This window comes from Porites lutea, chromosome 2, assembly GCF_958299795.1.
Source record: "Porites lutea chromosome 2, jaPorLute2.1, whole genome shotgun sequence".
Taxonomy (NCBI): Eukaryota; Metazoa; Cnidaria; class Anthozoa; order Scleractinia; family Poritidae; genus Porites; species Porites lutea.
The window spans coordinates 4483279-4553204 of NC_133202.1; the positions used below are offsets into that span (position 1 = coordinate 4483279).

The 69926-nt window shown below is 40.5% G+C and overlaps 7 protein-coding genes across 8 annotated transcripts in view; 2 read left to right on the plus strand and 5 right to left on the minus strand.

The window, feature by feature from the left end:
* Positions 1–348: 348 nt before the first annotated feature.
* LOC140927482 (chromosome transmission fidelity protein 8 homolog) lies at positions 349–2392 on the minus strand. The gene is made up of 3 exons (XM_073377143.1): positions 2254–2392; positions 1990–2101; positions 349–709 (listed from the first exon to the last, which is right to left on the minus strand). Exons 1-3 carry the CDS (start codon positions 2274–2276, stop codon positions 488–490), a joined length of 357 nt encoding a protein of 118 aa, XP_073233244.1. The 5' UTR covers positions 2277–2392; the 3' UTR covers positions 349–487.
* A 1184-nt stretch (positions 2393–3576) lies between these two features.
* On the plus strand, positions 3577–5152 carry LOC140927479 (uncharacterized). The gene has a single exon (XM_073377139.1). The coding sequence runs from the start codon at positions 3866–3868 to the stop codon at positions 4547–4549; it is 684 nt and encodes a 227-aa protein (XP_073233240.1). The 5' UTR covers positions 3577–3865; the 3' UTR covers positions 4550–5152.
* Positions 5153–26192, minus strand: LOC140927476 (E3 ubiquitin-protein ligase MARCHF6-like). Its single transcript, XM_073377136.1, has 30 exons — positions 26120–26192; positions 25805–25904; positions 25448–25480; positions 23593–23633; positions 23178–23321; positions 22625–22697; positions 21657–21816; positions 20755–20908; positions 20210–20274; positions 19663–19695; positions 19437–19488; positions 19218–19276; positions 18414–18494; positions 17789–17817; positions 17273–17312; positions 16599–16673; positions 16059–16113; positions 15691–15839; positions 15239–15289; positions 14251–14351; positions 13726–13863; positions 13410–13461; positions 12737–12937; positions 11330–11399; positions 10857–11038; positions 10237–10371; positions 10071–10160; positions 9474–9606; positions 8547–8682; positions 5153–7634 (listed from the first exon to the last, which is right to left on the minus strand). The coding sequence occupies exons 1-30, from the start codon at positions 26136–26138 to the stop codon at positions 7547–7549; spliced, it is 2739 nt and encodes a 912-aa protein (XP_073233237.1). The 5' UTR covers positions 26139–26192; the 3' UTR covers positions 5153–7546.
* Positions 26193–34521, plus strand: LOC140927478 (ataxin-3-like). Of its 2 annotated transcripts, XM_073377137.1 has the most exons (11): positions 26193–26284; positions 26372–26420; positions 27197–27312; positions 27686–27730; positions 28309–28394; positions 29186–29252; positions 29833–29920; positions 30279–30446; positions 30921–30975; positions 31839–31918; positions 34082–34521. In XM_073377137.1, exons 1-11 carry the CDS (start codon positions 26261–26263, stop codon positions 34138–34140), a joined length of 837 nt encoding a protein of 278 aa, XP_073233238.1. In that variant the 5' UTR covers positions 26193–26260; the 3' UTR covers positions 34141–34521. The 2 variants fall into 2 exon arrangements, with proteins under 2 accessions (XP_073233238.1, XP_073233239.1); XM_073377138.1 differs by lacking the exon at positions 30279–30446.
* A 1428-nt stretch (positions 34522–35949) lies between these two features.
* LOC140925185 (kelch-like protein 25) lies at positions 35950–38003 on the minus strand. Its single transcript, XM_073375153.1, has one exon. The coding sequence runs from the start codon at positions 37955–37957 to the stop codon at positions 36236–36238; it is 1722 nt and encodes a 573-aa protein (XP_073231254.1). The 5' UTR covers positions 37958–38003; the 3' UTR covers positions 35950–36235.
* A 10833-nt stretch (positions 38004–48836) lies between these two features.
* Positions 48837–58761, minus strand: LOC140927480 (GPI transamidase component PIG-T-like). The gene is made up of 13 exons (XM_073377140.1): positions 58581–58761; positions 57977–58157; positions 57007–57241; positions 56653–56739; positions 56413–56500; positions 55921–56015; positions 54414–54519; positions 54226–54291; positions 53703–53741; positions 52657–52812; positions 51897–52062; positions 50569–50649; positions 48837–49849 (listed from the first exon to the last, which is right to left on the minus strand). Exons 1-13 carry the CDS (start codon positions 58753–58755, stop codon positions 49555–49557), a joined length of 1770 nt encoding a protein of 589 aa, XP_073233241.1. The 5' UTR covers positions 58756–58761; the 3' UTR covers positions 48837–49554.
* A 4092-nt stretch (positions 58762–62853) lies between these two features.
* The window catches only part of LOC140927484 (protocadherin-like protein), a 38629-nt gene continuing 31556 nt past the window's right edge, over positions 62854–69926 (minus strand). Inside the window, exons 19-23 of the mRNA XM_073377145.1 lie at positions 68244–68422; positions 67312–67522; positions 65933–66133; positions 64697–64981; positions 62854–64007 (exon numbers count right to left, since the gene is read on the minus strand). Of these exons, the coding sequence (XP_073233246.1) occupies positions 62854–64007; positions 64697–64981; positions 65933–66133; positions 67312–67522; positions 68244–68422 (2030 nt within the window). The remainder of the gene's footprint in view (positions 64008–64696; positions 64982–65932; positions 66134–67311; positions 67523–68243; positions 68423–69926) is intronic.

Genomic DNA, 69926 nt, shown 5'->3' on the forward strand with positions numbered 1-69926 from the left:
CAAGCACACATGCTAGACTCAATACCTTTGATACTCTGCCACATGAAAGATAAATTATTGATATTTTAATGACACTTATCAACTAGAAACATGAGATAGATTGGAGTACAATGGTTCGCTTGATATTTTTTAGCAGATGCCAGTCCATTAAATAAACAGGTCCTCCTAGCTGAGGTAAATATTTGCCAATCATCCCGTTCACACCAAAGCTTCAACATGTTTAAAAGCTGTTTAGTTGAACAGTTTGAATTTTCTTTCCTTCATATAAGCTGCTAACTAACTTAAATTGATTGCAAATTTAGTGCAAATTACAAATCTTGAATTTCATTTGAATCCTGTGTGAAACCCTGTGTTCCAGTTGTCCATGTCAGTTTTTTCATTTTTAAAAACCTGGTTTAATTAAACATGTTTAGTTGGTGTGAATGGAGCATTGCATAATATTCTGACAAAGTACTATAACAATAGTACATAAAATTGATTCCTTATGTCACCTGGAAATAGGAACAGACTTGAATACAATTGGCTTGGGTCTGGTCTTAAAGATAATTTTCTTTTTCACCAAAGCGCATATGTCATAGTGTGTATCTCCTTTTCTTCCATTGTCGTTTTCAGCTATATTTGCTTTCTTGTGTAACACAGCATAGGGTTTGTCCAGATCCACTACTTTACCAGCAAGTAAATGGTGTCCAATAATAAGCATAGGTGTTCCCTACAAAAACAATGGCAAGAAACAAAAGAAATTAAAATTTTAAGTCAACAAACATGATATCAATGGAAAGCAGGTTAGTGCAAGATGTTGCTTCAGCTACTAGCTCAAAATTTAGATTACATTTAAAAATTTGTCATTGAAAAGTTAACATACTGAAAGTTTCTCTCCTTTTAAACCAATCAACAAAAGATGGGCGTGGGGAAGGAACCTGGTGAAACCGAAGTGAGCCGCAAGCGAGCCTAGAAGGTAACCATGAAAACCCTGTGAGCAGCACCCACCATGCACCGTCACACTGAGAATCTCAGTGGAGAAATGCACAGATACTTATCAAGACAAACATCCAAAGGGGAGGGAAGGCTGGGGGTAAAAACAGCTAAGGCTACTGCACACGAGGGTAACGTGAGCAAAATGAATTACTTCTGCAAGAGCACTGTAAAATAATGTTACTAAAGTCCTGCTAAAGACTAAGACCGCCCTCACATACAATTAGCGGTGGAGATTGCTGGTCAGCATTTTCTCATGTTTAAATTACATTTAGCTACATCTAACACCCCAAAGGGCAGGCTAAGTGACCCGGCAAAATGAGGTTAGCGTGTTTTCATAGCATGTGAGCTATAAAAAGGGACTACTTGTTCATTTTGGGGGTGGAGAGATGAAGAAGTTCTTTGGGGGAGGGTGGGGGATGATTTTTATCAAAGAGTGAGAGGAATTTTTCCATGTCAAAATGTGAGGGGGGTGGGGTTTAAAGAGAGTACATTTTTGATACACTTAGTTTTATAGATAAACACAACTCACTTCCCCCCCCTCCCAGGCCACCCAGGATGTAACAAATGATCAGTCTCTCTATATGTCCAAGCATTTTAAGAGCTTTAAGAGAAATTCCTGATATTATTGACATAATTTCATATACATGCACAGCACTCATTTCGTTTCTTAGCGGGATGACATAAGATGTTAGCGAATGGGACGTTATGTATTCGTCAATTGAATTCCAGCTCCACCCAGCCAACCCCACCCCCCAACCAGATGAGCCAATCTGCTCGTTTTTCCAGTAAACTCCTCTGTGTAGTAATCTTTAGATAGGAAACCAGGTGTCAAAAGCTCGGGGCTGGCCCCGGGGTTGGCAAATGCCCGACCCCCGGGCATCGCAAAATTTGCTAATGCCCCACCCACGGGAATGAAAAGGCGGGCTAATGCCCCGCAATAGCCCGGGGGGGAGATGGGGGCGTAGTTATAATAGACTGATGCATTAGCGAAACGACCAGTCACCATGCACCGACCTTTGCGTCGAAATGTAAGTCGCCAATGGCCTTTCCTTCCAAACTGACGTCCTCTTTAGTCTCTAGTGTTCCTTGAAGCTCGATAATCATCCAGTTATCGACCTCTGGAGCCCTGATCAACAAAGAACACAACAACAACCTGATACTTTTAGCTTACATCTCGTGCTAAGATCGTTGGAAGGAATATTGAAAGAAGAAACATGACGGCGTTGAGTTTTAAGGCTTCATAGACGATAACATACCAGGATTTTCTTCGATACTTACATTGAGATCATTATTTGAACCATTATGAACTGCACATTAAAATGTTTCGAAGCTTGACTTCCCTGATATATGGTTGCTTTTAGTCCTGCTTTTAGTTTTCACGGCCAAGTAAATTTCGCGGGAAATTGGGGAGCTAACGTTGTTGGTAGGTACTCCCCATACATCAAGTACCTACCGCGTTATTTTGATCGACCGCTGATCAAAGAACCGTGTATTCGTCCTAGCCTTAAAAGGCTGTCTCAAGTGTTAATTCGTAGTCCATATTATAAGTCCCTAAAATCAGTTGGACTGGAAAACGCGTTACTACGGTATCGTACAAAAAAAAAACTTCAACAGTAGGTTGCCCTTTGGAACTGTTTCAAGATAATCAAAAACGCTTGTAACATTTTGTGAAACAGCACGGGTCCATAATGAAGCTATTTAGGATGGACCCTGATTAGAAAAGTTATGGGGGGGGGGGGGGGGAATTTTCGAGCCGCAGGAATTTTTTTTCGTTATCAAATTCCTTGTATGAATTTTTTTTAGGCCATAGCATGAATATTTTTTAGGATTAATTGGCGTGCATGAATTTTTTTTCATTTAAGTTTCCCTTGCGCGAATATTTTTTTTTGTACTTTGCCCGCCTCTCTCAAACGTTTTCTAATGGTTCGTCCCTTAACAATTAGTAAAATCCAACTAGTGGTCTATTATCAGTGCTGCGTTCTGATTGGTTGAGCTACTGCTAGGCTATACGTTACAGCCCGCTACTGGCGAAAGCGCCGGCTTTGAAAACCAAAACAATAGCAGCTGAATTGCGTTTTGCTAGCTAAAGTTGTTTTGTCTTGATATTTTTTACCAACTAGTTGGATTTTACTAACACAATTATTCCTCTCGCCCTGACGGCCTCTGTGACTCAGAGCCCATTCGGGCTCGAGGAGTAATTGAGCTCGAATGGGCTCTGAGTCAATAGCCCATGAGGCCGGCTTTACAGACGTCCCCCCTCCCTCAGGAGGCCTGAGGGGGGGCGGACGTCTGTACACAGGCTAAAAACCCATAAAACGGCTGTATATCAGTCCGTGGACCACACAGGAGAGACGTAATACACATTGTAAGCTGTTCTTTATTGAAATCCTTTCATTTTCGTAGGTTACAGAAACGATAGGCTTTTTTCCCATACAAATCCTTATATTTTGAATGTTACACAACAATGCTGATGTTCGCCGATGCTCATATTTCGAGCTTGGGCTACCTGTGATGCCACAACCTCGTCTGACAGGCCTCATTTCGCATTCAATCAGTTTTTTTTAATTAATTCAAAGACGTCCAAAAAGCGATTTACACCTGCTCCGGCCAGGTGAAGAGAGCAGATAAAACATTTAAAAACTTTCCTCTATTCAACAATTACTTTTATTTGTTCGGTGATCGCGACTTCGTAATATATGCTGACTTAAAAAGATTTGGCCGAGAATTAACTCTCGGTGATAACCGGCAATCACAAGAAAGCAATACAACCTCACTCATATCTGTCATGAAACGTGAATAATCCAATAGCTTTCGACCGGGTTATATTTTTATTCACAATGGTCTCAAGGTTTACCACTGTTAGCACCGGCGCGGCAAAACATTTTTGCCAATGAAGTTTGTTTTTAGCGTTATGGAAGCCGGACTGAACGATCGCAAAGAGCAGCTTTCACGCTGGCCGTCTTCGTCCAACGTAATCTTTAATCAGGCAGTAGTCGAAGGCGACGTGGCGAAGGTGAAATTCTTATTAAAATACGGCGGAAACCAAATTTCAGTCAACGAAAAAAACAAATTTGGCTTGACACCGCTGCAGCAAAGCTGTCTCGAGGGAAACATAAGACTTGTTATGATACTTCTGGATCACGGCGCAGACATAGAAGGAAAAGATGACAAAGGATGGACAGCTCTTCATTTTGGGATCATTGCTGGCCATTGTAATATTGTTAGTCTTCTTATAGAATCCTGCGCGGATCTGACTTGCGTCGATTGCAAGGGCCGCCTGCCAATTGACCTCGCACAGAACGAAGACATGTTAGTTTTGCTGGCAACAGCTATGGAAAGCGCTGGATATATAGAAACTGCCCGTTTGTATTTTGAAAACTGGGGGTTGAGATCGCCCCGTTCTGATGCTCCGATGTCGCCTTTGTCGCTTCATGAAGATATGGAGATTCCCGAAATAGACACCGATATCGAAGTTTCTTTAAAAGATCAGGTGAAAACAGACTTCAAAGATAAAAATATCCAGGAACTTGTTGATAAAACTTCTCTCGATACACAGTTAGTGAAATCACAGTAACAGAAGGAAATGGATTTTAGATTACTAATTCCTCTCTACCTAGAGTAAATTCTTCGCTCCGCACCAAGATTTTTGACGCAAATGTACGATGAGCCGTTTAAAGCGGTTACTTCGCCAGGATAATAATCGGTTGACGCATATCAAGCTTGGCAAGGACAAAAACAAATTTTTACAACCGATATTTGGAGTCAAGGACATATTTATGACGAAAATTAAATTTCGCTCATTGACGATTTGATGACATGGGAAACTTAAAATAATATTGATGTAAATGAAAAATTCGGTTTTTGTACGGGGAGTTCTACTTTTAGCCTAGTAGACTTTTATAAATAGCGCAACCTTAAAATACTAAATGTGTAAATAATTTAAAGCGTTCAATATTTCTATAAAGTATTGAAGCCTTTAAGATTATGGGTACTTATATGAGGATCTGCGGTCACTTTCGAAATCTTATAAATTCGGTAAATGTAAGAAAATAAGCCAATTGTTGATATAAAACACCGGACAAACAATATTTGCGATGCATCACACATTTTACACATTAACATAATCTTTCTAAGAATTTCAAAAACATACGGTTAATTAAACTGAATCACAACTTCATTTTGTGGCGAGATAAGAATGATTTAATAATATTTTATCCTACAAGATTTGTTACAGCAGTAGAAATTCGAATTCAAGTAAATAACTTGTATTTACAATTTCACTGTACATTCTTCACATAAAACCAAACAATCTAAATTGTTTTGTTAGATTTTGAAAACTAGATAAAGAACACCACAGGTCACCCAATAATAAAACTACATGGTGTCACTGTTACCTCACGTCCACCACGGGTGTCCCAAACTAACATAACGGAGGCCATGTTGGTGTCCCAAACTAATCCTGTGAGAGTTGAATCTTTTTTCTTATGTATACACTTTATTTTATTCTAATAATATTGCATAGCTACAGTAATCTCGTACCCAGATCTCACTCTATTTTACACTGGCCGTGGGAGATCTGGGTACGAGATTAAGCTACAGGAAACGACGTCGAGAGGTCAGTCACGGGCGCGCCGACCTCGTTTCCAGGTCTCTCTCTTTCAGACCATAAGAACACGCACGATAAACGTCCAGTACCAAGCACGGGAAAACAATAATAAATGAGCACTACATTCAAACAACGTAAGCAACAAAGACATTACATCAATGATAAGCCTTAGGACAAATTTCACATTCATTGATAGCCTTTTCCACTGTAACGTTTAACATGATGTGTGCGCATGTGTGCGTACAGTGCCGACGCAACTTTTGTAGCTCTGTGAAAATTTGTACTTTTTCACTTCAACTATTCGTAATAAATCTTAAGCCGTCTACACACCACCTCCCTTGATTAGCCTTGCTATTTGCAGGTGGTGTGATATTTGTATATTTAATGTAAGAAATAAAGATGTTGTTGTTGTTGTTGTTGGTTACAGGAAACGTCCACATAACTGTTTTGCTGTGTTATGAATTTAATTTCTATGAGATTTTTCAAGTCATTAATTACACCCCTTAAAGAAAACGAACATTCAAATAAATAAGACAATTGCTACAAAATTTGCGTTTCACGCATTAAAGAGTAAAAACCCACAAAAAGAGACTTGTCCGTGGTATAAGGTGCTGCACTATGATCGCTCGTATCCCCCTAAAGTTTACTCTAATCTCGAGGTGAATCTAGTTTATTCGATATTTTCTGTAATTTTTTCTACAATTTCATTAGCCTGCGTGGCAAGCGTTTCCGTGCGGTTTCGGAGCAAAGAACGAGGAACAAAAATCCCGTTCCTCGATCCTTCTTCGCTCTGAAACCAAACATAAACGCTTGCTACGCAGGCTACAATTTCATGTAAAGTAGTTCCAGATGTTTTTGCAGTCGTTTAGCTACCACATCAAACAGAAGAATTTATTACATCAGGATATGCACACACTGAAAAATCGCGAGTTCTCTGTCGGCCAAATTTTTGCCGCTTTCTTACGTCACCTTAAGTGGCCGAGCGAAAAGAAAATAGAGCCTGTTGTTTGCAGGCCACTACCGGGTACCAGACGAAATTCCTTCGTAAGTGTTGCATACACATTCAACTCTCTCTTAACGGCCACCTCTAGGAGATGAACTCGTCCCTAGAACCTGCCTCTAATGATTCAAAATAGGCAGATTTAGCACAGACAATGCAACGTCAACCGTGGACGCTAACGCGAAAGCGAGGGTAAAGGGCTGAACGTGACTTCCGGTTCTCAATTTGCCGCTCTATCATTGGTCAAGTCGTTCTCTGCGTCCTGTCGTCATTGTTACGCTGTCTTTGCGAAATCTGCGTACACCTCTATTCGGCTCACTTCAAAATCTCTAGAGAGAATGAGTTGAAAGTTTGGCTGCGGTGATTTCTGGGATGGTTGGGGTGGACAAGCGTCTGTTATGATTGGTCGATCATATTCAAGGCAACCTTCACCCAATCATAAGTAACGTTTGTCCACTCAAGCGATCCCAGAGATCGCTGCACCGAAAGCTCATACGCAATTCGTCTTTATAGTTTCTGAAGTGGGGAATAAGAAGCACAGGTGCAGGTGCAGGTCCGCTAAGATACCCGTTAAAGAGAGGGCTGACTGCATCTTCTTAAGCTACTGATAATTCTTGGAGAAATTTAAATCTATTGCAGTTACTAGGAAAGCATATCTATGACTTGTCCAGAAATTCCGTGGTTTTCTCTTCCAAGATTTATCAATAAATTTGAGAGCGCATGTAACGCAACGTTCCTTAACGCTAACCTTTTCCACATGACGTCTCGACTACAAGACGTTGGCTCCTTACTAGCGACGTCTACTTCATTTGAACCCGTTAATGTTGGTTCAGGGTGGCTTGTGTGACAAGCAATATTTCTAACCAGTAAATACCCGCTAATTACTGGATAGAAAAACTATGCGACGACCACTGTAGTCTGAGGCGAGTCACGATCCATGTAACATTTCAGAGGTCCTCAAATATTCATTCGGCTTCGACTGGACTTCTAGGAGCAGGCTTGGCTATTCGTTTACCATGCTCATAATTCATTAGTTTCTGGCCGACTAGATATCTGAAATTTAACCCAAACAGATATTTCTTTAACTAAAAGTGCTTTAAGGCATTCATAACCTGAGATCAGACTCTATTTTCGTTGCGCTTTGAAAATTACATTCCGGCGAGCCGTTAGAGAGAATGTATGAGAACGCTAAAATTGGGCCTGATCTCAGGTTAAGGCATTCAAGACAGGTATTCAAAATGGCGGATCACGGGTAAAGAAGACGTCATAAACCGAATGACATAAAGGACTCTGCTGATAATCATACCTTTTGCAGAGTATTTTTTAACGATTTGATTAAAGTATACTCCAAACTGGATTATTATTCATCATTAAAGCCATTTCTGACTTGCTCGAAGTGTCATTAGCTACGGTACGAACTTCCTCTTTATTGTTTAACTGTTAATTCTCTTTTTAACATGAAGGGTTTTGCCATTGACTTCACTTTGAAAGCGAGTTTTATTTGGAACTCGGAAATAATCTATATTAAAAGAACTTATTGCAACAAAATATTCCCAAGTCATTCCCTAAAGGATATAATCCAAGGAAGGAATACGTCTAAACATAACAACAAATGGAATATTGAAGAACTTTAGTTTTTGTTTGTTCCCAGAACTCCATTGCATAGCATGGTTTTTGCTTTACGTGTATTTTCACCAAAGTTTCTCACATGGCGTAGGAGCGAGTATAAATAAAGTAAGCAGGAAAGAAGCGCCTTTTGGGGGACTTAAATCTATTTTTCACAAAAAACAAAATGAAACAACCTGCAGAGAAACACTCCGGTAAAACTGAAATTTCACAAACGTGATAAAGACTTACCTCTTGCTGAAACCTCGAAAGACTTGGAAATAATCCTCATAACTATTGTACTGAGTTTTACGAATAGTCTTTCACGCACTAGCCTTTATTTTAGCCTTTAAGACTTACCTTTCGTTTTTGATGCGTTCGTACAGAAGTCGAAATTGCCGTCCTTGGAAGATAAACCCTGCAATAAGGATAACCATGGCCAACAGGAAGGGGTAAATGCGACGAAGACAGAACAGCGAAGTCTCTGGTGATCGCACTGAAATACAATAGCAACAGTTCAATAGAGAGGTAGAGATACTTTGGCCAATCACACAGACCGGGATAATCAAATGAACCAATCAGAAATCAAAGAAATGTTTTGTAGCCACCACTAAGCGTCACTATCAAGTTGAGTTTTCAAAAATACTGGGCCCAGTTTTTCGAAGGCCGATCAGCGCTTACCAAGGTAAAATTTTAAATCTGGGTTTATTTTTCTATTGTTGAAAAGCATTTTCTCAGATAATTTCCTCTGTTGTTTTTAGACCGTCCATCATCAAATTGTAGACAAAAAGAATTAAACTGAATTGACTTTTAAAGGCCATTTGCACGATGATGTCATTTTACTACTACGACCAGAATCCTTCAAAGTTTTTCTTTCTTGTGCAAAATAGGGCTTTTGTTATTTAACCTCGCTTGGATTACCAAATTTAAATATGACAGGAAAAACGAAAAGGATTTTGGTCTTAGTAGTAAAGTGACACCATCGTGCAAATGGCCCATTTTAATCCGTAGGGCTCGAAATTAACGCTGGCAAACTCGCAAAATGCGAGTGATTTCGGTAATCTGCGAGTGAAAAAAATGTCCACTAGCAAACGTTTGCGAGGTAGAATCATCCATGTCTCCCAAACTAAGGGAAAGAATTTGCCAGTAGTCCCACCAGTTTGCTAGTGGAAAAAAATCGTACCAGCAAAACTTTGCAAGTGCACTAAGAAGTTAACTTCGAGCCCTGAATCCTGTTTTTGAGCAACCTGGCCCCGGACATGAAAACGAAGTTTCATTCGTACTTACCAATGAGAGGAACCACTCCTGCGGCGATGACGTAAGGGACCGTAACAGCCAATAACAGACAAGTTACAACAGGTAAGGTCACGTGACGAAAGATGAACATGACGTTGATATTTCTAACGCCGTCTTGATAAGCCTAAGACAAATCAAACAATACAAAGTGACACAACAAAAAAGAAAAACCTTTTGCGAAATCACCCTACTTATGTGTCCACTGCTTTCTTATCTGCTATGCAGAGTACAACTATTGCGAAGTTATAAGTTAATGAGAAGATCATAAAATATGTCAGCTTTTGACGGAAAAGAGCTTATTGGGATTCCCAGGAATCACTTTGAGTAGACTATAAAACGTCCACATTTGTGTTCTGGCTGTGGCGAGAAAAAAGCGAGGATATGACTCATATTTTAGGCCTGTCCTGCGCGTTCACAACGGTCTTGAGTTAGATAGACGGGCATTCATCTGGGCGAGAAATCATCCAGTATAAGCTCACAAAGGCCTGATCAACAATGGCGCACAGACTAGACACGCAACAGACAAAACAATGACATTAAAACCGTTAAAACAAAGGTACACTGTAAAGCGGCCCAGACATGTGGTACCTGTTCCAGATTTCTCTTGAGCCACCAGTTCGGTCCCATCATGGTCACCGCACATATGATCTTCATATGGAGCACGCCCAGAGCCCAGTCCTGTGAAAACAAAAAGAGATAATTGATTCGACAAAGCGGAAACTGGGGGCCTAAAAACACATGACCGGATCCTCACCTGCCACGGGAAGAACAAAGGGGTTTGATCAAGAGGGACTCGGAGAGGTGCTACCACAACGAGCTCAAACAGTAATCCGAGAAGTAAAGGTACTAGTCCGATAAGTGCAAGGGCTACGATTACGCACTTCAGTCCCTGCGAAAATGCAAAAACAAACCATTTTTAAACTTGATAATTATCGCAATTTTAAATTACTTCAGTGACTCACGGATACATACCAATCGTACAACAGTTACCCAGTACGGGGAAAAGTCAATCAGCGCGAGAAAAAGTGTAACTGTAACCCAGCGCGGAAAAAGTAAAATTGTCAATTAGCGCGGGAAAAAGCGTAACTGTCAAGCGCGAGAAAAAGTGTTATTGTCACCATGAGCGGGAAAACAGAAAAATGGTGCAACTGAAGTGGTACCCATCGCGAGAAATGTGTAACTGATGCAGAGTGCAGAAAAAGTGTTAAGGGTGCCAGACGCCAAGAAAAGTGTGCCCGGTGACAAACGCTGGAAAACGTAATGGGAGAAAATCGGGGAAAAATTTTAAACACCCATCTTTTGTTTCTGATCTAGAATTCGAAAGTAATAACCTTTATTGAAAGTTTGGTACTGAACTTTTCTCAGAGTACTTACCAAAAGAACCCACTCAAAGACTTTGCCTGCCACACCCTTCCAGCCTAGAGGTACCCAGGAAAGAAGCACACTTCCAATTCGACAAACAAGCCATATAAAGTAGAGACCACAGGCAGCAGTGTACAGCTCATGAACAGACGCGTCGCCCATCCATAGCAGCATTACACTGCGACCAATAAAAACTGAAATAAAAAAAATAACAAGAAGCAGCACATGTTAACATTGAATGCTGTGATTAAGTTTGATCTTAAGAGGCTATTTACAGGTTCACTGGTCTATGTTTCACATTGGTTGATACTGTTCAAGGTGGCTCAGACTTTAACATTACACGCCTACGTAAGACTGCCAAAAATCTAAGTTTCAAACTGTAGTTCAAACTGTGTTTGAACCTGTGTTTTACATGAGGATTTACGAGGCGACGCCCCTTTGTTCTTTTGAAACCTAAAAAAATAATGAACGAGTTGTAAACTTACCAGGTCCAGTCAAAGTCACAAAACTTGCAAAAGAGAGTGATAGACACATGAACACAACAAGCAGCAGAATCTAAAAGAAAATAAGTCCTAATTCAATACCCGCTCATCATTGTTTCGGGTTAGGTAGCCCGTCAAACCACTATGAACAAAACAAAACTAGAGTCACTTTTACGGCAAACGTGAATTTGTACCACGTGACCACATTTTCCCTTTACCTGTCGTTTACTGTTCATTACATCTATTAATAGTTTCACGCGAGTTTTATCCATAAGAATTACTTTGGACTGTTTTTATCTACTCATTTTCTATTTTAAGAATTTCTCAGCTTGAATCTGACGTTTGCCGTGTCCGTGAAAAACTGTGGATCCTGTAAACTGGGCACGGGAGGCCCTCGTCTCCGTCGCAGCCGCTCGGACAGGAGTCACGCCCCGCCCCAACGCCTTGGGGGCGGGGAGCATTACGTGACTCCGGCCCGCGCGGTTGTGAGGGAGACTGGCCCCAGTGCGAAGATGGGCTTTAGGGTTGGGGGTAATATGGCGAGGAATTTTTACAAACTTTTAGGTTAGAGAGGTTGATTGTTAGTATGAAAGACTTATAGGAGTTCAGTTGCGTCCACATCCCGTTCACGTTTAATCACGGTAAGCTTTTGACGAAGCCCCCCAGTTTCTTTATAAACTAACTCCTTCAGTCACAAGAGAGACAGACAATCCAATAACTTATTCACGTTTCGAGCCAACGTTAAGCGCGAGTGAATAAGTCGCAGTTTAACTCCTTTACACTTCAGACTGGAACAGACGATGTTTCATGAGATTTTTTGGCTAAACAATGCTAAGCACAGCAATCGATAACATAGTTAATAACAAAATCACTTAATTTTTTACCATCGAGACTTTCCTCGCTCAAAAAAGTCAACTTGTGAGCAACTAAACTATAACCCTATTATCCCCCGTATGCCATAACAAAATATTCCTTTTAGAAGCACACGGCCACACAATCACATTTTAAAGATGCTAGGGAGCTTAAGCAACAACGACGGCCAGGGCTACGAAAACGTCACTTAAAAAGTGAATTCGCGCTGCCTCAAACTTTATTGCGCTTATTCCATCTTGTTTAATTCGTCAAATGCTGGAAATATTTTTTTGGAGTTGAGTTCTAAGGACTGTATCAAAGTTCAGGAAAAGAAAGAGAAAGTTCTTGTCTTTTACAAAACGTGAAATGAGGCACTTTCACGTTGTAGTCGTGCAACGACGGCAAAGCAATGTACAAAAAAGCGTGATGCACGTGCAAAGTTGTTGTTTTGCTAATATAAACCTGTAACTTTTTTGTCGTTCTTGTCGCCGTCGCCGTCGTCGTTGCTTAAGCTCCCTGCTGTCATCAACAGGGTGACGAAGTTTTATAATAAAATACCTTAACAGTGAACATCGGTGGTCTGATGTATGGTTGAAAACCAAGAGTAGCTGCTCCTCCCGCTTCACCGGCCGCAGGATTACCATGCAGTATAGGTTGAGCCTGTACTGCATTCTGTCCAGCAGCATCACCTTGCTGGACATTGTTGACATTCTGTTGGTTCCGTTGGTTGGTACGATTGCTCAAATGCAGACCATACACCTAAAAGCAACAAGTTCGTGAGACATTTTAAAATCAAAACAGACTATTTGGTTTTCTCAGAGAGTACAGCGAGCTAAACACGCGAGTGTACGGGAAATTGGCTCCCACGAGGAGACGCAACACCACACGCGTTCAACTTCCTCCCGAGAAGCGCATTTTCCTTGAGCTCCCTACTCTCTTACGCAGCTGTTCTGTCACGCTGTCGTAACGCAACGCTCCTCCCCACAAAAGGCCCGTGGGTAGGAGCGTTGCGTGACAACACTAAGAAAGGCTACCTTGGAAACAATGCGCTCCCCGAGTTTGCTCTCTTTTCTTGAGAGAGAGAGAGTTCTAGAAACTATTTTCACTTCAGTCTTTACAAGAGAACAAGACAATACATGATTGGTTCTGAAAATTGTGTAGAGGAGGCTCAATAGCTGGTATTATTTCAGTGGCTTTGGAGGCAACTAAAGGAATCAAATGATCAACTTACATTTTCTGCACCATCCAAAGGCACATCTCCCAGAAGATATGATCGCAGGTTTCTGCAAACAACAAACAAACAATAAATAAAGAAATACGTATGTGTATGTGAAAAGGTACATGAAGCCTCTCTTTTTTTGGATATTAATCGGGCAGCAGTCTTGTCAACCATCAGTTTTCCAAGTCTTAATGCTCACGCGGACAAAACGGAAACGCTTGTAATAATATTGCCTGTTCCGGGCATTCATTATGTGAATGCCCAGAACAAACTAGTTTTAATAAAGGAGACAATACTGCTCAAATAAAGCAGATAGTTTGAAACTTACAGCAGATACGCAGCTGTTACTGCCCAGCCATGCATAACATTTTTCAGCCACTGTCGAGTGTGGCCCTGCTCCAACAACGCCGGCAAAACCACTTGAAGAAGGAGCAACTCAAGTGAGAGCTCGCTGACTGGGACCTCACTACAAGAAAACAGAAGGCTGGTTACTGCCAGTGTACTGCCAAAAAGAAAAACAAACAAACCAACCAAACAAACCTTTGTACCACTGAATGTACATGTAAGAGCACAAGCTTCCGCTGAGTCAAAGGAGGGGAGGGGAGGGGAGGGGCGCCAAAGAAGATGCTGTCAACTTAAAGGTAAACGAAACAGGGACTGTGCAAGAGTGATTGACATCAATGTTTTCCTAACAGTACCAATGCATACTTGAAATACAAAAGGTTATGATCACCAAAGGCACAATGCTTTGATCTTTTATCAAATTCTCCCAACTAATTATTTAAGGAAATGTATGGAGATCAGACAGGAGAATTTGTATGTGGATCTTGGGGCATAAAGTGTACTAACTGACCTAGACAACTGAATGTTGTAAGGAAGAAAGGTTGGTAACAGCCACTTGATGAGTCTGACAGGAAGGTGCATCATCAGTAGAACAGTAGTGCCAAATACAACCTGACAAATAAACAGAAATACAACTAAGGAACCAGATTAAGCAGAAGACAACAAACTTACCCTATAGTGTAGGGAGGGGGGAGAGTGAAAAAAAAGAATTCACTACCAAAAATAAGACGTGATTCACATGTAAGTCCTGGAGCCACAAAGCTCTCAGAGGCCTCTCTTTTCATTAGCCTGCTATTATTTCTAGGAATAAAGACATTATTTTCTCAGGTCATTCACCTACTTACTGTTTTATCATTTAATTAAACAACCTGTTCAGAGAGCTTTGTGATGCTCCTTAGCCTGAGAACAGTCTCTTATTTTTCTTTTGCGTCACAGTAGATCAAGATCACACATTTGTAAGGCACGAGTGGCGAAGCTGCGAGGAACAAGGTTTTTTGCATAATTTTACTTTTCTTGTTTGTGGTGAGTAGCTCTTAGAAAGGAGGATGATGACTCGCAGTCTATGGAGGTTCTGCTGTGATTCACAGAAGGTGGGGCAGAAAACACAGACAACAACATATTTCCCCCTCCTTCCCCTTCCCTATTATTTGTCTTTTTGCATAAGGCCCAATCTGTTAATAGATTATACTTTCTACTCGACCCAATCTTCATCTCCTTTCAATGTGAAAGATGGCAAGTGCAGGAGATAATTGTGATTGTTGCTGGCCCAGAAATACCCTGGGTACCAGAGGTTTTTCTCGCGCGCGGCGGGAATTTTCAGTGTTGGCCGAAGGCCGACACATCTTTGGCCGTAGGGTCACTATAATGACTTGACAGAAACCGGAAACTGTGCTAGAAAAGTCTCTGGCACCCAGGGTAGCCCAGAAAAAAACTGAGGAAAATCATCTTTAAAAAAATCCCTTGGAAAGCCTCAAGTAAAATTGAACCAAATCACTTACCAAAGAAAGCAAGAATCTCCTTAAATGTCTGTAAACTGGAAGACGTATCATCTACAAATACAACAAAAATTCTTATAATGATAATCATGAAGAGCAGGAATGCGGATTTTAATCCTGCCATGCTTAATTCATTGCATACAAGCTCACAAGGACACTTTTATTGGCTAATGTGAATCTTTTGTAGCTTTCACACAAAATTTGAGGATCATTAACTAATGATAATTATCTATGATATATCATTCATCTTTGTCTTGTCTTATTGTTAAACCCTATTGCTGAGATGCTCAGTCAATTACCTTGAAAGGAAATCTTAAGCATTACATGGCAAACTAGAACTTTATCAGGTTTCTTTCATATTTGACAGTAGGAATACAACAATTTCTTTTTATTTGCAGAATAAGGACACGATAAAGTTGTGTTGTATTTGATTACAGATCAGAGAAATGGCTCACCTCCTGGACTGGGTGAAAGTCAGGGTCATTGAGATTTTTCAAGAACCACAGGACACCAGGTCTGAATACCTCTCTTAGAAGCAGTACAAATGATGCAAAGTAGAACACGTAGACCATACCAACAAGCCAGTGAAGAAACATGGCTGTACCTGAAATTAGGAAATAAAACAAAACAGTACAATCAATTTCAGCTAGTTTGAGGCACTATTCGAATAATATCCTAAGAAATTTCTGCCTTCATTATGGGCAGAGTTGTGGCAGAAACAGTTTGTACATTAAAAGAGTCAGAGTCATACCGAAACTTAAACTCCAAAGAGAAATGCATTTATTACAAGCCTAAACAGATGAAAATGGTTTTCTTATTTTACCTGGTGCTGAGTCAACACTTGCAAGTCTGTCCTTTAATGTAGCTCCAAATAGGGACTGGAAAACAACAACAACAAAGACATTTGCTTAACCCTTGCAGTCAACACAGTGCAAAAAGCATGTACAACTAGAAAATGTGACTGATATCTTCAGCTTTCAAGAAATTACAAGTCAAAGCCTTAGCATTCATTCAACCTTTTTTTTCATTTGCTTGGTACTTTGATATATCGGGGTTTCAGTGTATCCAATTTTATGATTATACAGTTTGTTGGTTATCACTACCAACAAAGTAGCGTCACAAAAACTAAACTCTAGGGTGCATCCACAGCACTTTCCATGGATGATATACCAAAACACATTATCATTTCATTAACAAGGACCAATATCGTTGCATGTCTGCAGGAATGGAGAGGTACATGTACTGTAATAAAAATTTTTGATGGTACGTACTTCAGGTGGTTCAAGGAATAAAATAAAACGCATATGAGTGATCATGACGATGATTATTTGATTTATTCAAATGAGGGCAACTTGTAACTTACCAAGGAACATACATCTAGCCACCACCCACACACCAATGGGAACAAACCAATTTCCACCAACATCAACAATGAAACCTACAAAGAAAGTTCAATACTTCATTATATTTGTGCTGGAAATTCTTAAGGATTCCATCCAGACGTGTGATAGAATGCACATGGCATTTCCAACATTCACAAAGAAATTCCTCTTTTCAAAAGTTTACTTTGGACATGCTAGTTGTAACTCAGGTTAAACTGGACAGTGGACACATAAACTGTCATCTCTGTTGAACGATAATAGAGTTCTAAAGTGTGACGTCATAAAAATATATTAAATTTCTGAAATTATGGGATTTGTCAGGATATTCTGAAAGAACAACATCCAAGAGGCCTACTTGCCAATAATTAGCATTTTGGGGACCCCCAAAAAATTTAGAAGGGTTTTAGAGTTATCAGAGCATAACTGGGCTAAGATCTCAGAAAAAATTTGCTCCAAAATGCTAATTTTTGGCAAGTGGGCCTCTTGGACATTGTTCTTTCATAAAATCCTGACAAATGCCATAATTTCAGAAATTTGATTTTATGATGTCATCACTTTAGAACTCTATGAAAGTTTAAAGATATAATAGGTTTACAGAACATAATAAACAAACCACAAAAATGTAGTGTCTCAATAATTACAGTAAATTACTTACTTTTACCACTACATAACATAATCCCAGTATTCTTTTAGGTCTGATGAGAAAGAAAAAATCAACCTTGAAAAGGTGCACAGTAAATGAATTGTATAAATTACACTGTCATTATGAGAACTAGATGGAAACACACTCATGTAAGGGTCAAGGTTCCTCCATACCAAAACTCTTTCAGTCTCATCATTAAGAAAGCCAAATCCAATACCATACCATTCAAAAATAATGTAATAAACAAAAAGCTCACTGTCTAGACTCTGTAAGAAGTCAAAACCAAGTTACCTTATTGGTAATAAATTTCTGTTTTGTTTGTTCCAAGTAATCTAGAAATTTACGCGTAAATCGTGAAATTTAACGCCCTTTTTTCATATTTTTCTTATTTAAATTGCAAAAATCAATCCCCGCGAAATTCTGCCGGGCCAAAATTTCGAAATTAAGTACCAACAACAAGGTGAAAGGAGCAAGATTTATAGTTTGAAACACAATGAATGAAAAGAAAGTAAACAAAATGATTCATACTTCCTTAATCCACAAAGAGATGCTACACTCTGTAAAGAAGCAGTCAAGGGAAATAAAAATGTCTGACAAGTATACCAATATAACTGACAATATGTAAAGAGTACAGAATGCATTTGACCGATCTCAATCCCACAATCTCTCCCTTTTTGCAAGATGGTGGTGATGTCATTTGGCACAGCCAAAAAAATCTGTGGGATGCCAGATACCTGTCCTAAGATCTGTTGGATCAACGACGGTTGTCCCATACAATCTCACTCCAATCTGTGTAAGGAGTGCATTCCTCTATGTTCCACACAGTTACAAGTAAATATTTAAAAGACATGATTAGTGTAATAATAACCATTTTCAAAGAGCAATTTTTAAAATGATTAAAAATATTCATAACACTACCGCACCTTGCTTAGTAATACATATAATAATATTTATCAAGACAAAATGCCAAGTCCAATCTTCCATTGATCAGATCACGTCAATAATTTGTACACTTGTATAACACTCTAGTTCTTCTATTGAGCACTCTGCTGATCAATGCATATGACCTGGTATATAATGAAATTTACAGGGCAGATATTATTTTCTGCATTATTATTCATTTGTTATTCAAGTATTCAGATCTGAAGGATACATGACACAGTACAAGGACAAAAGCAAGAATGACGTATCCCAAGACAGCAGTGAGAAGCCCTTCAAATTTAGAGGACTGAAACTGTCGGAAATAACAAATCAATTAACAACATAATAAAGCAAGTTCTTAGCTGACCATAAACAAAATGAAACTATGAGCATTTTTATACAGCATTTTGCATTTACAGGGAAATCATACACTCGGTTTACATTAATTTCTTGATCCACTCTAGACTGTATACCCGGTGTTGGGGGGGGGGGGGGGGGGGGGGCTCCCCATATGAAAGGGGTGGGGATGCTCGTTGTCTCCCTGAGGGGTATAAATTTCAGATTTTGGTCTCACTTAGGGTGTTCTGGGCAAAACGCCATTATATTTAGCCATGAAGGACTCGTTTAGGGTTGCACGTGAAAAAATATAAAAATATCTATATTGTCTGTGTGTTAACATGGTCTCTTTTAGGGGTCAAAAAAATCTTGGCCCCGCCCAGATCGGTCTCCTTTAGGGGTTTAATTCAAAATTTCGACGAGCATCCCCACCCCTTTCATATGCGGAGTCCCCCCTGGGACTGTATACAGTGTGTATAAGATAAATAATAAATTCATACAGTATTATTTTTATCAATTATTTAGCTACCAATCCTTGCATGGCAAACAAAATATTTTAGCTGACTCTAAGATGCCATACAACACAGCCATTCAAATGCACCCCCAAGATGTACAGTAAGATGTGTTTGAATGATTCAAATATAATATAAGAGGCATAAAGTGACACAAGGAACAAGAAAAAAATTAATCAAGCGCTTACCGCCTCTTCAAGAGAGAGAAGAATAACTGTGAACTGACCAATGTGGAAGGGACAGAAGGCTGCAGAGTAAATTAATGATGTGCTATTAAGATCCACATAGTAAAGAACATGTACAAATTTAAATAGCAAATTATCAGGAAACTGAAAAAAATTTCCAGGGATCTGAATATGTCAACCCTTAACCCCAAAGTCACAACAAGAACTGGAAGAAACACTTACCAAACACCAGAATGAATGAAGTGTTCAGAGATACCACCCAGAACACATGCTCCTGCAAAAGACAATTACTTCATACTCATACATCCTTTATAAGGTTCAATAAAAATCATTTTACAGTGTATAACTGATTCAAACTAACTTAACATGTCAGTAAATACAAGACTTAATCCTTGGTATAATTCAATGTTACTTGGTTAATGAGGTGTAAGCATGCATACTAACTTACCAAAAATACTAGAGACCCATCCAAGCCAAGCATCTGAGGAAAAAAGTATGCATTACTTTATTTAGACTGTTTTGCTTCCTCTTGTCCCAGTGTCTTAAGCTTTTCTTCACCCCCATGTATTTTCAACTCTTTGCTGGGCATTCACTAGGCTTCATTTCAGTAGGAATGGTTTCAGTGAAAACCGCAATGGTTAGTGAAACTATCCTAAGAAGTATAATGGTTGAGCAAGGTTTTCAATGAATTTTCTAGTCAACTTTGTATGGTTTAAAAGCATTTTTCTCTGACTGTTGGACTGAATCTTACTCATTCTGGTATGACTTGAAAGCTCTCTTCCCTGTGTAAATCGGTTTACTAATAATTTCTAGTTGACAGGCTTAGTAGTTAACCTGCACCCTGTTGTTCAAAAGGTAGATAGCACTGTCCAATGGATAAATCTCTATCCAGTGGATTAGACACTTGGTTTCCCATTATATACAGTCAAGTTATGTTTGAGCAACTGCATATGGGAGCTTGATCGGGTTACTGGTTTAACATAAAAAATCCTCACCCTTTCCCATGTGAGCTCTTCTGCTGCTCTTTCCCATTCAACAGGATGAATCCAATTTCCATCATCTGCAATAGAAATGAAACTTTTAAACTTCAAAATTCTCAAGTTAGAGAAAAAGAGCATGGGGCGAGGGAGGCAAGGTGGTGAGAGCTGGTGAGATTACTTGCCTGTCACCAATATGGCCCTCGTTCAAAACCCATTATTGACGCCATATGTGGGTCGAGTTTGTTGTTGAGAGGTTTTTCTCTGGGTACTCTGGTTTTCTCCCTCCTCAAAAACCAACATTTCCAAATTCCAATTTGACCGTGTAGACGAAGAATCACCATGTGGATGTACATTCTCTAAAATCATTAGCAAATAAATATAAATGGCATAAATACCACTCGTGATATTTCAAAATTGCCTCAAATTTCACTCCCCTAACAGCTCATGAAATTACGTATAATGATTTTTGAAATATCACTTGTGGTATTTATGCCAAATATAACTACTAATCATGCTATTACCTATACTAATAATTATAATTATTAATTATTAATACTAACCATCTCCATTCTGAGCTCCATTCTCAGCATCTTGATTAGCAGCATTGTTTCCTTCCTCACCAACATTCTCTCCTGCATTGTTAGCATCTTCTTCCCCCACATCCCCTTCAGCTGCAACTTCACCACCACCACCCGGGCCACCATCATTGTTGACCTGGAATACACACGGTACAATGTTTTTATCCATTAACCAGTCACATAGAAGTGGGTTAAAATGACTGAGAATGGTTTGAGTTTGTGACAAGATGTTTGAATGTAATTGAATGAAATGTTGCATCAAGCATTTGCTTTCTAGCCTCTCAAATGTACACTGTTAGCATGTGCCAAAAATGAAACTAAACCTCTCATTAAGTCTGTCTACAAGTCAGTGCCAAAATCCTTTTTCTGGGCTGCCAGCTATTTACCAGGATTTGAGTACACACCCTGGCTGACCTGTTAAAAAGCTATTGTTTGATTGGCCAATCAGGTCCAAGAGAATTATTATAAACGAGCTTCTCTCAATTCATTGAGCCCATTGAGGGTCAAGACCAAGGATCTTGGCACTGCTTTGCAGATGTTACTAACCGACTGCGGGTGTGATGCAGGCTAACTTATTGTTGAATAAATGAATTCAACATAAAGTTTGCAAAAATTTGATGGTAACTGGCATCCTTCACAGTACTTATTGCCTGTTTTCTCTTCAAGAATCATCAAGGATTTGAGAATACTGTTACCTGACTATACAATTTACACACCTGCAAGGTTAAAAATAATTTGAACATTTTTCCCCAAAATTAAAACATAATTTTGTCCTTATCATGTAGCTAGCTGTTTTGATTATGACTTGTTCCAAGAAATATTCTCACACTTTTTTTTTCCACCATGCTATATGCAAATACAAAAAGATGAAAATATCAACTCACTCCCTGAACTTGAGGAACAGGATCCACAACATTGGGTTCAAGCCAATCAGGACCTCCATTCATTACAATCTGTTCTCGCAACCACACCAAGCTGATGAATGCACATAATGTACAGGCCACCACAAAACAGCCTCGTATACAGTCGGCAAATAAATTTTCACTGCCAAAGAAATGTAAAGGATACATAAGTTTCAGGTAAACACTAACGTTCTGAACTCAAATCAACACGTGGAGGCCAAGATGCATTTTGAAACAATTTGCACTATCTCAAGTACATGAAAATCTAATATACTGCATGCGACTGGAGTTTAGAAAGCAACTTCCTGACTATATTTTCAAGTTAAACTTCATACTATTAAAGGACAGTATGTTTGTTGGAGACTAGGTCCGAGTGTATATGTTGTAGTTAAGTTTTCATGTCAGGTAATTTTTGTTTTCCTTTTGTGTTGGGTATGGTAATGTACATGTATGCTAATGAAGTTGAAACAAAGGAAAAATAAAGATTACCTGAGATTAATAATTACCAATACAACATTTACATAGTTGAGATTTTGATTGCAAGTAACTCGTACATGTGAGCGCAATCAACTGTGATTCAGGTTTTTGAATCTTTTATGTGATTGTTATGCAGGAGTGAATTAAACCTGTTGCGTTAAACTCAGTGACTTTCGACCTTGTTGGGGAAACTAAACTATTATTGCTACTGGAGGTATTCCCAACATGTTTTTGAATCATCCTTGTTTGTTAGATGGCCATGATTACATCTCTAATAGGCCAATGCTTTGCAGTTTTTTAAAAATGCAATTTATAAAAGTAAAGAGCACTGTAACCTATTCCCTTTTAAGTTAAAATGTCCAGTCTCTTGAGGGAGCCATGTGTGAAGGAATGCAGCACAAAAAATAGCTGGTAATTTGGCGTAATTTCTTTCAAGAGAGAGTTCAGTAACATAAACTCATCAAACTACTTACGTTGATAGCATGTCTAGAGGTAGAGTAAGAAGTGAATTGACAGATCCGGCAAAAAGACATCTGTATATACGATCTAAAATACAGCGAAAAGAGTGATATCAGATTAAACATTATTAAATATTAAATTTTCATTAGGGTTTTTAAAAACTGTTCAGCTAAATAGTTTTTCAAAGTTGATTTGGTTGTTTTTCAATCTTAATAACAATACTTGGGAAAACATTATTTTGTTTGTCAGGAAGCTATGATACTTGGCTAACATTAAGTCCCATAATGAGTAAAGGTGATTAATTGGCAATAGTAAACAATAGAGACCAGACCACAGTAGAGACTCGATATAATGAAGGGCCAAAAGACTGACAAAATTTGTTCGCTGCAATGAGGTTTCATTATATTGAGTTTCACTTTTATACATTTTACTATTACTGGGATAAAGAAAATTGTTTGTTGTATTGATGACTTTGTTACATGGAGATTTGTTACGTTGAGGTTCCACTACACCATGCCCCTCTAGACAATAACAATGAAATGATATTTAAAAGAACTCTACACTCACATGCTGTAATGGGTACCACTCCAAGCCACGCCAGGGCAACCAGTGTGTAATGAAACCAATACTTCAGAGCTCTGAGAATATTTTTTACTAACCCACCAACAAAGTCGCTGACAGGAAGTCTGTTTGGCATATCTGGTGCATAGACTTTAAAATAGCATTCATGGAAAAAATACATAAGAAATTATTAATATTATTATTGGATAAATGGCAACATACATGGGACAGTTATGAGCTCTATTTAACAATGGAGAGTTAGAGAACACAGAAATGGCTGGAAGATTTCAAACACTTATCAAAAAAGAAATGGCCAAACTACTCCCTAAAAAGATAGAAAGAAAATACAAAAAAGCTACTTGTATAATCTTTCATATTATAAAGTCAAAGACTCCTCCAATAATAAAAATTGTTTGCTTACTTGGTTTGAATGCAAAGTGATGGTTGCATAGTTCACAATATCTGGAAAAGAAAACAATGTTTTAATGCTCTATTTGGAAAATCTTTTAAACCAGTCACTAACTGACCAAAATCTAATTATCTCCATATATAAAATCACTGCTTCATCAAACACACAGAGTTCAAAAAAAGAGATGACCTGATTACCAAAGATAAAACTGATGAATTCTCCCCATCAATACCATACAATGGGTATTGGACATCAAAGTTTGGACCCTTTTTCCTCAATGACATTTCTCATGATTATTTTCCCTGACCCTGTCTACTTCAAAACAAAAACCAGTATCTAGAGTGAAATACAGGATTGCAGAAAATAAATTCAGAGCTTAAATATTAATAAAGAATATAATAAATTAATGTAGTGTTTTGTTACTAGTATTCTTTTGTTATTCAATGAAATGCAAATGAGTGTTCAACAGTTTTCTTCAATTCTTTTAAACTTTAGTGAAACTCGTGCTCTTCTTCCCCCTCTAGTTCCTCATAAGTAATGTGTAACTGCCACTTGTTTGTTGAAGAAAATAACAAGTAAAATAATTATATAAGCTACTTTTGATTGAGGGCAGGGGTGGGGTCAGGCTTTTTCTGTTTCCTTGAACATATCCCACTATCTACATGCAAGTCTCTTAAGAATTCTGTATGCAATTAAGCGTAAAATGTTTGGAGTAAAGCCTCAAGAAGTACATACAGTCACACTCGAGATTAAAAGGTTTACTTTATCATCTACTGCTAATACAAAAATGGACTATCTTCCCTTAAAATTAATGTAAGTGCACTTTAAAAAATAATCAAGTAGATGTTGTAAGCAGGACTAGAAAACAAATACAATTCTGAATCATACTAGGATGAATACTGGTTTAACCTAAAAGATTTTACCTAAAATCTTACAATAACAGATAAATTCAAGGAAGCTCAATACAGTTCATTAATGTCACTCCAACTAGAGGCTGTAAACAACATTAATGTTGACTTGATTTAAATACTAGCAATAATGCCTGCTTATGTTACTCTGAATGCTAAGGTAGAACAGGTGCAGAGACTTGCAAGCAGGTGGATTTTACGCATGCACAAAGACCAGTCGTCGTACAAAGAGCGCCTGACTTTGCTAGACTTACTTCCACTTTCTCTAGATCATGAACTTAAAGATTTGATCTTTTTTTTATAAATGCCTTTACTGTGTACCGATAGAGATGATCAGAATTATGTATCTTTTGTTTCCCATGATCGTACAAGACTAAGTAACTCCTTTAATCTTCGCAACCCTTTTTGCAAAACATCAACTTTTCAGGCCTCGTACTTTAACCATATCGTTAAACTATGGAACTATGTTTGTAAGCTAGCACCCCCAACCAGTTTTTCCTCGCCTACTGCCTTTCAACTTTTTTGCAAGTATATGAAATCAATTACCCCTGCACGTGCATGGACACTAGTCCCTGCATGTGGACACTAGTCCCTGCATGCACATGCCACTCGCAAATTTATTTTATTTTTTGTAAGAATGTTTGAGTATTCATTTTATTTTATTTTAACCTAGGTCTTAATCTAGGGGCGGTGCCTCGCATGGGACGTTAGTCCCGTTGCACCTACCCCTTTTGGGTTTTTGCTTCTTTTTTCTTTTCTTTTTTTTTTCTTTTTTTGGGTTGTATTATAAATTTATATTGTATATTACAAGAGGAGTACCCAATAAAGCTGTGGAAAAATAATAATAATAATAATAATAATATTAGATGATGATTATTATTATTATTATAATAATATTATTAATTTATGTGGATTTGCATAAGGATAAATATCATAAAAGTGAAATTTTTATCACTTACTCTTTTTTACTGTGCTTTAGCCAACGAACCAAGCTGCATAGAAAATGGTAGACATATTAAAAGTCTTGTGACACTGAAGTGAAGCCTAACACTAATAACACCCATTCAAGGCAAATAATAAAAACTTGAGGTGACTTGTTATAACACAACTACACTAACACAGTGGCAGTCAATTTTTTAAGGTATTCTTGAAGGACATTTCATTATTGGACGAACTTTTCAGTATTGCATTTATCACGTACTTAATATTGCCCAAGAATGATTTTAATCATCAGTTATCGTTGGGAAATCATATCGTCTCGATTCTGCTAAGGAAGCAAAAATTTAAGCTTAGATTAAGCGTAAATAACTACATACCAGTCTTGATGTATAAATTTAATACTTCCCGTACATATACAGGGATGGTACAGTGGATTTTCCTGAGTTCCTTCCGCTCGACAAACCCGGCAAATATCAACTGAGAAAGGAAAACATGGCGATTAAAACCATGGCGATTCAAACAAGCAGACGAAAATGCAAGTAGAGAGGGAAAAGAAATCGCCTTCATTTTCCAAGAAAAATGAAACGTTTGGATTTTTTTTCGTAAAGATCAGACCAGAAACAAGCTAGCTTATGACAGAGAATTGTGTAACTTTAAAGAACGTCGATAAAAGCATCGAGAAAGAGCTTTACCTTCGTGCGAATCCTCCATTTTGTTGCCATTAGTAAAGACTATTCTGGGTTGTGAAGCAATACATCTTGCTTCACTAAGTCCCAGTCTTCCGGCCGCGCTGTTTTTCAGTTTCTCTGCCGGTGATCACTGATCGAGTCTGTATGGAGGCGATTTTTCATGAGAAGGTACATTTTTCAGTCGATTTCTTTCTTCCTGTAAACTGGCAAATGTTTAATCTTATTCATAACGAATAGTTTCTGTTTGTTATACAGCAAGAAGGTTCTCTTTGTGCCCAACACTGCCTGAATGCTTTACTACAAGGTAAACTTTTTCTAATGTAAACCCGGTGAAAACCTCTCCTCAAAAAAGTTTATTTCCTGTGGATCAGCTTTAGATCGTTACTTTCCTCAGTGACTATAATTCATATAATGCCTATCTCTGTACAGTGGAAACTATTATAACAGAACTCTTGGATCGATGCTAGCTCTGAAAGACCGGCATATCTGGCTGCATATGACATAGAACCAAGTGCTACATCTTTTGTAGTTTTGGAGTTTCAATTTTAATCTAATTATTGAAGCTTGATCTCATTTTAATTCGATAGTAATTGTCTCTTTAGATGACAATCTCCTTTATCAAGGCATTTCTAATTAGATAACTTAAACAGTGAGCAAACATTATAAATGACTTCCTAGAATATAGTCCTTTTTTCTTGTCAACCCAAAGTACTTGAAGAAGATGTCAAATTTATTGTCAGTAGCTTTTTCCTGAGATAATGACTGGCAGAAGTTCTTAAAAATGTTATCAAAGAAGTCCAATAATTAATCCAAAAGATCACATCTTTTCACTCCAAAAATAATTTGACCTTATGATTTTTATGCCATTTGAAGAGCATTTTCACTTTCCAAGCTGGAATAACTATATATTGTGTTTTGTTTGCCATGTAAGTTCTTTCTACGTGATTGGGTGAATTCCTGAAACTTAAGTTGATCATCTGTGATCATTTCAGAGACAATATACCCTTTTTGACATAAAACAAAATGATGTTATGTAGTTTAAAGGTGATTCTATCCTTTTTTTTTCAATTTGAAATGTAGGCCCTTACTTCACTGCAGTAGACTTGGCTGATATAGCAAGACAACTTGACGAAGATGAAAGAGACAGAATGGCAGAGGGTGATGTCACATCTAATGATTATCAGGAATTTCTAAAGGTGCAACAAGGATTTTATGTATAAAGTGCTTGTAGAACTAGTTAATATATTTATCTACCATAATACATGCGCCCTAACCTCATTCTCAGGGTCGTCCCTACACGGCCCCCTCTTTCACTCGGGGTCTGAGTAGGAAAGCACCCTAGGAACGTGTTTGCGTGCACCCTAATGTGCCTGTATGTGTTATCTCCGATTTAAATTTATTTTTCGTTGACTCTAACTCATTGTGTCATACATTAGCTACCCACTAAAAGTTAGACTAAGGATAAAATTGAACTTTAATATATCTATCCTATAGTGTAAATAATATACCAAAATGAAATGTAATGCAATCATATTTATGGTTAGTTTTCTTTCCTCTATTTCCAATCAGCAACCTTCTTCAAATATGGATGACAGTGGATTCTTCTCCATTCAGGTATCAATGAAACATTCTTTTGTTGGGCTGAGGGTAGGGGCAGGGGGTTAAATTATTCATCTCACTCAGTGGTTTGGTAGGAATTTTCAAATAATAATATATTAATAACTGGTACCAAAGAAAACAGTCAGTTTTGTTTCCTGATACCTTTATAGCTACCAGAGGGTTTCTCTTGTGTGTGGTGGGGTGCTTCTGTTTGGAGCTGACAGATCTTCTGCTGAAGGCCGAAGCCAGGAGTGGCAAAGAGGTGAGAAAAACCTCTGGTACGGAGTTATGCTATTAACCATCCAGCCTTGTGCAAGGTCTGGAGTTGGTGTCTTCATCTCAAGCATCCTACCACATACAAGAAATCACCACTGCTGCACCCTTACATAAAATGTACCTGGTAATATGCCTTGACATTTTGCAGGTTCTGCTATAGTTTCTTTAGATTTAAAAGGTTAAAAATAATAACGTCAAATATTCTGCTCAAATTGAACATTTCTTAATATAAATGACCAGTTGACTGACTGTAAAGTAAAAGAGTATTGCCAACAATTTTATTGTTTGACTTTGTTTTGTTTTGTTTGTTTTTTTAGGTTATATGCAATGCACTTAGAGTATGGAGTATTGAACTGATTCCTTTCCTTAGTCCAGATGCCGGACAGGCAAGAGAAAATCCTCAGTAAGCTTTGGTACTCTACTGAAACTTTTTTTAAAATAAACAGCCACAACTTTTATTTAAACATAGCTAGAATTAAAGCTAATACAGCTTATGGGGCCGTGAACATATTTAATAACATTAAAAACATGCCAGTTAAGGTACATGATTGTAATTAAGAATCTATACCTAAAAAGTAGAAATTACTAAGATACTTTTTCTTCAAGAAAAAATATAAATATATCATATACTAATAAATGACTTTGAATTATTGATTACGTGGTATTAAATTGTTTATTAGTCAATGAAAGACGGAATCACTGTCATTGGACATGTTTTCATTTTTGGTGATTTAGCTGAGAATCAAAACTGAGATTTTTGAGGGTTTGAGAGTTTATGGCAAAGTTTATCAATGGAGGCACTCCCTGTCTTTCTACTGACATGTTGATGAAGCAGCCACACCTTTGATTAATCTCAGGTGGTAACAAATACCTCCTACTAATAAATAAGTTAAAGATCCGCACTCAACTGGAAGTTATTACAACCCAGTTTTGAAACTTTGGATCACAGGTTGATGGCCCAGTTGCTTTTTATCCCGCAAAAAATAAGTTCTGTAACTTTCAGAACAGACTCCCGTTGAGAAAACAAGGTCTGAATGATATTTAATAATGGTAATTGAACTGAGGGGAGTGCAATTTGGTCTGAAATTATACACGTGATTTTAAAATCAATTTGAAATTGCAAGTATGATTTCAGACCAAAATTGCATGACACTAAGTTTTGATATTTTATTACTCTTGCTTTCCTCAAACTAGAAACCAGAGGGCATTCATATGTAATTTACAACAACATTGGCTAACAATACGAAAGCTGGGTCATCAGGTAATGGACCAAAATAAAAAGAGACCCTTGGTTTAAAGATGGTCAAACCTCTCCTTACAGGCGGCTGTTCTGTAAAATGATGGACAAACCTGTAATAGCACAGAAGCTGAGTCTGTCTCTTTGGTGTTTATATTAGAGTGGTTTGACTGTACCCTGTAATATGGTAATGAATGTAAATTTTCAAAGCAGTGTATTACCATTAAAACCTGTTAAATCAAGTAGAGCTGTTTGTTATGAAGCTAGTAATGATACTGCTATAGCCAAAAGAGATGTCAAAAACGTTTGGGTTGAGAGTGATATGCTATGCCTGCTTCAAAATGTAATGATAGCCCTGGGTCCAGCTGCATAAAGTAACCTGAGATAAGAGGGGAAATTTTGCCAATGCTTTCTGCCCTTCACTATCTTTCGTTTTGGCCAATTTATCCTTATCATATTATAATCCTCTTTTGGCATCTCTGACAACAAGCACTTGGAATTTCTTGTTCTAAATCACTTAACTGGCCAATTCACTGTATTAATTAAGGTGAAAATGCTAGGTTGTGATGGTTATTCAAGTTCCGTTTACTTTTGTTCCTTTCAGTGGTTTAATCTCAACTCACTGTTGGCCAAACCAGAGTTAATTTCAGAAACATACTTGTCCTTATATCTGAAACAGCTACAAACAGAAGGTGAGAGGAGCATGAAATCATGATGGGACTAGCTAGGAAACATTTAATAAATTGTTGCCTAATACAGTGACCACTCCCAACCCCAACCCCACCCCCGTGCATGTGCATGAAGGTTAATTTTCATTTTTGGGATTTGTCTGTATTCTTCTGGAAATAATTTTTAAGATGTTATATAGGAGTTTGATATTCAGTCTTTATGATCAATAGTTTGTCATGGCCAGTTTAGTTCAGTTTTAGTATTTTAAGGGGCTGGAATCATTCATTAGCGTTAAAACACTTTGCTGATCAAGATGTTAATGGTAATTTGAGAGTCCAACATAAATAACCATTAACTTTCTGTCAATCTTCCTTTTTATAGGTTACTCCATATTTGTTATCATGGGAAGACTGCCAGAAAGTGAAGCAGATCAGTTATTAAAGCTTTGTCCAGCCAAACCTGAGAAAAAACCTCCTTCTAAAATGACTTCGTATCAATTTGTAAATAGATCTGATTTATCGGCTGCCCTTCAGCAAGCAACTACAATAGGTAAAAGAAACGTTTTTCTTTTTGTAGGTAAAGGAAGAGAAATACCAGACCCTTTTAACTAGTATGAATAGATATAGTACTGAAGTCTGCTTGATTTTCTCCTGTTTTGTTCTGATTATTTTGAAGAGCCAATCATTAACTTTTGTACATCTTTCCTTAAGTAGAGAACTTTACATGTGACAAATTTTGAAAATTTCTGCTGCAATGTATAGTGTCCTGCCTCACTATGTATTGCTCCTCAGCAACCACTCAGTGAATGCAAGGCATTTTTTCAGTGATAAGAGGGTACTTGTTGTGACCACCAACTCTTGTGGGTTTGGGTGATTGTTTCATTCAAGGTTGTACTGATGGGCAAGGGTTAACTTTACTTCCATATTTTTTCCTGAAAGTCATGGTCATTAATTTGTCAATATGAGCATTGGCAGCCTGTAATATAAACCTCATTTTTCTTTTATTTAATGTATCATAAATCAGACCAACCTGTAGATACCGAAGAAGTTAGAAGAAAGCGAGAGTTATATTTTACAAGGTAAGACAGTTTATTACATTTTCAAAGGAGTGAAGTGTTTCCATACTCAGGGGGACCTATTTTCTCTATTAGGGAGCTTAAGCAACAACAATGGCAAAAAGCAATAGGTTAATAGTAGCAAAACAACAACTTTGTATGTGCATCACTCTTTTTTGTACATTTTTAGCCGTTGTTGCATGACTACAATGTGAAAGTGCCTAATTTCGTGTTTTGTTGAGGATAGGAACAGTCATTAGACAACAACTTTCTTTTTCTTTTCTTGAACTTTGATAGAGTCTTTAAGAATTCGACTCCAAAAAAATTTGCCAACATTTGACAAATTAAATGAGATGGAATATGCGCAATAAAGTTTGAGGCAGTGCTAAATCACCTTTTAATAACTGACGTTTTTAGCCGTCGCTGTCACTGTTGCTTAAGTTCTCTATTATCAATTTTGAAGAGTGGTCCACTTCCCCATGACACTACTGAGCACTTGCTGAACCAATCTGGCTTATAATCATCTGTTTCATATTTTGGCAAAAATTTGGTGCATCCACCAGGCCTTAGGCTGGTTTGTAAGAGATGTACAGTATCTGCTGGGCAGTGACTTATCTGGTGGGTAGGGTAATCCTTTTACACTGGAGCGTGTTTCTTGCAGGTCTTGGTAATTACCAGGCTCAGTCAAGCCTGTTACATATTGATGTGTTTACATTCAAGATCAGCGTTCCTGAGTTGCAAATTTTACCATTTGCATTTGCATTTGCCACCCCTAACAAGAAATCCAAATGTAGATCAGATTTTCCTTTAGCAACCACCCTTAATAGGCCACTACCCCCCAGGCCTATTGTGTATACTGTAAAAACATGTCACTGTACTTCTTTCAGGCAAGGAGAAAGCCAGACGGGCAATAATCAAACCACAATACAAACAGATGCACCTTCAAATCATCAGGGACCAATATCAGGTGATATTTGGTAAAGAATGTAAAATATTCCATGTCTGAAGGGAACCAGAAAGAATCACTCATTCTCAAGCAGACCACATGCTGAAATTCTTCTCTCCCTTGACCTTCCACTCTTCCTTTTTTTCTCACTGGTCAACAGAGATTGTTTATAGGTACTTATCCTTTTCCTTAGGCCGCCAGCCAGTGTAAAAAAAATGATTCGTAGTGTCAGTTTTTAAAAAAAATATATTCCTATTCTAGAATACAGCCATAAAATGCAGCCCAAACAGAGTGTAATAGGGAAGGCCACAGTTTAACTCTATGATAACTTTAATTGAACAGATATTCATCATATTGTCTACCTTGCCTTGCCTTGCCTCTGACTAATTAGGCGCTGACCTATAACTAAAAAAAATGATGACAATCGCCATCTCTTAAAATTATGCGCTTTGTTTTGAATTAGGCGTAAATGGAACAGTAATTGACAAAATCCTCTGATAACCACATGCAATCTTGACCAAAACTGTTAGATCAAGCAGTGTTGGGATTTTTACTTGGGGGTAGGGGAAAGGGGTATCTGGAGTAAGTAGAGGGGTTGCAGGGTCCCATAAAGAACAGCCTCTTCCCCATCGGGGGTACTCTGGATTTCAAGTGACAGGGATGATAAAATGGTGGGAAAAAATCAAAACCCAAAAAATGCCTAGGGCTTCCAACAAAACCCAAGAAAACCTCTGGACCAAAAATTAACCCCCCAAAATTCCAAGCCTTAAAAATTTTCAAAAAAGCATTAAATGATATATTAAACACAAGAAATTAATTAGGAAAATGATTAAATGTTAGTGTTTGTGGATGGGATATGCGGGCACTAACAACAAACTTCAGATTGTTTTGAATGAGGCTCTGCCAGTGGGGGAGGGGAGTCCCATGTCACTAGTCTGAATTTTAAAACATCTCATGTCGGTGTTTTAAATGCTTCATGTCGCTTTCGGAAATTGAACAAAAATTCTTTGTCTTTGTCGGAATTTTAGAAAAGGGGGGCAGTAGCAATGCGTTGTAAAGAAATCATTACTGACAGTTCCGCAATTTCTCAGTTAAAATTGGGCGTATCAAATACCTATACATCACCATTCACAATTACGTGATCCACGTTCAACATTTTAAGGCTAACTGACTTGATAATCGTGATAATCGTGAAGGCACTGTCTCCCAGTAGTCGTGCAGGGTTGCTTAAAATTAATGAAGTGTACTGTGACGCGCGCTCAGGAGGTTCCACTGAAGCTAACTGACAAGAGACAAGAGACATTCTCTGACTTCTCTGAAGCGCTAGGAAAATTGACGAAAAATACTTCTTCTTGGCGTTCAGGCTGGTGATAAATTAGCCAAACCACTGTTCTTTGACACTTATTCATGGCTTTGCCATCACTGTCACAATTTGGCCGAGGGAGGTTGTCTTTTATCGCAATTTCATTTTAGGCTCTGTCGCTACTTTTTGGGTCATGTCGCTTGTCGGAATTTAGCCTGGCAGGGCCTCTTAAATACTAAAAAAGACCCTACTTAAATCAAGCCACCCAAAAAAAATACTTCCCAAAATTGAAAAATTTGATACCCAAAAAAATCCTTGAACCATCCCCCTGGGGCCTTTCTTCTTCTGTCCTTATTTCCTCACATCGTATGGGACATTTCAGCAGAGTGCCCTTGGGTGGCCATAAATGATTAGAAAATGGCTATTTCTGCAGCCAAAGGGTTAGACTGCAAAACAGTCCGTATTTTGTGTATTCAAGTACGCGCAAGCAGTCAAACAAAAGGTCTGGAACGAGGCTGAAAACAGAAAGCGAGACTGGGGAGAGACGCTAAAAATACAGACTGTCCGTTTTGCATACGTTGTATTCGTTCGAATTACCCGCTTCTCCTGGCCACGGGCAATTCCCATTGGCTAAATTTTGGTGCAAGCTGTCACCAAGCCGTCAATTTTAAGACTCTCATGCCATGCTTTACCGATTTCTTTACTGATTTTGGGAAAAAGCCGACTGTTTTGCAGTCTACCAAAGGGTTTAGAAAGTGGGCAGATTAGTCGTCTCTTGAAAATCTCCCCAAGAGTTAATACAAAGTTAATTCCAAGTTTTGAATATCTTACATTGTCTGATGCTTGTCTTACTCAATATCTGTTATTCCTCTTTGTTTCAGATTTGACTGAAGAAGAAGTTCTCCAAATGGCCGTTCAGCTCTCTCTTCAAGAGATGTAGATGATTATACATAGTTAAGAATAAAAATAATAATATTGAGGAAATCACTGTTTATATGTCTGTCAGAATTTTTTTTCATGGTATGTCATGTTTCTTTTATTTTTCGTCTGTTCTGACTCAGTAAAGAAGAAGCGGTAAAGAAATTCATTTTTAATTTATTGTCCAGACATGGTTCCAACACTTATAGAAAGTCAAAATGTAAAGGAAGTAAAGAAAGGTGGGGACCAACTCTAGGTATTCGTTTTACAGAGGTGTTAATTTTATAGAGGTTTCTGTGAAGAGAAAGTCGACTGTATAGACAAAAGATGTAAAATCTCAGAGTGACTCTAATATGTGCTTGTTTATAAAATTTTGTACAATAAAAACAGAACTTTGCTATGATTTTTTTTTTTGAAAAAATAGAATACCATCATTAATGTATCAATAATAGACAGATGGACCAACGGATAACTTTATTTAAGTGTCAAAAATTAATACCCGTTTCCCACAAAGTTAGGACACTATAAACTAAACTAAAAATAAAAAACTTTTATACCAGTATACCTACTACAAAATAAGATAGTTTTAAGACGTATCAAAAAACTGTTAAAAAAATTATATACAATTGATTTTTAAAATATGTTACAGAAACTACGATGAGGATAATAAACAGTTTGGTTAGTAGGGCATATTCTAAATCTTGCTTTCTTACAGCCTTTATTAACGCATTAATTGATGGTGTGTTCCTTATCTTTGAGTCTAGCTTTGGTTAAAGTTGTGGTCCCAAGTATTTCAATAAATGTCTGCCATACCCTATACCATATAATGCAGTACACAGCCTTTAGCTTCCAGCAGTATGTACCATGTAATAATCTCTCAAGGATTTCCTATAAGAGGACTTTATCAAACACGTTTGCGAAGCTGATTAGCAAGTTTGTGCATCCTATTTTCTGCAATGACCAATAAGTGCCCTAGCTACAGGGCTGTATGTAACAGATTTTGTCATGGAACTTCGTGCTTCAGGGAATGATAGTCAGAAAAATATAACACAGGTAACATTTTCAAAACCATTCAATTTTAATCAAGGCTGCTGCCTAACGGGCGCCCGGTCGCCAGAGGCGCCCAAGGTAAGAGCATGGGCGACCAAATTTCGGTACAAGGAGCCCGCGCGGGCGCCTGACTTAACACACGGCATTAGACTTAACCACCTTGTACATTATATTCCTTTAGCTGGAGTAGGACTTTAAACAGTGGAACTGTTGATATGGTTAGCGATGATGCGATTAGGCAGTATAAAATTTCCACAAATAAACCGTAAATTATGTAAACCTAACGTGTTCAACTGTGAAGCTTTGTCGAAACGAACGAAGCCATCGTTTCCGAGTCCGGATGGCAGTTGAAGACTGGGTCTGAGATTTGACTTCCAAATATGGAATAGCAAAATTATGGGCTGTTTGTTGCCTATGTTGACATTCGTGCAGTTCATCGTTTGCTTGGGTTTTCGTCGATTTGATAACTTTTTTGTGGCGAGAATGGGAAGCTATCTTGCGTGCTATCGACTGGACGTGCTTGATGTTCGATTTCATGTACCAGTTTGCAACGTATGAAAGTAAATAATTCGGTTAATTCTTGTTTACGTGTTATTTATTAGGCCCGGCGAATTCTTATTAAAGTGTGCAAGAACCTCTATAACCTATGTAATGATCTTGGAAAAACAATACATGGATTTCAAACTGGGCTCCTAACAATGTGGCTCGGGCTCCTAACTTTAAACTTTAGGAGCCCGAAGGGCTCCCTAAAATTTTTCTTAGGCAGCAGCCTTGTTAATGATTACATTCAACTTATTATATAATGTATTTAATAAGAAAACACCTACTTACTGCAAGTTGACTATCATCATTCACACTAAGTTACAGATCACTAGTGGTAAGGGTATAAAAAAATATATCAGTAAATTGTGACAAATATGCCTTCTACTAGCTGTGACATAATTGCATAAAAGAGGATTAATCATAACGAGGTTTTTATTTCAACCTGCATGTTTTGGATGTAAACCACTCCAGGATTTGGGTTCTCTTTTTAATAAACAACAAGGACATAAAACACAAACTTTTGGTTACTTTAAAACTTTTCTATATGTTGACAAAGCATTTTTTGAAACTCTGAGACAAGAAAGTCTATAAAGTTCGTAAGTATCCACTGGAAACATACGTGGCTCCCACTGGTTTTGATCAACATCATAGACTTGAAAGTTTTTAGATCCATTTGAACCAGCACTATTTGTATACACATATATTTTTCCTTTAAAACTTACAGCACTGGTAGGTTTTCTTTGGATATCCCGACTAGGAATACTACTCCACATGTTGGTTGGATGATCAAACACTTCACAGGAGTAATTATCTCTTGAATCTCCTCCAAATACAAACAACCTTTGCTTGATCACTGCACCCCCAGCATTGGCTCTTCTTGCAAGCATAGGAGGAAGATTTTCCCATGTGTTCTTTCTAGGGTCAAACCTTTCAACAATATTCAGGTATTGTCCTGTCTTATCAATGCCCCCAATAGCATATAGATAACTTCCATCAGTGACAACACACACACCTGACCTGGGGGTGCTCAGTGGGCAAACTTTAAGCCACTGATTTGTGTCAGGATTATATTTCTGTACAGTACATTGATTCCCAATCCCATCTTTCCCACCCACAACATACAAAAATCCGTGCATGGTTACAGCTGCAGATGAGTAGGCAACTTTATCTGGAATATTCACTTCATTCCACCGGCCAAGGGATGGGTCAAAATGCTCCACTACACCGTCTTGATTCCCACCCATTACATACAGTTTGCCATGACATGCACTCACAGATTGATGGAGAGAGTTGCGGCCGTGATCCATTACAGGCAACTCATACCATACCGTATCATCAGGGAGGTAACAGAACACTTTTCTTTCTCCACAGGCAACAATGACATCGTCATGAGTTTTCAAGCAATTTCTTGGTGCTTGCGAGAAAAGGCTATTATCTGTTCCATCGAAGGCTAATTTCATGGCATTTAACACTACAGATGAGCACTCTACATTATCTCTTACCAAAGGATGTGAAAGAATGACTTGAAACAAATAATCGCGTGACATATGGACAAAGCGGATGTGCCGAAACAAATCTCGAAAATTGTCGCGTTTTCTTCTCTCACCTCTTTCACTCCATCTTAAAACTACCTCAAAAACGTTGTCTTCTGCATCCACGATTATTTCGTCACTTGAAATCCACTCCTTTACTTGCTCAAAGCTTAAATCTAGAAAATCATCGGTTTCAGCAACAGACAGGAAATTTGACAAAATATAAGCCCTTGTTCCTCTCATTAACTGCTCCCACTGGTACTTTGAGGCAAAATAATAGGCTATGACGCAGTTAGACAAGGAAAGGTTTTCTAAAATGAAATTGCTCAAAAAGGACTTCAGGGCTGGAAGATCGAAATAATCTGCCTTTGCAAACAATTCGTAAACATTGTCTTCGGAGACGGATACATATCCAGTGTAGATATAATCCAAAACTCCTTCCATGATAGCTTTGCTTGTTTCTTCTAAACGGATTACTCCTTCTATTTTTTCTTTCATGTTACTGTTAAGTGCCTTGTAAAAGAACGGGCTTGCTGCAGACAATATATTTCTGTGGGCTTCCAAACGCGCTTTCTCGTCTCCTGACCCAACCTCCAGAATCAAATCGCAGAATTGCCCATTCTTTCGTTCAATATCGAGTCGCTTCATCACTTCCACACAAAAGTGTTGTGTACCTGTATCCATGATCGGTTCGGATAATAAATCTACGGACATGGTGAACAACTGTGGGCAGAGACACAAGCTTTAACGATTGCAACTCTCTCCTACTTTGAGCACAGGTGACCCAAACTCACGTTACGAGGGAAGGGTGTAAAGTAACACATACCACAGATGACGCGCCGGTGTCGCGTTACAGGCGACCGTTGAAAATATAAGAGACTTTGTATGAGAAATATATTACTGGAGATCTGCGAATGTCAAATAACGCTAAACCTTACTTTTTCTTAGATGAAATGAATAAAAAAGACTTACCGTAAAATTCCGAAAATAAGCCCCTCCATGTATAACAAGCCGGTAACGCAAAAAACCCTCCGTTAACTCGCCCCTCGAAACATAAGCCCCCCGGGGGCTTGCACTTGGAAATTGCCCTCAAATACAAAGTAAAACAAAGTAAAAACGGTAAATTTACTTCCAACTATAAGGCCAGCCCAATCGGTCTTGAAACGCAAATTTCCCTCCGTACATAAGCCCCTCCAAAAATAAGCCCCTCAAAAAGGGTCATTGAAAAATATAAGCCCCGGGGTTTATTTTCGCAATTTTACGGTAACTGCAATGTATTCCACTGTGTTCTGGTGTCTGTTTGTCGTTTTACTGTTTTTTTTTTTGGCTTTATTGCATAACCACTGTTACTCCTCTCATAGAACAAAGTGCACCATGGTATGGTGTGTAAATTGATATGTAAATTACTTTACACCCTTCCCTAATAACGTGAGTTTGGGCCGCCTGTCACGGTGGTCGGTTGCTAGGGCTTTTGCTCCCATACTTCTCAAAACTGAGAGTTTAAGGCCATAGAGAGAAGTAGAATGCATCGAATGTAACAAAACTTGGCATGGAAGTAAGTTGATAAATTACCTATTTATTGGTGTTTATTTCATCCCATGTGACTTCTATTGTGACGTCATAAATGATGTCCAAATTTGGCATCAGAAAGAAAATTCAGGAAAGAAATGCTAAAAATTTTACATTAGTTTTCTGTATAAAATTCTATGATTTCTGGTGAAAACCCCATCTCAATCGGATGAAAAGGCGCAAAGTTACATTTAATTAAAGAAATTCAAATTTCCCGCCAAATGACCATATATGGTCAAACTTTAGGGGTATTTTAACGCGAAAACAATGAAGGTAGTCGCATCGGAGAAAAGACAAATTTGCATAAAAACAAAATTGTAGTTTTTTGAGTTTAGGATGTGTGCTCTATGACGCGTAATTCGTCACGAATTACGTCATTTTGACGTCATAATGACGTAATTTGTGACGAAATACGCGTCATAGCACCACATATGCCGAATTCAAAAAACTACAATTTTGATTTTATGCAGCTTTGTCTTTTTTCCGTTGTAAATACATTCATTGTTTTCGCGTTAAAATACCCCTAAAGTTTGACCATATATGGTCATGAGGCGGGAAATTTGAATTTCTTTAATTACCTGTAACTTCACGCCATTTTATCCGATTGAGATGGGGTTTTCACTGTAAATATTGCTTTTCTGTAACAAAAATGTTTGTAGCATTTTGAACACTGCTTATCAATTTTTTAACGTTGTTACTAAAAATAGGTGTCACTTATGACGTCATACTTTCAAGAAAAGTAAAAAATACCTTTATAATTGTAAAAATTTAAAGAAAACTTTTCTCCAATTAAGATGTTCTAATGTTTTGCTTCATTTGAAATATAAACTACCCCTCTGTAAGCCAGAAATTGAATTTAAGAACCAAACGGGAGCAAAAGCCCTAGCAACCGACCATCGTGTGTGGTCTGAGAGGCAGGTGTCAACGAGGATTGTGCTAGAGCAGGACAGGGGGCTGGGACCCCCCAGAAAATAGAGGGAGTGGTATGGGAGGCGTAAGAGGAAAGGGAGGAAAGCATAAGTTCTCTAAAACAACAAATTTCGCAATCGAAAAAGGGCTAAAGGGAGGCAGGATTCCTCTCAACCTCGTTCCCAGGTCTTTTTCCCTTAGAAAATGGGAATGGCGGTGTTAAAGTCATGGTATATGGGCATCCCAGCATTTTGAGCATCCCTATTCCCAAAATCCTAGTGATATGGGCATCCCCTTCTCATATTATCTTAGCGATTTGGGTTAAGGTTAGGGTTGGGGTTATAGGGGATGCCAATACATCACTACCTGTAGGGTTGGGAATGGGAATGCCCAATCCATATCACTGTGACAGAGGGAAAAAAAAGGGGGACTGGGAAGAGAGGGAAGAGGCACAATTTAGCCATGAAGATCATGGTGGATAAACAGTTGGGCGATGAAACGAGCGCGTCTGAGCAAAAAGGTGTGATGAAGTGGACTGGGATCAAATTATGGTCCTTTCTCCATATCTCCTACAGATCAATATTAGCACACTTTCTTTGCCACATTAAGAAGAGAAAATAATGTCATATACCCAATTTGTGCATAATATTTTGAAGCATGAAATGCCTGATAAACACTGTCATTTGTATCCACATGCCATATTTAAATTAAAGAAATGCCTGAAACGGTAACTCAAACTTAATTCAATCTTGAATCAAACTCAACTCAGACTCCACACAGACACATAACTCAATCATTATCCTTAACTACCTTGTACTAGTTAAGTCTTATAAGGTAAACTACAATTGAGATAAAAGTCAGACATAACAAGAATGTTTGTTTCAAGACCAAATTTAAAATCTCTAATGTTGTCAATCTACTACTACCTAACTTTATTTAGAACAAATTATACAACCCAAACAAAAACACAAGTTGTAGGTCTAACAATAGAGACCTTTGGATTGTAAGATGAGGTTGACTAAGACAACAAGATTTTCTCAACACTTAGTCACTTAGTAGTGCATGCACATCATCCACGTAACTTTTCTGGCGAAAAAAGTACAATGAAGATTTCTAGGGTTTCTACTTTCTGAGAAAACGCAGAAACAAACTAAAGTTAAATTTTGTCTTCATAGTCATTCTCATCCTTGAATCTAAGAGTCTCTAATACTGCCATAAAATATAAATTTTTTATTGTCTCTCAGTTTTATCAAGTGATAATCTAAAATTGTCCCCAGGGCTCTCCCCCCTTGGGCGGAGCCCTTAGTCCCCAGGGCTCTCCCCCCTTGGGCGGAGCCCTTAGTCCCCAGGGCTCTCCCCCCTTGGGCGGAGCCCTTAGTCCCCAGGGCTCTCCCCCCTTGGGCGGAGCCCTTAGTCCCCAGGGCTCTCCCCCCTTGGGCGGAGCCCTTAGTCCCCAGGGCTCTCCCCCCTTGGGCGGAGCCCTTAGTCCCCAGGGCTCTCCCCCCTTGGGCGGAGCCCTTAGTCCCCAGGGCTCTCCCCCCTTGGGCGGAGCCCTTAGTCCCCAGGGCTCTCCCCCCTTGGGCGGAGCCCTTAGTCCCCAGGGCTCTCCCCCCTTGGGCGGAGCCCTTAGTCCCCAGGGCTCTCCCCCCTTGGGCGGAGCCCTTAGTCCCCAGGGCTCTCCCCCCTTGGGCGGAGCCCTTAGTCCCCAGGGCTCTCCCCCCTTGGGCGGAGCCCTTAGTCCCCAGGGCTCTCCCCCCTTGGGCGGAGCCCTTAGTCCCCAGGGCTCTCCCCCCTTGGGCGGAGCCCTTAGTCCCCAGGGCTCTCCCCCCTTGGGCGGAGCCCTTAGTCCCCAGGGCTCTCCCCCCTTGGGCGGAGCCCTTAGTCCCCAGGGCTCTCCCCCCTTGGGCGGAGCCCTTAGTCCCCAGGGCTCTCCCCCCTTGGGCGGAGCCCTTAGTCCCCAGGGCTCTCCCCCCTTGGGCGGAGCCCTTAGTCCCCAGGGCTCTCCCCCCTTGGGCGGAGCCCTTAGTCCCCAGGGCTCTCCCCCCTTGGGCGGAGCCCTTAGTCCCCAGGGCTCTCCCCCCTTGGGCGGAGCCCTTAGTCCCCAGGGCTCTCCCCCCTTGGGCGGAGCCCTTAGTCCCCAGGGCTCTCCCCCCTTGGGCGGAGCCCTTAGTCCCCAGGGCTCTCCCCCCTTGGGCGGAGCCCTTAGTCCCCAGGGCTCTCCCCCCTTGGGCGGAGCCCTTAGTCCCCAGGGCTCTCCCCCCTTGGGCGGAGCCCTTAGTCCCCAGGGCTCTCCCCCCTTGGGCGGAGCCCTTAGTCCCCAGGGCTCTCCCCCCTTGGGCGGAGCCCTTAGTCCCCAGGGCTCTCCCCCCTTGGGCGGAGCCCTTAGTCCCCAGGGCTCTCCCCCCTTGGGCGGAGCCCTTAGTCCCCAGGGCTCTCCCCCCTTGGGCGGAGCCCTTAGTCCCCAGGGCTCTCCCCCCTTGGGCGGAGCCCTTAGTCCCCAGGGCTCTCCCCCCTTGGGCGGAGCCCTTAGTCCCCAGGGCTCTCCCCCCTTGGGCGGAGCCCTTAGTCCCCAGGGCTCTCCCCCCTTGGGCGGAGCCCTTAGTCCCCAGGGCTCTCCCCCCTTGGGCGGAGCCCTTAGTCCCCAGGGCTCTCCCCCCTTGGGCGGAGCCCTTAGTCCCCAGGGCTCTCCCCCCTTGGGCGGAGCCCTTAGTCCCCAGGGCTCTCCCCCCTTGGGCGGAGCCCTTAGTCCCCAGGGCTCTCCCCCCTTGGGCGGAGCCCTTAGTCCCCAGGGCTCTCCCCCCTTGGGCGGAGCCCTTAGTCCCCAGGGCTCTCCCCCCTTGGGCGGAGCCCTTAGTCCCCAGGGCTCTCCCCCCTTGGGCGGAGCCCTTAGTCCCCAGGGCTCTCCCCCCTTGGGCGGAGCCCTTAGTCCCCAGGGCTCTCCCCCCTTGGGCGGAGCCCTTAGTCCCCAGGGCTCTCCCCCCTTGGGCGGAGCCCTTAGTCCCCAGGGCTCTCCCCCCTTGGGCGGAGCCCTTAGTCCCCAGGGCTCTCCCCCCTTGGGCGGAGCCCTTAGTCCCCAGGGCTCTCCCCCCTTGGGCGGAGCCCTTAGTCCCCAGGGCTCTCCCCCCTTGGGCGGAGCCCTTAGTCCCCAGGGCTCTCCCCCCTTGGGCGGAGCCCTTAGTCCCCAGGGCTCTCCCCCCTTGGGCGGAGCCCTTAGTCCCCAGGGCTCTCCCCCCTTGGGCGGAGCCCTTAGTCCCCAGGGCTCTCCCCCCTTGGGCGGAGCCCTTAGTCCCCAGGGCTCTCCCCCCTTGGGCGGAGCCCTTAGTCCCCAGGGCTCTCCCCCCTTGGGCGGAGCCCTTAGTCCCCAGGGCTCTCCCCCCTTGGGCGGAGCCCTTAGTCCCCAGGGCTCTCCCCCCTTGGGCGGAGCCCTTAGTCCCCAGGGCTCTCCCCCCTTGGGCGGAGCCCTTAGTCCCCAGGGCTCTCCCCCCTTGGGCGGAGCCCTTAGTCCCCAGGGCTCTCCCCCCTTGGGCGGAGCCCTTAGTCCCCAGGGCTCTCCCCCCTTGGGCGGAGCCCTTAGTCCCCAGGGCTCTCCCCCCTTGGGCGGAGCCCTTAGTCCCCAGGGCTCTCCCCCCTTGGGCGGAGCCCTTAGTCCCCAGGGCTCTCCCCCCTTGGGCGGAGCCCTTAGTCCCCAGGGCTCTCCCCCCTTGGGCGGAGCCCTTAGTCCCCAGGGCTCTCCCCCCTTGGGCGGAGCCCTTAGTCCCCAGGGCTCTCCCCCCTTGGGCGGAGCCCTTAGTCCCCAGGGCTCTCCCCCCTTGGGCGGAGCCCTTAGTCCCCAGGGCTCTCCCCCCTTGGGCGGAGCCCTTAGTCCCCAGGGCTCTCCCCCCTTGGGCGGAGCCCTTAGTCCCCAGGGCTCTCCCCCCTTGGGCGGAGCCCTTAGTCCCCAGGGCTCTCCCCCCTTGGGCGGAGCCCTTAGTCCCCAGGGCTCTCCCCCCTTGGGCGGAGCCCTTAGTCCCCAGGGCTCTCCCCCCTTGGGCGGAGCCCTTAGTCCCCAGGGCTCTCCCCCCTTGGGCGGAGCCCTTAGTCCCCAGGGCTCTCCCCCCTTGGGCGGAGCCCTTAGTCCCCAGGGCTCTCCCCCCTTGGGCGGAGCCCTTAGTCCCCAGGGCTCTCCCCCCTTGGGCGGAGCCCTTAGTCCCCAGGGCTCTCCCCCCTTGGGCGGAGCCCTTAGTCCCCAGGGCTCTCCCCCCTTGGGCGGAGCCCTTAGTCCCCAGGGCTCTCCCCCCTTGGGCGGAGCCCTTAGTCCCCAGGGCTCTCCCCCCTTGGGCGGAGCCCTTAGTCCCCAGGGCTCTCCCCCCTTGGGCGGAGCCCTTAGTCCCCAGGGCTCTCCCCCCTTGGGCGGAGCCCTTAGTCCCCAGGGCTCTCCCCCCTTGGGCGGAGCCCTTAGTCCCCAGGGCTCTCCCCCCTTGGGCGGAGCCCTTAGTCCCCAGGGCTCTCCCCCCTTGGGCGGAGCCCTTAGTCCCCAGGGCTCTCCCCCCTTGGGCGGAGCCCTTAGTCCCCAGGGCTCTCCCCCCTTGGGCGGAGCCCTTAGTCCCCAGGGCTCTCCCCCCTTGGGCGGAGCCCTTAGTCCCCAGGGCTCTCCCCCCTTGGGCGGAGCCCTTAGTCCCCAGGGCTCTCCCCCCTTGGGCGGAGCCCTTAGTCCCCAGGGCTCTCCCCCCTTGGGCGGAGCCCTTAGTCCCCAGGGCTCTCCCCCCTTGGGCGGAGCCCTTAGTCCCCAGGGCTCTCCCCCCTTGGGCGGAGCCCTTAGTCCCCAGGGCTCTCCCCCCTTGGGCGGAGCCCTTAGTCCCCAGGGCTCTCCCCCCTTGGGCGGAGCCCTTAGTCCCCAGGGCTCTCCCCCCTTGGGCGGAGCCCTTAGTCCCCAGGGCTCTCCCCCCTTGGGCGGAGCCCTTAGTCCCCAGGGCTCTCCCCCCTTGGGCGGAGCCCTTAGTCCCCAGGGCTCTCCCCCCTTGGGCGGAGCCCTTAGTCCCCAGGGCTCTCCCCCCTTGGGCGGAGCCCTTAGTCCCCAGGGCTCTCCCCCCTTGGGCGGAGCACTTAGTCCCCAGGGCTCTCCCCCCTTGGGCGGAGCACTTAGTCCCCAGGGCTCTCCCCCCTTGGGCGGAGCACTTAGTCCCCAGGGCTCTCCCCCCTTGGGCGGAGCACTTAGTCCCCAGGGCTCTCCCCCCTTGGGCGGAGCACTTAGTCCCCAGGGCTCTCCCCCCTTGGGCGGAGCACTTAGTCCCCAGGGCTCTCCCCCCTTGGGCGGAGCACTTAGTCCCCAGGGCTCTCCCCCCTTGGGCGGAGCACTTAGTCCCCAGGGCTCTCCCCCCTTGGGCGGAGCACTTAGTCCCCAGGGCTCTCCCCCCTTGGGCGGAGCACTTAGTCCCCAGGGCTCTCCCCCCTTGGGCGGAGCACTTAGTCCCCAGGGCTCTCCCCCCTTGGGCGGAGCACTTAGTCCCCAGGGCTCTCCCCCCTTGGGCGGAGCACTTAGTCCCCAGGGCTCTTTAAAAAAAAACATTAATAAACTTACTTTTTTACTTACCTTTTTTTACCTACCTTTTGTTCTTTGTTGTGTTCTTTTGGATAGTTGGTTTCCTGCGGTCTGAGTACTTTTTAGTTGTAATACCCTTGATGTATTTTTGTTATAGTTTTCCCTCTTCTTTTCACTTTTTTTGTTGTTGGTTCACGCTGAGGAATTCAGCTCTGGGTAAGTTTTCGTTTTGTTTACGAAACTTACTTTTCTTCACTGAATTCAAAAGCGTAAACCTCTTTTAGATTTTGAAATTTTTTACTGTCAGGCCTGAAGAGGTTTAATTTATAACTACATACAACATGCAGTTGTCTTGGTGTATATACCAAACCCGAATTGTCAGAGAGAGAAAAACTCACATCAAAGTTATTGGAAAGAAAGATGCAGCATGAAAAGAAATATAACTTAACCGCTCAGGCTCGAGAGCTTATTAGAAATAATGGCCGAGCGCTTACTTTTCCATTGTTTTAAAACTAGCAGGTTATTATTATGGTCACTGAATTGAAACAGTAGGTTATTATTTCTAATAATGACCTTCTGTTCCACCTCAACGACCTGTTATTATAATTTACCTGAAATAATAACCTGTTAAAAACAATGGAAAATTGCATGAAGAACCCGACTAACCGACTCTGTTGTGCAAAAACTGAACTTACCATAGGTTTGGTATATACCGAATAAATGAGAGACACACAAATGAGTTGGCTGCATATCCTTGTTAAGGAAGGTGGCAGTGCTTTTATTGTTATTTTGAAGGCTTTCCTGAAAGGCAGTTTGTTCTTCTTTTCTTTATGGTCAGGCAGTACCTATTAAAAAATGGAAAGCGTTATTTGTTGTTGTAAATACTACTGTACCAACGTATTAAGAATTGCACTCTGAATTAACCTTATTTTCTTGTTTAACTGGTTTCTCGTTACCTTTAGTTTTATTTACACCTGTCTTGCCCCTCTGTCGACTATTATCTTATGTTAGCCTGAACCCGTGCCGGGAAGCATTGTAATTCTCTCCCGGTGCAAGCTAAGCACTCTACGCCAAAATTTCTAACAGTTGGTTTGTTGACATCGCGTTTGTGCGGCATAAAAGCATATAAGGTCGCGGTTAATCAAATATAAAAGCATATAGTCTGAGTCAGAGTAATGAAAAACTGTCCAACGTTTGAAGTATATTTTATAAGTATTGTCTACAGAGGTTAACACTTCTTTAATCAAAGTGAAAATTCAGCTACATGGACATCAACAAAATAGGCCTATTTGACCCTAACAATCGCAACTCGCGTTTATCTTGTTGACTACACGTAAACGTTTATTACATTTTTGTTCCTCCGGTTCAACATAACAAAGGGACCATACATGTTCACAAGTAACTTCGAGAGATAACAACACACAGATGAAAGAATTATGACAGAAAATTCGTTATGTAAAATCTAATTTCTTTCTGCAGCAAAAATAATCAGTAAGAACCGTTAAAGCAATTTGGACGCTTAACACCGTTGCTTTAAATTGACTTATAACTTTTTTCAGAAAAAAGTAAACGATAGCGTAACCAAAAGTTATATAATTAAAGTTAAACTAAGAACAAACCTGCTGTTTTCGAGGAGGCAAAAGAGAATCTTGACTTTCATTCCAGACCAGAGATCGCTTAACTGAGTTTGGTCTTCACTACACCGTAGGTAAAGCAAGGTACGGAGGTTTCTGGCTTTAAACACAGTTAAATCAACTTGAAATTGGTTTCTCCATTTATACGGTCGCTCGATTAAAATTCAAACCAGTGTGAGAAATGTTTTTGATAAATCTTTTCTTGAAACTGTATGTGAGAAAAGCACGCACTCCATGTTCAACAATGGGCAATCAAAGCATAGATTGGTCACATTCAAAGAGAAAAGTTTGCCGACTCGCTCAATGACATAACGTAGCTCTTGGTTGAAAACAGTACTAGTGGATAAGCATGGGACTTGACAATACATTGAAAAAAGCACGCCCTCAGTTCATCACTGAACAATTAACGCTTGAATTGGACGCATTTAGAAAAACAAATGCCGGCTTGATTAAAACTTGACAAATCGATGACAAAACTTGCTAGTGAATGAGTAGACAATAGGCCTTTCGCTTCAAGAGAAATTGAAAACAATGCTATTGCAAAATTTTGGAGGGACAACAAAGAGTATTATGGTGTTTTTAAAAAAGGCCTATTGCCGTGTGAATTACCACAAGCTAGCCCCTGAATAAATTTAAAAGTACCGGGAAAGAAAAATACAAACTTTCCAAACTTCTCAGTAGACAATAAAGGCGAAGAAAGTTGAGGAAAACTAGTGTTAAACAATTGCTAGCACAAGAACCATTTTGACTCCTAACATTTGATTGGTTAGTGATGTTGATCATCACTATCAGTTTGACAAAAATAATGAATATGCAAAGCTACAATAGCCTGTTTTGCACCCGTTCGTCACGACTAAAATTAAAAGTGCCAAAAAGCAAAAATACAAACTTTAAAAACTTTTAGGTAGACAAAAAAAAAGCATTCATTAGAAAAGCGCAGCAAGTTGAGGAAAGCTTTTGATTAAAATTTCCAGTTAACAAAATCACTTCTATCACACTGACACATAAAAAGCTCGCGTTCAACGAAAATGCCGCGAAAAACACAATATTGAGGAGGTCATTGATCATAGCATGGGGTTATTAGTTACTGGGGTCACAAGAATAGTGCAGCGGATTTATGTGATCACATGCATCAGGCCCGGCTGGTACAAACTCTTCCCCCAGCCAGTCATTTCATTTTCGTTTATAGCTTTGCTTGATTTTGCTCGATCGCGAGACCACCCTTCAAAAGGAACTGGGACCAGTTAGCGAATATCCACATGACGTCACGGCGGCGATATTGGTGCTCCAAACAAATTCTTCCCTACTTTACTATTTTCTTACTTAAGATGCTTTGTACTCTGCTTACTTGAGATGCTCTGCTTACTTGATATGCTTTGCTTGCTTGAGATGCTTTGCTTGCTTGAGGTGCTTTGCTTATAGGTACTTGAAATGCTTTGTTTGCTTGATGTGTTCTTCTTACTTAGTTGAGATGATTTGCTTGCTTGATGTGCTCTGCTTACTTGAGATATGAAAGGAAGTCAAAAACAGACCTGCACGGACTCCCAAAGTGGTTTTTGTGGTTGCGTCGCATTATCAAATGCCTTCGAGTAACATTTTTGCTCTTACAAGCGTGTCTTTCAGAGATTTGCCTCTTTGGTAGCATATGATCGGAGGTCTTTAAAAATTGTTTTCAGCAGAGGCTGGTTTTCCATTAGACTCCAGTTTGCCATCAATGTCTTTTTAAGATCTGGGTGATATGTTGTAACAACTTTGCAAAGAGGGCCAGTCCTGTGTCTTAATATTTCGACCCCTCACATTTGGTGCATTTTCAAAAATTGAGCCCCCCAAAACAAGCCTCTTAGAAAATTGTACCCCCCCCCCCCTCCCTCCTCCCTTTTAACGAAAAGGGAATTAGTCTTATTGAATCAGGATGAGCAAGAAATCTGAGTAAACTGCAATTAATGAGTCATTTAGATTTACTTGAAAGTGATTTTAATTCATCTAGCTGTATTTAATAATTTTGTTTTCGTCCAAAGCGCCTTTTAGCGTCCACTCGATTTTTGTATAACTTGGTATCACTAATCGCAAATCACAAAACCACATCGAACAGACATTTTGTTTCTTGTACAAACTGCCGATTCCAATACGACTCCTCCGAAGTGCTGCTCCTGTCCGATCTTGACTGCTGGCCGTCATGTTAGGATCCTGGCACTTGACTCCTTAAACAGTACAAACAAGGAACGCAGAATCACTCCAACAAAAACACAGCACAGACATGGCGGTTTTTGGATAAACATAAGGCCTATCCGATGAGTACGAGCCAAGTGTCACTTTCGGCCCGTCTGTTTCACGAGCGGAGACTTTTTCAGTGATGACTTTAAGCTCTCGACTTTTCTGTAGGAAAACCTCCGTTAAAGACTCAAATAACTACGATTTGTCAAGTCATGCTGTAACCAAGTCAGACTTCCATCCAATCACAACAAACGAGCGGACTTTATCAGCCAATGACATTCTCCGTTTGGTAACGCTGGAGTATTTTCCCGCGCTTTACATGAGCTGCCGCGGCGTCCATGTTTGCCATCATTTGCACGGGTTAAAAGTTTACACGTGCATGACAATGGATGAATGTTCTTACTGAGCTTGGCACATAATTTAATGGCGTTCTGATTGTTTAATAAAGTTCAATGATGCACCTTTTTTCAATTCTCTTTCTTTTCTTCAGAAACGGCTTCTTCCTTTTTCTCAAATATCTTGCTTTTCAACTTAGACAATGCCGCCTTTATCTTCCCAATCGGACCAGTACTTTTGGTTGAGTCCACAGCTTCAAATCTCCGAGAGGAGAGATTGTGGAAAGAGCCAAAGGCAATTGCCACAACAGTGCAAGCGAGACAGATTACATTGTACGGCATACTAAAATCAGGGGTGGGGAGGGTGATAAGTAGAATTTCGGTGTGGAGACGAAGAAACACCTCATCTTGTGGTGCAGCCTCAATGCTGAAAAGATATTACAGAAAATTACATCGAATGTTTTTGTAGAGTTTAATAGGAGAGAATGTTAGCCGGTCACTGATAAAGAAGGCATACGGAGCAGAAAATGAACCTTAGACATCCGAAATACTTGTAAATGTAACGGACTCACTACTCATGTAGAAATCCTTAAGCCCCGTGCAAACAGACGAGATCATCGCAGTTATATACGCAACTTATGCAGTTGCGAAAAGAAAGCCTGAAAAAAATTCAGGGCGTGAAAAAAATTCAGGCTTCTACGGGATTGAAACCCTTGACCTCTGCGATACGGGTGCAGCGCTCTACCAATTAAGCTAACAAGCTAACTGGGAGCAGGTCGTTGAATCGGTTCGTTATAAACCCGTGAACGACGTAAACTCATATATTCATAATTTCACTAGGCAAGTTGACATTATATATTATTAAGTTTCACTAGGTAACACTGATATAATGCTTGGGAGACATTTTTTTTAACGAAGCTGTGATTTTTTCTTTCACAAGTAATTTTTCACGTTCAATAGCGCTGCTTACACAGAGATTTCTTTGTAGATGAGGTTTCTCAAAGGTCTCAAAACCTTTACGGGCCCAGAAAGTTATACTGACATTAACGCAGGGAATTAAAGATTTACCTTTTTAAATACATTTTAATTACCGGATATAAGAGACCTTCATTCGTAGGAGTCTTAAGTTTTTAAGTGTTCAGTTACCTTGGAAACAGAAGGGATGATTGTCGTGAGGGACCAGTGTAATTCAGCGGGCTGCGAAGTTTTGTGGAAATCACAGCTGAACTGAAAGAAAAAGGAGGCGTTTGGAATATAAGTGGATGAAAATGTCCTTGATTACTGTACTTAGCAATTACTAACAGGCAAACAACAATAAAACTTAAATAATGGAGAGATGACCATCGGATCTCAGTCGCAATGTTTTTTTTTTTTTTCATCGTTTTTTATTGTTGTTAAGTTGAACTAATAAACTGACATGACCGATAAGACAAAATTTATGTGGTCTCTTTTACATGGCTGTTCTGTTGATTATTCTACAGCATGTGGCCTGTTCACGGACCCTCTATTTTCTCTTCAAAGTCCGTCGAGCGCGCGTGATAAAAAATAAAAACCGCGGGGATTTATTGACCGTCAGCACAAGGGGGTAGGGGTGAGGGAAGAAGAAAATTTCTGGCGCTCGCCGATTGTCGAAAAGAACGAAAAGAAATATTAAACAACGTCAGTGTACAGGCTATATAGCATGTGAGGAAAGTTCAAGAAATTTTCCTGTAATCTGATTGGTTAATTTTGGTTAGCTGTCCTTACAACAGTCGTTGCATCGTAAAATGTCAAAATACTACACTGCTTATACTCTATTCATTAGACGCCTCCAGAACTTCATGATCACATTGTAAGAGTCTGTTCTTTATGAATTATCCAGGGTATTTAAAAAGATATGTTCACCTTACGGTCTTCATCCTACAATTTGCGCGGAAATCATATCCTGGCCCTTCCCAACCCAAAAACAACGACTTACGGTCTGCACTCTTTTTCATACTTAGCTAGCAAAATATGGAACTCTCTCCCAGACACTTACAAAACATTAAATTTTCTAGAATTCAAGCAGGAGATCCTCAGATATGAAGCTTTTCCACAGTATATTTACAAGTTATATTTCCCTCTGCATGCATAATGTTGTATATAGTTTATAAATAATATTGGAATTGTAATATAGCATTTTTTTATTTTATTTTAACTTATTTTCTCGAATATATTAGCTCTACAGCTACTCTGTAAATTTCGAGCATAAATAAAGTATATGTATGTATGTATGTATACTCGATATAGAAGCCATAATGGCGTTAGGGGGTGCTCTATCCAATTCAGAATCCTAATCTGATTGGTTAATTTTGTTAACCTTGTAACTGTAGTCGCACTGTTAAAGGTCAAAATTCCATACAACCTCGTCCGCAGGGCGCTTTTCCCTGGCTTTGGAGGTGGGGCGCCAGGGAAAAGCGCCCTAGGGACGAGGTTGAATTCCATATTGTTTATACCTGATATAGAAGCCATGATGGGCATCAGGGGGGTGTTCTGTCCACTTCAGAAATCCTTTATGGAACTGTATACTAAGTTCTGTCACAGAGTTGGGTGGTAGAGTCAGCAGCATTTCCAGCGTGTGGGGTCTCAAACGATCCTTAGCTGGTGTCACATGGATGATATCTGGACAAAAAGTAAATTTACAGTGATAAATTTTAAGCTAAAAATGAATGAGAGTTATCATAATGAACATGTCACAAGAGAGTGGAGAAAGAAAAACAACCCAAGAAGTCCTGAAAGGATTCAAACCTTTGACCTTATACCGTTTATATGGGGAAAAGTTGTCTCGGGAAAGAGACAGCCGAGTCATCTTTAGTGAGCTTTTATATGAAAAGAAAGTTGATCCCGTTGACTGAGCCAAAAAATGAGCTCTTCCCTCTGTGTGTCACCTAATTTGTGCCTGGTGACAATGTTTTGATGCATGCTAGTGTACTTTGCTCTGGTAATCTACCATTCTGGGGACAATGAGGGACTACAGTCAAGTCTCTCTAAGACAGACACCTTTGGGACCCGCACTAAGTGTCCGTCTTAGAGAGATGTCCGTCTTATAGAGAGTCAAATAAAGGGAGTAAAGGAAGGCAGGGACCAACTCTAAGTGTCCGTTTTACAGAGGTGTCCGTTAAGAGAGAATCAACTGTACTTGTAGCCTAGGTGACTTTACGGTAGCTTTTTCCTGGGTTATAGGAAGAAAGAGAAGCTCAAGTATTGAGGTCATACTAGGTTTGATGTCTTTGCCTTCACTCCTGATTGTAAGAGTATGAAGAAAGATCCTGAGGAACCATGGGAAGGTGGCAAAGTATACTACTGGCAGGGGATCGGTGGGGTGGTGATTGTGCAGCAGAGACGTGATGCCACCCTTCTCTTCACCATAACCTGCAAAATAAGAAGGAAAAACCATCCACTTCAGAGAGGCCGTACAAGGTGGCGTCAAGACGATGAAAGGTATGTTAAAGACAAAAAGTAGTTAAAAACACATTTGTTTGGTATCCTGATTTGGTATGGAGGTAAACTGCTGATGCATCCATTCAGAAATAAGCCAAACATGTGACATGAGTGTTAAAAAACTGCGGTACATAAAGAAACAACGCAAATGTACCACTGCATAAATTTCCCATTGTTCCAACATATATTACACAAGAAATGTAGGCTAAGTTAAATGAACTTGTGATGAAGGGATATAGAATGGTTCCCCACAAAAATGGGTCTCAAATTTTGAAGCCTGGGTCTGGCGGTCTTGCAAAGTCTCAAATTTGCCATTCTATACCCCCTGATGTGGTCATTTAAAATGAGAGCATTTTCATCTGCTGCTATTCCTCTTGTCAGAGAACATTTAGGGAGCTGACCATTGCATGGCAATCCAAAACAACTGCGTAGAAAGGCCATCTTTTGTGTGGCAATATTGTTTTTTAAAACTATGCAAAATGAAATTTGGAAATGTTATTTTGATTTTACAAATAGATAGATAAATAGAAACCTTTATTAATGTGTCAAAGCTGTATAGCTTGGGAAAAACCCCATACTAATTTGGGGACACAATATTAATTTATAATCATAAATAATTTATAAATTATTGGAATTACAATATAAGAGTAAAAAACATCAAAACTACGCATAATATATTACAATCTAATGAGAATCTAAAATGAGTAATAATTTTATAGTTTGTATTAATCGAAACGAAGAAAGTTTTTTTTTCCACAGTTGTTGGTGTTGTTCATCGCAGTAATTACATGGTCAGAGGATTGTGTTTATGTTTTTCTTACCAGTGACAAATCGCTGAGCATAAAGCTGAGGAGGAATTCCTGGTTCAAAAAGAAAATACATTGTTTATGTCCAAATAAGCTTGTTTATGTCTACATAAGCATGCAAGCACAGAGAGAAACAGGAGAAGAACTTTCATGGAATGAGTTGCTTGAAACATTGATCAAATGAGAATTTTTTGAAATTGTAGTGAAATAAAGTATGCTTAATTGTTATCAGTTTTTTTTAAATGTTCCATTTTTTTCATTCTGCTCCTAGGTCTTCCTGGGTATAATTCCATCTAAAACTTTTATAACATTGTATAAACACAGTAAGTATAACCAGGATATTTTTATAGAGACCTTTGTAATTTGTAAAAACCTGTGGTCACAAAGGAACAGTTGAAAGGCATTTCATTAATATACTTAATACTTAATAATAATAATAATAATAATAATAAACTTTATTTACATGTCAGGATATTTAGCTTACAAGCTAATTGAGGACACGACAACTTAAAAATTTATTTCAATACAAAGACACAACCTTGTTTAGTTCTCTTCTTCCACTTAAAAACCACATTCAGAGCTGGTTCACCTGGATTCCTTAAACCTAAAACAACCATGCAAAGCAAGTTCAAAATACATAATTAACATGTATGTTACAGATAAAAGACAAGAAACAGAATTACAATCAAGCATAAATGGTGACTACGGTAATTATTTCCAACATACCCAGTTGCTTCACATCATACAATGCAAAGTGCTTTTGTTGTCGCTGCGCTGCTTGAGGGCTGGCAACTGTGGAGAATGCTGGTGTAAGAGAAAATTCTGACCCACTCTGCAATGACAAGAATGTGCAATTAGCCAGATTCTGGGGAACATTTATGCTTAAAACATAAATGCTTTAATTGATCAGAAATTTGCTTGTTACTACATTGTAATACTGAAAGTTTCTTTTAAATGTGTATTTGTCTCCTATAGGAATAATTAGGGCTAGGGTGGATTACTGGGTAAACCTGAGAACTTTTTTACATGCAACAAATACAGCATTACATTAAGGTGCCCCCCACCCCACCACCAAAAAAATAAAATAAAACAAAAAAGAAAAAAAATAAATAAATAAAAGAGCAATGTTGCCGGTGGGAACATAGAGAACTAAAATAAATCAGGTCGATAAAATGGATGGTTTTCATTCAAGTAATTTTTTTTCGTAACTACCACTTTTCATGTCCGTTTGTTCCCAACAATGTCAAAGTCCAACCATTTATAATAATGATAATAATAATAATAATAGTAATAATAATAATAATAATTTTTTTTTTTTTTTTTTTAATAAAAATGATATTTTATTAAACTCTTCTCAAATTGAAAATTAAGTACAAATTTAGTATAACTATAGTTAAAAAAAGACTTCTTGGTGGTCTGGTGGTTTTCAATAGAGCAAATGTAAACAACTGTCTATAAACTAAAAAAAAAGAAAATTTCTATGTTCATCCCAATGATAAATATAATAATTATTAAATTTTACTATTTACAGATTCAAGAATATGAAATATTAAAATATATACCCTATGTACATTCTTCTTAATAATAATAATAATAATAATAATAATAATAATAATAATTTTATATAGCACTATTCATATATATATTTCATAGCATCATACTCTTCCACTACATTTAAGACATTCAATTTACAATCCCCTAATTCACACTGACAAAAGCCAGCACTCAAAACATCAACTTTTGAATCTGTTTACAGCGGTAAATTGATCTGTTCAGACCCTGTCAGACCTTGACAGCTCAGTTGTCAGCTCAGTTAAGCCTCTCAGCTGTTATCAACCCTCAGTAGCACCTGTCAGACCCACAATTGGCAACAAAATTATTTGAGACACTTTGCCCTAAGGGCCTCTCTAACATTTCCCCAACTTAAAAAAGGGAAATAAAGCTTTTTCTCCCCTATCCTCTCCATGTAATGTCGTGCTGCTGTTTGAGCTACCTGTAGAAAACAACAAACACACCAGCTCTGGATGGAGGGGAGGGGGAGGAGTGTGGTTTCTTTTGCTCGCTGAAGCTACCCCATTTGAGAACAATGTCTCAACAATTTTGTCACTGATATTGGTCAACCCTGATCAGCCCTTAAACCTCTGTCAGCCCTTTCAGGGAAAGGGCAGAAACAGAGTAAATTCAATCCCCTTCTCACTATGTACAGCTTTATCTGGCATATACACAGACACACCTTGTTGCTGCTTATATCAACATAAACCCTGCTGGTTGCAGCAAGAGGGCATGCTGACTTGATGGGTCGGCCAAACAACTTCTTAAAAGACCAATCTGATGTTGGAGAAAGATTTAATAATATTATTAGTTAAGTGATAACTACCGGTATTCTTTAGTCTCCTAGTCAATAATGTGTGGGATGAAAAAGAGATAAATAAATCAGATAATAAATAATACTTATTTTTCACAATTTACAGGAATAATGGCATAAAGAAAAGAATATCCCTGCTCTGAAAGAGCCTCAGATATCAGATACAATAACTACATGTATTACAAACATTATATGCTCTGACAAAAACTGTACACAGCCAAAACTCTTGGCTTTGAAATTCAGGATACCTAGCATATATTACTAAGTTAAGTGCAAAAACTACTGACAGGTTTTTTATTAACAAAGTTTATAAGTTAAAGACAACTCAAGGGCAATTTTTTTTTAAAAAAAATAACTCACCAAATTTTGATCCTCCTCTAAGCAGTGGGTCTAAAACGATGGACAATGACTGAACCAGTTCCACAGAGACATGTGAACAGCTTATATCCTGGAAATTAAAGCATTTATTCATAAGTTACATGTCTTGAGTAACTAATGACAAACTCAAACTTTGTGTCAAACTTACTGATGAAAAAAAAAAAGCTGCAAGGCAAATAAATAATCTACGCTAAATAAGCAGAATATTTAATATTTGTTTACCTGGCAAACAGGACGGAGATGAACCCCCAGAGAATGGTAACTCACACTGTACAACAGCAAGGAGTAAAACAATGTTGTTAGCCCTGCCTGAAAAAGAGAGAGAGAGAGCATATGTCGATAAAATTGCTGATGGTCCCTTGTAATATTATTGCTTCGTAGAGATAAAAGCCTGTTACAATGGCACCTCTATATAACAAAGGGCCTAGGGACTAGCAAAATATGTTCACTATATCAAGGTTCTTTTACATATATTTTACAAATACTGGGCTAAAGAAAATCATTCGCTCTACCAAGGACTTCCTTATATGCAGGTTAATATATCAAGGTTCTGCTGCAACAGAAACATTTTCTTACCTTGGAGTCGCATGGTAAGAGTTTCTTCCAAGGAGTTAGATTCTCAGTGCAAACCAGTTCTCTTGGAAGTGCAGCATGTCTCAAAAGACTGGAATTTGTACCCAAGTCAGAGGAAATACCTTCCCTTCTGAATGAAAGTTTAGGGCTTGTGGTTGTTTTACTGTCAATGAAATTGAGTGAGGCACAAAATTGACCAGACAGTGCTTGGGTCAGTCCGGACCAGTTTTCCTCCACACTGTAATTTTAAAAAAATAATTTTAAGCTCTACAAAACATTTCCTTCCCACTGCTCTCCACATGCTTTTTTTAATATCCGCCCCCCCACCCCCCCCACCCCCCCCCCCCAAAAAAAAACAATCTGACATTATTCAGAGAAGGTGACACCACACAGTTCAAAGTACTGATAAACCTGTGGTCCTCTTAGTGCCTCCAACTATCTGGAGACACTTCCCAGATCAAATTTGAGTTTGAAAAGTTGGTTTCTAAGGACAGAAGAGAACCCAGAGTGAAACCTCTCAGAGCAGAGAAAAAAAAAACAGCAACAAACTCAACCCACATATGACGTCAACACCCAACCACTCAACCCCTGGCCACATTGGTGGGAGGCTAGTGCCTATCCTAGTCTTGCCACAAGCCAGCCTCATGAGTTGACAGCAGAAAAGCTGCAAAGCAAGCGGAGTGAGGTTTTAAGGCAGCGAAGCTGACCAGCGGGCAATAAAATTGCGAGTTAAATGGGAGGAAGGACTCTCTAGAAAGTCTATGCCACCCCTACTACCCTAAATATAATTATGTTGCTAAGGGGAAGAATTAAAAAATTTCCACACCAGCTTTATGGAAATATCATGGAATGTTTCTGACCACTCATGGTGTGAAAAAACTCAGTCGTGATTTACAGTACGGACCGAAAAGTCAGCTAATAACAGGTACATATATTTATAAACAATGACGAACTAAAGAGAGTTATTATCCACCTGTCTTGCACCTTGTCCTGAAACCACACCCACAGCTCTGCCCCTGGAGGAGCAGAAGTCACAGGATATCCCCAATGTTCATGTTGCCATTGTCCCTGGGTGAGACTCAAGTGCAGTTCTTCTACAGAGTACTGATTGATGATCTGACCAAATGACTTTGGAAACAAGTTATAGTGGGAGACTGAAGAGAAGACGATATACAAACATTATTATATGGCTACAATAGTATATTATGTGCTCTGATTGGCTGCTAAGTGGGCAACATGTTCTTGTTATGACTGGGCATTACTAGCTAGGTGCCTAAGGCATATAAAATCGTGTATTTTTAAACACAAAACTGTAATAGTGGACATCCACATATTTTTTTTTCCCTTTTTCTCATTTTCATGCACCAAGAGAATTTGAGGCACTTATTAGCATGCCTCAAGAAAGAATGACGCCAAAGTGCAGCCATCTTGATTAAACAAGCTTGAGCGAAAGAAGGATTCTTTATAGCCACCAAAGAGCTTTTTTCTTTAGGGATCAAACCAATATTCCTCCGAAAACTTGATAAAATTAAGCTCAATGTTAGAAGAAGTTACAGGCGCAGCATCAGCGTACTCACAAGCCTTCGAGTCTCTGATGTCAACATCCCAAATTGTAGTGAACTGAAAGTGAGCATACACGTGACCAGTCTTCAAAGGTCTAAGGAGCAACTCTTCGTGGAAAACATCCTTGGCGGCAAGAGATATAGAAATAAAAAGAAGACTAACTAAAAAACTGCCAAAGACGGCGGCCATCTTGAAAATTCATGAGGTTCACTAGTTCTCAGGCTTCTCTCCAGCGCTGGAGATGTTCGCACATGGTTAGCACCAGGCTTACTCTCCGCGACAAAACCAAGGCAAAATTAAACCCGGGTTTTCATAGAGATTAGTGTGAGAAATGATTTTCACGCTTCAACATCAGTAACTTACTGTAAGGGAGATCATTGTCTAAAGCAGAGTGTAGAATGGTTCAGTGGCTTTGACTCATGAGCCGTGATCATACCAACCCCCATGAAGGACAAAACGACCACCATCTTCAGGTCGTTTTTCCCAAGAGCCTATCTTAAAACCTGTGTTGATTAGAAATCCGGGTAGGAAATTGGAAACACCCTTTGGCCCGTTTCCCGAAAGCCCTGGTATTTAATTGTTTTTATTAACATTCAAGTTAGAGGTTTCAATAGCTTTTGCAGATAACACGATAAAACTGTCAGTTTGTTAGCCAAGTCCCGCCCTCCAGGCCCTCTTTTTCCTTAGATTTTGATTTCAATATTTGATTTCGGGCCCTTTAAGTTACCGGGACTTTCGAGAAACGGGGCCCTGGAAAAATAGAAAGTTAGTAACAGCGGCACTCAACGACTGTTTTCTGTAAAATATCTGTTCGGAGAAGCAAAAATTGCCTGGAATTTCCTATAGCTGGAGGAAGGATAAAAATTTCTGGTGACCGTTCCTTTCATGTACAGTTTTCGAAGCTTATCTAGCAAATTCCCTACGATTTCCTAAAGTTTAATTTTTCGCATTTCACTCCCCAAGTTAAGCTATTTCGTAGAAAAAGGAAAAAAAAAAATTTTCGGATTCGAAAATGCTATGGAGAGAGGAATCAGAAAAATTCTCACTTTTCTAATACTTTAAATTGCGCCTAAAATTTTCGCGAAAACAATACTGAAGCCCTTGCAATTTCGAAAAGACTCACGTTGCCCTAGGATGACCGCACAGATTAAAATTTTGTAGAATGCATTTCTAGAGATCTAAAAGTACTCTGGATAGCCTAAAAAGTGTTTTCAATGCATTTAGGAGAAATCCGTCGTTGGATGCCCCTGTAGTAAGCGCGGTGGACGACAGGAGGAGGAAAAATCCTTTCTATCCCCTTCCCATTGTCCCCCGCGTACTTCCTTTTTCCCCTCTCCCCAGCCTCCCTGTGACACAAAGAGGCCTGGGCGGAGGAGAGAGGCTTTGCAGTCGACTGCTACAGTGAGAACCGGCGGGTAAGAAACTGAAAATTAAGAGCCTGTTAGCCTAAAATTTGCCATTTATACCCCCTATAAACAAGAACCTGTTTAGCCTAGAAAATGAAAAACGGGTTCTAACGGGTTTTTTAGTGAAATGCAGCTGCAAAGTTGTGCAAGAATCCTGTTTGGAGAATTAGGAGCTTGGCATTGCTGTGCAAATAAAAGAGCTAATTTATCGATGTCATAAAAAAAATTAGTGCAAGAGGTTAATATTGTTGTATCGCATTTTGAAATACTACACATCAATAAAACACAGCAATAAATCAGCATATTATGCAGTCTGAGGTACAGTAAGCGAACAATATAAAAAGGATCCCTCTGTTGATCTTAGAAGCAGTTTCTCTGTCAACCTCAAAGTTTTTGTTACAATTAAGGCTAGGCAGCTAGGCAAAATATGTAAATGTATATGTTGATGTTCTTGAGGGTGGTGGTGCTGGTGATGGAGGGGGGGTGGGGATGATTGAAAAATAGGCTGATTACCATCTTGTTTTGTAGCTTGTTTGTTTGTTTTTTTACAGAAATAAGAACCTATTTGAGAACCTAAATAGCCTAAAATTGCGTTAACTACCATTTATTTAAGACAGGCATTAAACTACTACATGATAAATTTCTACAATTTGATTGGCTTAGAGTAGTGGTATTTCAGCTTACTAGAAAAACCTACATGTGAAAATTACAAACCTCTTGCGGGTAGTAGTATAAACAAATAATAGTATGATTTGTACGTGATATTTGGCAAAAATATACGCCACTCGTGATATTTGTCTCAAATTTCACTCGTTTATCGGCTTCGTGAAATAACGTATAACAATTTTGAAATATCACTCGTGGTATTTATGCCAAATATCACTACAAATCATGCTATTAGCTATACAAATAGCCATATTCTGGTATAAAACAAGCAGGAGGCATGAATCAATTTGAGCTTCTATTTATTTAATCTCAGAATACTCCTCTTCTCTCGCATTTAGAATAAAGACTAAGGCATGCAAAAATAACCATTTATATCATTTCCTAGATACAAAATATTAAAAATTGCAGCAACAAAACAGTAAAGGAACGCTGAACACTCAGGAAGGAGGTGAAAATATAACAGAAACCAAACATCCAAACCAAATACTTTCTTAACATCTAAGTTACTTATATTGGCTATAACGCTTGACTCAGCTTGTGTACAGGCATTTCAAATGCACAAAAAATGACGCCAATATGAAACGAAAAAAATGAAATGTTTACACATTTATTAGCCTGCGGATACAGCCTTGCCTCCTCGCACCTCATGGCCAGGCGAAACGCCTCTCCCGCGAAACGTCTCGAGAGGAGCGAGGAGGAACGGCTGTGCTCGCAAGTTAAACTTTTATGTTACAGTCTCACATTTTGTCTTCTCATGCTCCTATGAAAATAAATAGGGTACTAAATGTTCGAACAATTTTTCTATTTTTGTACATAATATAACACCCATGCCGAAAATTTAATTGCACCGTTATCATTTTAAATATTAAAATATAATAACATGACTCTATAAATTCAAATGTTTTACATTCTTTAGCAAAATGTTATTTTCATAAAGCATTACTCAACATCCTATCAGAAACTCCTTGGTAAAAAGTTTTCAATAGTTGTTACTACAGTTGAGCTGGGACTTTTTTTAATAAGCCATGCGGACGAGCTTAATTTCAATAAGTTGAAGAAGAAACAGCAGAAATCTGATAATCGCGTCGAAGAAAGAAAAAGCCCCGGAAGATGTTTTAAGTTTCACAAAGAAAAATAGGGGAATATATTATTAAGACATTTTATTTTATTTTGTTTTTTCTTATTTCTTACTTATCCAGATCTTTTTAAAGACCTGGCCAATGCGGTTCTGCTGACTATTTCGCCTCGTTTCCATGTTAACATCGTTATAACTGTAATAACACCTATTCTTTTTCCTTAATTTATTGTTTCATTTCTTTATTCTACACTGCCCTCTTCGAAGCGTTTTTGTAATAAATTCTTCCATACTATACAGAAATAAGTTCTACAGCTGCAATATTTAGCAACAAACACCACGCAATTAAGCCACTGTGTACAACACTAGGCGCGCTAAAATGCACCTTGTGTACAAACATTTAACTTCTTATGGATAAAGAGTCTATCCTGTACTATAAAGGATATTGTGGTATTTTTAGGGCGGACTTTAAACATTCTCGTCACGTAGTAAAAATACCTTTGTTGACACGGTGTTCTATGCATTTAGGTTAAATCTCGAAGATACAACGTTTTACCACGCTTCTTCAAAAAAACCTAATTTATAAGTATACTGGTAACTTTGTCTCCAAGGAACCGTTTCCCGAAAGAGCCGATGATTATCGAGCCTAAAAAGCTGTTTAGGATTGCGTTCACGCCAGTGATCATGCTTCCAAGATCAACACCATTACAATAGTTTTGGCAGTAATGCAATGAAATATCATTGAACGAAATAAAATTAACTATTTTTTGAGCTAAGAACCGCAGTGCTTACTAATATCTACGTTTCGATTTTAAAATGTGGCATATGGCCCGATCCAAAAAATTACCGGACTTTCCAGAAACAGGCCTCGGAGCTTTCCTCAAATACTCGCTAACAAAATTCTCCTCCAAAGCTTCTTCCCATTCAAAGTCATCGTCTCAAACTTTTCTCCAGCCGGGACTTCAGAGTCTGATATTTCATGGCGTCCCCAGGGTCGCTCCGAATCCACCCAAACGCCTGAATTAATAGCCTTAAAATGGAGAACATCCTATGTGAAAGTCAAGGGAACAAGCCTGTCAAAAGAAAAAGCTACACAAAAGAAACCGCTGCTCTAAAACCTTTTGCGATAATTTTCTCTCTTTACTCTCCAATAATTTCATTGTGAGGGCTAAACGAAACGGAGGGTGGCAGCCCATAAATCTTTGCGAGTTTCTTGAATTTGTCTCCCATGTCATTTACATACTCATAATTGTCATCAGCCTCTGATTCACCTTCAGTGTCTCCCAGAGTGCTTAGCGAAATGGTAGGGGATCCCGACCCCTCGTAACAAAACTTCTGCATCACGTCCTCCGGTAGGAAGGTCCCCGGTGGGGGTGGTGCACCCCTGGGAAAGTAGCTTCGTGGGGGTTTCCTGGGAGGGAGGGAGTACCTCTGCACCGGAGCAAGTCCGTCTTCTTTAGATGCACTACAGAGTTCACTGTTCGGACGAGACATGGGATTTTCCGCTGCAAAGGAAACAGGGGCTTGAGTTTCACACACACTCTCGCAATTTTCTTCAGCCGTTTTATTTTCCTCACCGGTTTTTGCAGGTCTTGTCAATGAAGCGCCGTTTCCACGTTCTCTTTTACCGAGGCTCGAAAACCCTTCTTCAGTGGGTGAAGAAAAGCCTTCGGGCGGAGATCGCCATCCGGCTTGTTCCTCTGCACTTAATCCGAACACTTCCGTTAATTTCCGCGTTGGACTTCCCTCCGCTCCACTCTCTCCTCCTTCGGGTGTCTGTCTATCTTTGATCTCTCCGTACCCCTTGGACGAAGGGCAGATGCGCCTGCGTCTTTCAGGAGTGGACACCGCTGAGGGATACGAACACGAATCCGGAAGATCTTCATTAGAACCGTCACGCGAAAGAGAACACCCGGCTTTTTGTCCTTTTGCGACAGGTTCGACGGGTTTCTGTACAGGTTTAGACGCACCGGGTATTCCATCGCTTTGTCTCTGATCGGTCTCCTTTTTAAGCGGAGCCACAACGACATAAGGTCCACTGACATCATTACTACTTCCAGAAAGTTTACAAGAAGAAAAATCTCCCGTTTCAAAAGATCGCAAGATGTCTCTTAAGTGGTCTTGCTCTTCTATATCCTCTTCGCCACCTCCTTCTATGCGATAGTTAGCAACGTTGTCGCGTTTAAACGGCTCTTCGCCCACACGTATCTCCTCTTTCTTGGGACGGGAGCGACGAAGATACAGAATCAAAACGAGAACCGATAAAATTAGCGTAACCACCAGCACCGATAAACCTAGAAAAGAGAGGATGACTCTGTATCACAAAACTAAACATTACAACTTTCTAGCTCCGTTATTGAAACAAAGTTTTAACACGCTGTTTACGTCAATGCTTTTCAATATGTTCAATGCTGTTTAAGTTTATTACATATTTAACCTCTACCTGGGACCCTTTTGAATGTAACTTTCTAATATGAGTTATGTATTTTTAAAAAAAAAAAAAAAGACGTGAATGATTATACTGGTGATGAAATTATCAAATAGAAATTGAATTGAATTGTTCATAAATCAACATTATTAAACAGTTTAGCATCCGCTTCAACCGATTTTACTTCAACACTTGAGTTTCTACTTGGAATACGGTAATTCACGAACCGGCCGAAAAAAAAAAACGGGAAAATTCAGGTCAAAACTAAACAGAGATGGGGGCCTGGACTACCACATATAAGCGACGCGTTGAAATGATCAAGTGATTTATGATCATGACTTGACCGAGAGTTGAATCGAACATTCGACTGATGAAAACGTTGGGATAACATGTTGAAATATTCCGGTTAAAATAATTTTTTGTTTGAGTACGAAAAGTTTCTTGAAAACCTCCAACCAAAGCAGGAAAACAATCTTTTCGATAGATGTTAATAAAGATGTCAATAAATTGTCGAGAGTCAATCAAATGTAACCCAAACTGCATTGTAATACCTACCAATAATCAATCCGTTCTCCAGTCCTATTCCAGGTTCTGTTGCAATCACCACTGAGCTTTGCACCTCACAAAGGGCGCCTTCAAAAGAACGAGGGCACTGACAGCGGAACTTACTTCTTCCCTCACTGTCCACGCCTTCCACACAAGTGCCGCCATTCTTACAGGGTCGAGACGTACAAAGGCGGGGCAAGCACACAAACTTCCGCCAAATGTCTCGACACCATTCCGAGGCTATGCAGGGGTTGGACGTACATACGGGTTCTGCAGTGCAGCCTTCTCTGACACCTAAGGACAAAAAAGATTCGTTTGTGAAACAGTAATTTTTGAAAAATTAAATGTTGTTTCGCATTCACGGCTACAATGGAGGGATACTTAACTTGAAGTTAGTAAGACTATCTTTCCCTTCTCAGCCCGAGAATGTTGAAATCTTTGTCGAGCAAAATAGGTGCAAATATGTTCTTTTTTTGGCAAATCTTATCTTGGAGAAAGTGAGCTGAGGTGAACAAGCGATGTACCCGAAGCAGATAAATAAAAAGTGTTACTAGGAGTAGAGCTAAGTGATAATTATATGAAGGGGTTCTTCCGGCCGTTTCAAGTTCTTCTAACATTCGTTGTAGTTGTGCAAAAAACTTCACCCTCACGGCAAAAAAAGGAACAAAAATATCAGCTCAAAGCGATATAAAAAAAAAACATTGACAAAGCGAATCATTCTAATGGTCTTCTTTTCGATTATTAAAATGTTCAGAAGAAAAACATGTTCGTAAGAGGCCCCTAGGTGTAACTATGGAAGTCCTAAGGTGAAGTCAAATTGCAATTTTGTAGACTGTTAAAGCAGTTGTTAATTTGAAAAGACCTCTACCAACCCAAATATGACATCGAGGCCTGGATTCGAACCGAGGCCACATTGGGAAGCTAGTGCCCCACTCTTGTTCCCCATCTATTCCTATAAGTACCACGGGAAACTGACCACCTACCCCTCCCCTAAGCCAACATTTTGCCCTAAGTGAGAAGTAAGCGTTAATGTTAGCTTAGGGGAGGGGTAGGTGGTCAGTTTTCCAGAAACCTAAATTGATCCGAACTTTCTTGGTGGTACCTATAGGAATAGATGGGGAAATAGTTCTGGGAAACTCACCACCTACCCCTCCCCTAAGCCAACATTTTGTCCTAAGGGAGAAGTAAGCGTTAATGTTAGCCTAGGGGACGGGCAGGTGATCCGAAAGTTCAAGTTGTACCCACCTACAGAAAAAGCGATGCCCAGACTACTCGTTTCATTGTAATAATTAAGCGGATGTCCGTTGAACTGCACGTCGTTTATGCAGCCGACGAAATCTTTAGCGTCATCCCTCCGGCGTCGTGATAAGGTAGGAGGGTGAAGTCCACCAATAAATGTTCTCGTTGGATCCAGCACAAACAGGGCATGTTCGGCGCCAAGATGTTCTGAAAATCAGAAATGATTAGATCAAAAGTCTTTCACTTCTTTTAACATCTCGCTACGGCAAAAGTAAGTTTGGGAAAAATGGTGAGTTTACTCAACAGGACGGCAAAACGCTTGTGTGTGACAAACGTGACAGGGCTATTACTTGCATGTTTCGTCGTGATATTTACCTAACATCACTGTTTTCCGGTCGTTCACAAAAAGATCTGTTTAAAAGAGGGTGAAGTTTGGCTGAAAGATTTTTTCATACAAATTTATTCACTGTCACGCTTGTCACACAAGGTTTGCCGTCTTCTTTCCTCCGCCGTCTTTTTGCGTAAGTTCACTAATAATCGGGTATAAGACTACCTACACTCAGCGCTTACATGTGACATTTTCGCCTTGACTCCTCACTCTTAGCCTGCTTACAGTCACCAATTTTTCCGCAAGATCGTCGGGAACGAGCGCCTCCGTTACGGGCAACCATCTTGGTTTCAACTGCGTCGAGGGGGTCCTGGGGCGAACGTCTAAGTAGATTTGGTACTGCGTCGCACAACAGTCTAAATATCTGATATAGACTAGACTGCAAAACAGTCCGTATTTTTGCGTATTCAAGTACGAAGAGTCAAACAAACGGTCTGGAGAGAGGCTGAAAACGGAGAGCGGGCGTAAAAGTGCGCGAGGCTCTTACGCTACACTACACCGATTTTGAGAAAAGAAAAAACGACTGTTTTGCAGTGTAGATATAGACATTTTATATCGAGTTCTCTATCTGGGTTGACGTCTCGAGTGACAGGTCGGGCTACAGTATGCATGCGCGAGGTAGCTCCACTACGAAAAATTCAAGCCATCAAGGTGAGTAAGGGTTGATTTCCAGTGGCGCATAATTCTTACGTGCGTAAAATTTACGCTCCCAAATAAAATAAAAAGGTCGCTCGTAAGCGTAAAAGTTGAACCTCGCTCAACTTCTCTTTTAAGCTCAGCACTTTTTATCTTGCCTCTATTTTATTTAAGTGATTAAAATTTACGTGCGTTAACGTGCGTAGCCAAAAACACATCAGTGGAAATCAACATTAAGGGTAAAATCATGGTGTGTACGAGTGATCGTTGTAAATACTACTCAGAACAATCAAATTTTTCTTAAAACAAAACATATAAAAAAAGCCATTTATATGACACGCTGTTACAATATAAACACTACCTGTCACGGTATATCCACCACTATCACTGTCAACGGAGAGCTTGAGCAGCCTTCTCTCACGCAACACACTTATGTTATGCCACTGCCCGTCGCCCACGTTCACACCGGTCAGCTGTACTACTGCTGGACGGCCTCCTCCCTTGCCTGATCCTAGGGTATACGTGACAATCAGCTCCCTCTCCCCATCTCCCTCAATATCGTACGGTACCACCTAATCAAACAGGAAATAAGAGCAAACGTTTACACTTACAAATGTCTTTAATACAGTTTACTGTGTGTTTTACTGTTTTGATTACTTTTGCCGAGCTTTGTAACTGGTCAAATCAAAACAACAGACCAAATTCTCTGCTCAGTTCTATTCCCCATTCGCCAAGTGAAAGAAAACTGGGGCGAGTTGGGTTTTGCAAAGACTTCTGGGACTGTTAATCGGGACAAAGGAAAAAAATTGGCCAATAGCTGACCGACGCGTCCTCCAGTAACAATCCCAGAAACAACTGCGGGACGCATTTCGCTTTGTCGTTTCTAAAGTGGCGAATGTAGATCATGTTACGATACTCGAGCAAGTATTGTCTTTTACAATTGGTCATATTTGTGTCCGCATGCACGTTACAAGTAGTGTCTAGCCAATCGGAGAAAACTTACTAATTCGTAACCAATCAGAAGCAAGGTGACGATGAAATCTCCAAGGACATCGCACGCGGTGCTCGTCTTTCCCCTTGGAGTTCTGATTGGTTGGTTGCTCGGTTAACTTTACTTGGAACTTTAAAGTCGTTTTATGTTTTCTGAAATCTTCCTCAACAAGAGAGGAAAAAGCTCTTTATATTTTCTTGTCATCGATCAGCCCTAAAAAACTGAAGGCTGGTAAGTTTCGTTTGCTTTAATTACCACAAAGAAAAGATTAGGCAATAATAAAATAAGTAAGAAATGGTCACCTTTAAAGAAGAGAAACGGCCCTCCTCACTTCCTGAAGTGTACATCAGTATACCGCCGTTGGGGTCACGCGTTCGGATCTGCATGCGAATCTTAGTCTCGCGCGGGTCATATTCGAACTTACGCAAGTAGAATAGGTACTTGGTGAAACTACCAGCTGCGTAGTTCAGCGCGCGAGTTTCTGAAGCAAAAAGAAACGCAACATAAATATCGGCAACCCAAAATAACATTGATAAAAAATAGTATACAGCGTTTTGACACTGGTTACATATTGCAAAATATATAACTAACTTAATCCTTTCACTGCCAGAGTGTTTGATGGAGCTTTGTAAGGTGACTCTAACTTTTGAGTCTATGGACGAAATCTTATGATGTGACCATTCAAATGAAAGCTCTCTGCCTGTACTTTCACATGATACTATTTGTTTGTCAAAATTTTAGAAAATGGAATTTGCAAATTTGGTCGAAATTTGCCTTTGGCCACATTTGGCAGTGAAAGGGTCAAAAGCATCAATGCTGGTGGCCTACAAGAAACTGAAGCGTTACACAGATTTCGTGTCATCAAGCACTGGGAGTGATCCTCTTAGGGTATTGCACTTTCCCTTAATTCCTGACCGTTTGCCTTTTGCAGTGACTGCGAATCTGATTCTAAGCCATGTCTTCCCAGATAACCGAAGCGCACTGTGCTATGTTGAATGAGTTTGGCAATTAACTAAGTTCACACGCGACACGAGTCCTGCATTTGGTTTCAAGGAACGATGTTGAATGCGTCTCGCATGAAGACATAGACATAGCCTGCGAAAACATCCGTTTCTCCTCGCTCTTTGCGACTGGGGACGTTTCGCGCGGAGGAACGTCTGCGACTCAGCAGCAGAAATTCCATACTGATGACGTAAAATCTGTCCGGAATCCGGTCGGAAGCACTGATTGGTCGACGGAGTAGTTTCATTGTTTTAGCTATTGTTTACGAATGACAGACAAAAGACAAAAGGCCACAAAGGTCAAATATAAACGCGAAGAATCTCTAACAAAACAGTCAATATTTGTGGAATATGGTCTTTTCTAGAAGAAGCATTTGAGTTTTACTGGAGCTCGTTAGCAGATAAACACAACACTTTACTAAAATCGACCATAGACTCGTAAAATGGGACAAATTTATATTTGGAACCCCATGACTACCGGATTTATTATTTAAACATTGATTTGCGTCATATATCAGTATGGACTTTCTGTCACTGAGTCGCAGACGTTACTCCGCGCGAATCGTCTCAGCGGCGAAGAGCGCGGAGAAACGGATGTTTTCGCAGGCTAACATAGACAGTGAGTTCAGAAAAAACGAGAAACATAAAATATTCATCGGGACAGAAAGAGATTCCGGCCCTTCATAGGCACAACGACAGGCTCAATTGTACACCGAATCTGATAAGTTTATAGAATTCCTGAAAATCTCGTCAAATTGTAACAGCCGCCCGGTTAGTGCACAAAGCGCCGCGTGACATCTGCCGGCAAACAGTTACACTGTCAAGTCTTCTCGGATAATGAAAATAAACCATAGTTTCCGTAACACAACCGTTGAACATATTATTAATTCTGTGCGACGTTAAAGAACCCACATACCGATACAGTTCGTAAAGAAAACTGGTGACCTAGTCCAGGTCTGGTAGTCTATCGCAGATTCACATTGA

What these genes read in the sequence shown, in the direction of transcription:
- LOC140927482 (XM_073377143.1), bottom strand. Translation starts at nt 2,276, where the DNA reads ATGGTTCAAATAATGATCTCAAT. An exon ending in GTTCAAATAATGATCTCAAT is followed by an intron (nt 2,102 to 2,253) that starts GTAAGTATCGAA and finishes TTTGTTGATCAG; the next exon opens with GGCTCCAGAGGTCGATAACT. An exon ending in ACTTACATTTCGACGCAAAG is followed by an intron (nt 710 to 1,989) that starts GTCGGTGCATGG and finishes TTGTTTTTGTAG; the next exon opens with GGAACACCTATGCTTATTAT.
- LOC140925185 (XM_073375153.1), bottom strand. Translation starts at nt 37,957, where the DNA reads ATGTCCGTAGATTTATTATCCGAACCGATCATGGATACAGGTACACAA.
- LOC140927478 (XM_073377137.1), top strand. Translation starts at nt 26,261, where the DNA reads ATGGAGGCGATTTTTCATGAGAAG. An exon ending in CCTGAATGCTTTACTACAAG is followed by an intron (nt 26,421 to 27,196) that starts GTAAACTTTTTC and finishes TTTGAAATGTAG; the next exon opens with GCCCTTACTTCACTGCAGTA. An exon ending in CGAGAGTTATATTTTACAAG is followed by an intron (nt 30,976 to 31,838) that starts GTAAGACAGTTT and finishes TACTTCTTTCAG; the next exon opens with GCAAGGAGAAAGCCAGACGG.
- LOC140927480 (XM_073377140.1), bottom strand. Translation starts at nt 58,755, where the DNA reads ATGGCCGCCGTCTTTGGCAGTTTTTTAGTTAGTCTTCTTTTTATTTCT. An exon ending in CAGGACAAGGTGCAAGACAG is followed by an intron (nt 57,242 to 57,976) that starts GTGGATAATAAC and finishes TTAAAATTACAG; the next exon opens with TGTGGAGGAAAACTGGTCCG. An exon ending in TCTTACCATGCGACTCCAAG is followed by an intron (nt 56,740 to 57,006) that starts GTAAGAAAATGT and finishes TCTCTTTTTCAG; the next exon opens with GCAGGGCTAACAACATTGTT.
- LOC140927476 (XM_073377136.1), bottom strand. An exon ending in TCTCTTTGTGGATTAAGGAA is followed by an intron (nt 17,313 to 17,788) that starts GTATGAATCATT and finishes CTTTCTCATCAG; the next exon opens with ACCTAAAAGAATACTGGGAT. An exon ending in CTTTGGATGGTGCAGAAAAT is followed by an intron (nt 12,938 to 13,409) that starts GTAAGTTGATCA and finishes TGTTGCTTTTAG; the next exon opens with GTGTATGGTCTGCATTTGAG.
- LOC140927479 (XM_073377139.1), top strand. Translation starts at nt 3,866, where the DNA reads ATGAAGTTTGTTTTTAGCGTTATGGAAGCCGGACTGAACGATCGCAAA.